The sequence below is a fragment of the Cuculus canorus genome, chromosome W (genome assembly GCF_017976375.1).
Source record: "Cuculus canorus isolate bCucCan1 chromosome W, bCucCan1.pri, whole genome shotgun sequence".
Lineage (NCBI taxonomy): Eukaryota > Metazoa > Chordata > Aves > Cuculiformes > Cuculidae > Cuculus > Cuculus canorus.
In genome coordinates this window covers 6592799-6664887 of record NC_071440.1, presented here as the reverse complement: position 1 = coordinate 6664887, position 72089 = coordinate 6592799, and the positions used below count along the sequence as shown (strand labels likewise).

The 72089-nt window shown below is 42.3% G+C and overlaps 1 protein-coding gene across 1 annotated transcript; it reads left to right on the top strand.

Moving 5' to 3' along the window:
- The first annotated feature begins 35672 nt into the window (after window positions 1–35672).
- LOC128850265 (sorting nexin-18-like) lies at window positions 35673–71209 on the top strand. The gene is made up of 2 exons (XM_054053275.1): window positions 35673–37230; window positions 70956–71209. Exons 1-2 carry the CDS (start codon window positions 35673–35675, stop codon window positions 71207–71209), a joined length of 1812 nt encoding a protein of 603 aa, XP_053909250.1.
- The last annotated feature ends 880 nt before the right edge of the window (window positions 71210–72089 follow it).

Sequence of the window (72089 nt, the reverse complement as noted above, 5' to 3'; positions counted from 1 at the left end):
AAAAAGGATTTCATAAGGGCTTACTGTCATCCCACTCCTTGGCTTAATTCTTATCCTTAGGAGTGCTATTGGTAACGCCTGTGGCCATTGAATTTCAGCCTCCTGACATATTTTACTGATTTGCCGCTTAATTGTCTGATTCATCTTTTCTACTTGTCCGCTTGACTGTGGTCTCCACGGTGTGTGGAGGTTCCAAGAGATTCCTAACATCTTGCTTACCTCTTGAACTATAGCTGCTACAAAGTGTGGTCCCCTATCTGAAGATAGGCCTAGGGGTACCCTAAATCTTGGAATAATCTCTCGCAGCAGCCATTTCACTGTCTCCTTAGCTTGGTTGGTGCGACAAGGAAAGGCTTCCGGCCATCCAGAAAAAGTGTCAACCCCAACTAACAAATACCTGTATCCTTGACTTTTACGTAATTTTGCAAAATCAATTTGCCAATAATCACACGGTTCCATACCTACTTTGATATGTCCCATTTCTATTCTTTTTCTAACCACTGGATTGTTCTTCAAACAGATTTCACATTTCGAATTTATTGACTTTACCATTGTTAACATCTGTGTCAAGATTATACTGTGCTTTAAATACGCCACTAAAGCTTCTGCTCCCCAGTGACATTTCTGATGTTCTGTCTGTAAAATTGTCCGCATGATGGTAGATCCAGTTGCAGTTAGGTGCCATCTATCTGAACCCAACTGGGCCTTCATTAGTCTAGCTAATTTCTCATCTTCCTCCGAGTACTTCGGCTTCTGCATTAAATAATTTTGTAAAGGGCTTACCTTCGTGGGTATTAAGGCCATCATATTTGATACCTGTCGTGCAATCCGTCGAGCTGTCTGGTCCGCCAGCGTGTTCCCTTCAGCTATTTTGGAATCTCCTCCTTGATGTGCTTTACAGTGCATGATCGCCACCTGTTTGGGTAACTGTACAGCAGTTTTCAAATTCAGAATTTCTTTTTGGTATTTTATATTCGTACCTTGCGAAGATAAGAGTCCTCGTTCTTTCCATAGTGCTCCATGTATATGAACCACTCCAAATGCATATTTTGAGTCCGTCCATATATTTACTCGTTGATCCCTGCTCAATTCCAAGGCTCTCGTGAGAGCTATTATTTCTGCTCGCTGTGCTGAAGTTCCTACAGGAAGAGCCTCTGCTTTTATTACCCTATTTTGTATGGTTACCGCATACCCGGCATATCGTGTCCCGTTTTCTACATAACTACTTCCATCTGTAAAAAGTTCTTGATCAGGCTGTTCAAGTGGGGTGTCCTTCAAGTCAGCCCTTGTTGCATGAGTGTGTTCAATAACTTCCACACAATCATGTTCCAAAGGGCCGTCTTCCACAGGTGCTCCTAAGAAGGCTGCTGGATTTAACAGATTAGTTGTTTTTAAACTTACATCATCTTGTTCGGTCAGTACCGCCTGGAATTTCATCATCCTGCTAGGGGAAAGCCAATGCCCCCCTTTTTGTTCTAAGACAGTTAGCACCGTATGAGGTACATATACCTCAATACACTTTCCCAAAGTCAATTTTCTGGCTTCTTGTATCAAAATCATCATTGCTGCTACCGCTCTCAAACATGATGGCCAGCCAGCACTCACAGGGTCTAACTGTTTAGAAAAGTACCCTACTGGTCGTTTCCAGCTTCCCAACTTCTGCGTTAAGACCTCTAGTGCCGGCCATTGCCTTTCATGGACAAACAACTAGAAGTCCTTAGTCATATCCGGCAGGCCTAATGCTGGTGCCTTAGTCAGGGCTTCTTTTAATTTCTTAAAGCCCTCCCTCTGAGGTCCTTCCCAGATGAAAGTTGGTGACTTCTGTGCCTCATATAGAGGTTTTGCTATGAGTCCATAATCCAATACCCACAACCTACACCAGCCTGCCATACCCCAAAATGTCCTTAATTCATGTAAGTTTTGAGGCTCTGGAATCGCACAGATTGCTCTAATATGATCCATTCCTAGTCGTCGTTGTCCCTGTGTTATTTCACAACCCAAATATAATACAGTTGTGCAGGCAATTTGAGCTTTCTCTTTCGAGACTTTGTACCCATTAAGGCCTAATTGGTTTAAAATTTCAATTGTCACTTGGATGCATGCTGATTTGTGTTCTGTTGCAATTAAAATATCATCCACATATTGTAGCAGAAGATATTGTGATCGCAGTACCTGAACTTTCTCCTGCATTGTCCATGATTCCAATTCTTTTGCCAGCTGGTTCCCAAAAAGCGTTGGACTGTTCGTGAATCCCTGTGGAAGCCTTGTCCATGTCAACTGTATTTTTCGTCCATTGTGTGGGTTCTCCCATTCAAAAGCGAAGAATTTCCTACTATCTTTGTTGAGAGGAATACAGAAGAAGGCATCTTTTAAATCAATTACTGTAAACCATTTGTATTTCTCCTTCACAGATGTTAACAATGTGTATGGGTTAGCTACTACCAGATGTATATCTTTCGTGATTTCATTAATAGCCCTTAAATCCTGTACCAATCTGTATTCTCCATTTGGTTTCTTTACTGGAAAAATTTGGGTATTATATTCTGATTCACATTCTTCTAATATTCCAAACTTTAAGAACTTTTCAATAATTTTCACTATTCCATATCGGGCCTCTAATTTGATGGGATATTGTTTTATTCGTACTGGTTTCGGTCCTTCCTTCAATTCTACTACTACCGGTTGAGCCATTTTCAATTTCCCTGGTATATCAGTTTCCCATACTGTAGAGATCACTGCCTCTTCTACCTCTCTGGGTACTTGAACTTTTGGATTTTCCTTCAACACTAGTATCTGTCCTGACTTTGATTCTGGAACTTGCATAATTAATTCTCCATCCTCAAAGACAATTCTTGCATTTAATTTAGATAATAAATCCCGTCCCAGCAGGGAGATTGGACAATCAGACATATACAAGAATTCATGCCATATTTCCTTTCCTCCAAATCGTAGTTCCAGGGGTTGCATGAATGGCCGGGTTTCCTCTTTCCCTGTGGCTCCCACTATTGTAGTTGTCTTTTTCCCTATCTGTCCACATAAATCATTTAAAACTGAGTATGTTGCACCAGTATCTATTAAAAATGACACTTCTTTTCCCCCTAACCTTACTTTCACTAGGGGTTCATCCTTTCCCGATTCTAGTCAGCTCTGATTCTCATAGTCTCCCAAAACCATTGCCTTAGCCACTTCGGTGTTTCCAAATGGGATTCCTGGCTGCAAATTCTGCCTCATTCTGTACGGGCACACATTCTTCCAATGTCCTTCCTGCTTGCAATATGCACATTGGTTAATACCTAATTTATTCAACCTTGATCCTAAGTGATTAGACAAGCAATTAAATCCAACCCCCCCTTCCTCGTCCAAGTATCAAGCCTCTTCCTCTACCTCGACTTGCAGGATTGTTCTGGCCTCTGCCCTGCATCACCGCCAGCAGATGTCGCTGTTGCCCTTGAGAACTCTCCCTCTCACTGTTGTATACTTTCCAAGCAGTCTCTAATAGCCTACCCAGATTACGCAGCTCTGCGCCCTCCAGTTTCTGCAGTTTCTTTCTAATATCATCCTGCGACTGCCCTAAGAAAATCAGGGCCAGCTGCACCTTAGCTTGCTCTGTTTCTACGTCTAAATCTGTGTATTTCCTAGCCACCTCTTTAAGCCGCTCCAAAAATGCAGACAGGGATTCTGTTTTCTCTTGCCTGACATTATACAGTTTTGACCAATTGATTGTTTTTGGCATAGCATTTTGTACTCCAAAGACTATCCACTCCTGATATCTCCTCAGATTTCCCATTCCTCTTGCAGTATTATAATCCCACATGGGATCTTCAGTCGGAAAATTCTGATCAACTGTCCCTGTGACAATCCCCTGCTTAATGTCTTCTCGAACTCGTTCACGGGCAGTTCTCAACACCATTTCCTTCTCTGTAGAGTCCATTAGGGTGTCCAGTAATACCTGTATATCATCCCAATCAGGATTTTGAGTTTTCAGAATCATCTTTACAACTCGTGCCACTTTACTCGGGTTCTCCCGATAAGTTCCAGCAGATTGTTTCCAGAGCATCACTCCTGGAGTGAAAGGTACTTTAACATATATGGGTCCTTCTGCCCCAACCCCCTGCAGAAGCGGTGCTAATATAGCACTGGGTGCCTGCTGTCTAACTTGAATATCCCGTTGCCGTGTTCGGTGGGATATTGGGGTAGTGGGATATTCCTGTTCCTCTTTGCATTCATATTTTCTATCTATTTCTACCTCATCCTCCCCATCACCTCTTACTCCAGTATCTCTGGGGGCTGGTGGGGCCAACGGAGCCACTAATAAATCAAAATCATCATCTTCCTTATGCTGCAAAGCATTTTCCACTGCCAGACATTTCATACATTTCTTCTCAGTCACACATCACTCACATTGCTCATCCGATTTTGTACTAACGACCATTATCCCACACACCTTCTTCCATTCCTCTTTCCCTCTTAAAATAAAAAACAGTTCTACATATGGTATCTCATCCCATTTGCCCTCGCGCTTACAAAATAGCATCAATTGTAGGATGGTATTATAATCTAAAGTTCCATTTTCTGGCCAACGAACCTGATCCTCTACATTATACTGTGTCCACCATACATTACAATACTCAACCAATTTCCTTTTTTGCATTTCTTGCCCAAACTGCCCCTCTTTCCAATGCATCAGAATACACCCTAACGATGATGACCTGGGTATCAGCAGCATTTTATAACAGTCCAGACCAGCACCAAACAACAAACTAAACAAAATTCCACGTAACGAATAATACAGGTAACCAAAAAATACAAGATCAGAATACAGTTGCTGAACCTGTAAAACGAATAATACAGATTACGAATAATACAGATTACCGAAAATACAGAACAGATCACTGATGCCGAACCTGCAGAGCTTTCGCTACTGTCTTACTGACGGCACCTAGGCTTTCCTCTGGAACTCTATAGCCCAACCAAGCGTAGCTTTTGTCGCGTCTAACAGGCAGGCTTTTACCAGACCAGAAAATATGGTACCTTTCCGATTGGGCACAAGACCCGAAAAATTTAGTACTATTCCCAATTAGGCACAAGACCTGACAATGTTGGTACCATTCCCGATAAAGCACCGGTCTTACCAATATCCCTGGTCCGTCAGGGGCAGCGGAGGTTGGCTGTGGTCGATGGCTCCCCGAGAATCACTCGGTGCCGGCTGGAGCGAGATCAATGCGAGCCACTTCAGTAATGCCCACGAGGTCCCATCTGTGTCGCCAAAACTGTTGGCGTAGAGACAAACACATAACCATTCCAGGTAGGTTATATGTGGTGCTTTATTTCGAGGCCCCAGGAACCAGGGATATTCAAACCCAAATCAGGTTCCAAGATGATCCCGGAGCATCTGCAATTTAACCCTTAAGTGTTTCACAATCTAATGTATATTCAACAGATTACATCACTTCTTCATGCATATGCATTTGAGGATTGTCTCATCATTTGTGTGGACACCAGCATTTCCTTATCTTCACTTGACTGCCCTTGGTATGCTTCTGGCCTTCACAAATGTAGACTGTGTTCAGATAAGGTTGTTAGTAAAAGCGTAGGCTCTGCTCGGATAAGGTTGTTAGTACATTCTTTCTAAGCACTCCCTAATATCATACTTGTGAAGGTTATATGTGGTTTGTGAGAAAACCGTCACTGTCTACAGAGACAGACACAAAGTCTGCACAAACTCAACTATAAAGATCAACAAAATTAAATGCTAAACACAATACATATCAAATGCTAAATACAATATACATAACCTATAATTCTAATCTTATTTTAATTAAGCCCTAATTCTTCAGCTAAATTAATGTTTTTCCAACAAGAGGACTCTTGAACCGCAGTGAGAAGGACCATTCCAGATGCTCCTTAGCTCCTTCACAGCAATTGAAATCAAGGAGAAGAGTGCATGGATCCATTGCACCCGAGTAAAAAGGCACATAAATCTCCATGGAGGGTCACAGAAGTCTAACCAGGAAAATTATTTTTCTCATGACCAGAATTATAATCCAGAGAGGGAAAGGTACCTCTTGCCAAAAGAATACTTAGTGGCCATGGTCTCAAGCTTTTATTGGGTATATTCGAGCCCTGGGAAATATTCTGATCAAAAGGGTTTAAATCTATCACCTGCGGTTTTGCATGAAAATCAAGTATATGTGAGGTAAGAATGGAATGCGGATAGAAAACAAGAGATTTGGGAACTTCAGGGGACTGTAGGCAGAGAAATCAAAGTAGGATGCCAAATGGTTAATAGGACTGCCCATAAAAAGGCAACCCAAAATACTATCTCAACTACGCCTACAGATAATAATACAAAGACCTGTATTTCCAATGAATTAGACTGTTGGCATAATTTTACATTAATACAGACCATTAAGGTGGCACTGGTGAGACCGCACCTTGAGTACTGTGTTCAGTTCTGGGCCCCTCACCACAAGAAGGATGTTGAGGCTCTGGAGCGTGTCCAGAGAAGAGCAACGAAGCTGGTGAGGGGGCTGGAGAACAAGTCTTACGAGGAGCGGCTGAGAGAGCTGGGGTTGTTTAGCCTGGAGAAGAGCAGGCTGAGGGGAGACCTTATTACTCTCTACAACTACCTGAAAGGAGGTTGTGGAGAGGAGGGAGCTGGCCTCTTCTCCCAAGTGACTGAGGACTGGACAAGGAGGAATGGCCTGAAGCTCCACCAGGGGAGGTTCAGGCTGGATATCAGAAAAAAATTCTTCACGGAAAGAGTCATTGGGCACTGGAACAGGCTGCTCAGGGAGGTGGTCGAGTCACCTTCCCTGGAGGTGTTTAAGGGACTGGTTGATGAAGTGCTTAGGGACATGTTTTAAGGGAATGTTAGGAATGATTTGACTCAATGATCCTGTGGGTCCTTTCCAACCTGGTGATTCTATGATTCTATGATATGCACTCTGCTCCTTGATTTTGATTGCTGTGAAGAAGGCAAGGCACATCTGGAATGGTCCTTCTCACTGTGGTTCAAGAGTCCTCTCTGCAAGGGACTTTACAAATACATAATCTCCAGGTCGTATGTTATGCATAGGTTCATCCAAACCCCTACTTTGAGTCTCAACCTCATGTTTTTCAATCTTTTGGAGCTGTTTGTCCAGTGCCACCATGTAGGAGGTCATGATTTCATATGCAAATAGTGACTGATCTGTTGTACTACTTCTGAGATAAAATGTGGTCTCCTATCAGGAGACATAGTTGCTGGAACCCCAAAGCGTGGTATTATCTCCTGTATTAATGTTCTGGTCACCTTGTTCTAGTAGGGAATGCCTCCATCCAACCTGGAAAGGTACCAGTTAATACCAATAAGTATCAACATCCCCCCCTTTTCTTGGGAGTTCCAAAAAATCAATCTGCCATTGCTGCCCAAGCCCATTGCATCTTCCAGTTTGGCCCATTTCTGGTTTGGGGTAATTTTGGGATTAGTCTGGAGGCAAAGATTACACTGCTGAGCCAATCATTTCACAATGGTGTATAAATTTCTAGCTGCGATCCCTTTAATTAGGTGTTTATATAAAGCTTCTGCCCCTCCATGTCTCTTCCTGTGTTCCTCTCTCATCAAAGGCCATGTTAAATAAGGGGGAATGATAAGTTTCCCTTGTGGAGTGAGGAAACACCCCTCTTTACTATATGACCCTTCCAGGTCTGTAATAAATTTCTGATTATCTGATCTTCCTTGGTATATTCTGGCTTACCTTCTATGGAGATTTGCCTGTCAGGGATCAAAGCCACTTTTGGTTTTACCTTGCCTTTGGCTGCCAGTTTTTCCTCTCTGTCCGCCAGCTCATGTCCTCTCCCCAATTCAAAATTCACTTTCTGGTGCACCTTGATGTGCATGATTGTCGCTTTCTCAGGTAGCTGGACTGCTTCCAGCAGTGTCAGGATCTCTCTGCATGCTTGATGTTTTTACCCTAGCATGTCTTTTACTCCTTAAGACATAGCTGCTTCCATCTGTGAACCAGCTTTCCACGTCTTCCATGGGACTGTCTTTCAGGTCCGAACGGCTTATGTGGCCTCGATGGTCTCTAAGCGGTCCAGTAATGGATAAATCCATTATTTGCATATACTGCTGGACATTTACCTCCAGAGTAATCTCTCCCTTCTCAAATTTGATTATTGCACCCAAATGTTCTAATAAATCTCTCCCCAAAAGTGCCTTTGGGGAGTTTGGCATATACAAGAATCTGTGGATGCCCCATTGTATTCCCAGTTTTTATCTTAGAAGTTCATAAAAATATGCCTTTTCACTTTGGCCAGTTGCCCCTTTTACCGCACTGTAGTCATTTCCTAGGGACATCAAAGCTTGATTCAAAACCGAATACGTTTCCTCTGTGTCAGCTAAAATTCTACTTTCTTCTCCTCTTTCCCTAGCTTCATTATAACTAGTGGATCCACTAGGGTGGATTCCCCAGGTCCCCGTCAGTCTTCCTTCACATGAGCCACTATTCCTCTTTTAGACTGGCCCAAAACAGAAACCTAGTTGTTGTATTCCTACCCTTGAACCAGGATCCAGCAGTTTTGTGGCATATTATATCCCTCAGTCGATTTAGGAATTCAGATGGTGATTTAGAGGGACCTTGTTTACTTGTTTGGGAATGGCCCTTTGCATTCCCTTCGAGATTCACTCCTGATATACCTGGAATTTTTCTACATGTTTAGATCTGTCTGGATCCCACAGTGGGTAGTGGATGGGAAATACTCTTTCCAAATCCCTTACAGTTTTACAATTAGTTTTGTTTGTTTATGTTGGTTGTTTTTTGGGTTTTTTTTTTCTTTTTTTGTCTCGTTCTTCTCAGAGAGGTACCTGTAAAACTGTCAAAGCAGACCTTTTTCTTATGCAGGAAGATACAGGGCTATTCGGGGGGAGTCCCATCTGAGTCCTTATCCCATTCCTGTGATCAAGAGGGAAGGTTAAGCAAATCAGGTAAATCTTGTTCTGTTCTGGTGAATTCTATTTATTCTAATGCACCCTTGCTCAATACTGCATGTCATGCAACACCGCCTCAGTTTACCTTTAAATTGTCATTTTCCCACTCAAGGGCGAATACCATAGGGTCGTGTGGTGACACAATCCCACAGTCCCTTTGCCACTTTGGATGGTTTCGGAGGGTGAAAAACACTTCCTTCCACTTTCCCTCTCTCCTTAAAAACAACATTAGTTGCAAAATGGTACTGCAATCCCCTTCTTACTCATTGAGCCCCTGGCTTCCCTGGCCAATTCCTTCTAGTGCTGCAATATGCATCCTAATGGGCTTGCCTGAGGAAATTCTTGCTCCATTTTGCCCCCATTATACTATCTTCCTACTCTGCCTTTCTCCAGCTTCCACAAACCATTTAAACACTTACAAATGTCCTGTCTCTAAGTTCTCAGGGACTTCCCACAGGACTAGCAACAACAATTCCCATCTACAGATTACAGACACTCAGGACAATAGAGTGATCCCAACCTAGCTGAATAGCACAATAAAACTTTATGATAGTCCAAACACCAAATCTGATCCATTCCCGCAGCCTGCAGAATTCTGGCCCCGCTGTCCGTGTAAACCTATTGCTTTTACACTTCCAAATTATTCTTTTCTCACACAGAACACTTAACTCACATTCCGGGAGGGGAAGGGTTAACTCACACACATACCACCTAACTCACATAACTCGCATACCAGGAAGGGGAGAAAAGGGAGGGGCACTCTCAGCCCCTTCTCCCGTTTTACTCCTTTTTTTTTTTCCTTCTTCTATGCTAGGTATTTTAAAATTTCATCCTTTGCAGCCTTCTATTCCAAAGGTCCGAGGTAAATATACCCATTTGCTGGCTCAGTGGAAGTTTGGAATTAAAAGGCTTTGTAGGTGCATTCCTAGGATCAAGACAAACAGGGCATCTAAACAATTTGCAAGTCTTTCAACATTTTGAGCTCAGTCCGCCTCTGGCTCGCCTCTGGCTCCTGTCTATGGAGGAAGAACGTTCCCCCCGGTAAGCTATCCCTCTCAATTCCACTGGTACTCTGTTATAGGTCAAACAATTCACAGAGTATACTTATGACATAAAGCACACAAAGGTATAGCAGTGATCACTTGCTTCATTCGTCTCCGGCTGCTTCCTTCACGGGAGAGGAGAACCGCGGATTGGAACTCTGCACTCGCTTCGCGCTCAATTACGCATCTCTCACTACCACGCACTCACATACAAACACTCCACAACAAATGTGAAGTTTAAAATGAGCTCTTAACAATGTTAAAATATACATGGTACTGATACTGAAGATTTGCAACAGGCGTAGAAGGTGACAGCTATCTCATATGCAGCACTCCTGCTTCCTCAGCAAGGAGTACCCAATTCATAATAATATTATATACTATAATATTATTTAATCTATGATACCATACTCTGATACTCATACATACTATGATACCTCACTCTGCATTCTCCATCTAACGAGAATCTTGGGATTATATTTTACCTGGTGCTTTGCTATCACAGCAGGGAGCACCCATACCATACCACAGCAGCGAATTTGCAATTTTACCCAGGGGTGGGCAGTGCCATCTCCTGACACGGCGTAAGTGGGGGATTCATATCCCCCCTCATGGGCTTACGGGGTCTCGGCAAAGCGACCCTAACCCTTCGTCATCACATGAGGCATCCCATCCATGATTTACAGACTCTTCCCCTAATTCTCCTGCAGGTACATCCAAATTATCATATTATATCATACATAAGTCACAGACCTGGTCCGCCTGCTGATGGGCCATCTCTCCCCCCACAGCGATCAGGTAGAGATGGGAGATTCTCCAGAGAAATAGCTTACCGGGGCGCGCCTTAGAATGTCCCACTCCCCACTGATCCTGCAGTCAGGCAGAGAGGGTGTCCCATCTGGGGTGCCAAATTGTTTTGTGGAATCAAACCCTATAACCCAAAATGAGTTATAAAGCAGGTATGTCTGTTTCCAGTGCTGGGGTGCAAGGGGGTTCTCCTCCCAGCTTGCACACCGTATAACTTAACAAGCAGCTACTTATAGTGTAAAGACATGCATAGTTATAAGTGCCTACTACATATTCATGCCCTTTCCCCGCTTCGTATTATAATTAGTTCTGGAAAGTTCGCTCCAGTCTTGTGCCTGCATAGTGCCTCCTGGTGGTCGTGGGCTGGGGCCTTAGGGATGAAGTAGGAAGTCTTCCTCGGGATGAATATTTTTCTTCTTGAACTTTGCGCAGACTCAGTCTCCTCTGGCTGTTTTCAAACTCCTGAACCAAATGCAGCCAGCTTTCTGCATTCTAAGGACCACTTATCAGTAAACTTCTGCTAGCTGGCTCCTTCATTATCAACTTCCAAGGTCTTCAAGGCGAACAATGCCAAGCTCTTACGAACACTCCCAACCCCCTTGTCTGCTTTCGCTCATCATTACCAAACTGGGAAAAGTTGGAGGAACAAGACCATAAATTAATAGGAAATGCACTTGGTGTGATCCAAGACAATGTTTCTTTGGCCCTCAGTTCTATATAGGCACAGTTATGGATGCAATCATTGGCCATCTTAATTATAAGAGAAGGTGGTGAGGATACTTTCCCACCGAAATCGGGAAAGTGGTTTGGGACAGTGCCACTGGCTTAGAGAGAAAGCTTCAGTCCTGGTAGACTCTGGTAAATTTTACCTATGACCCCACCACTAATACAGTCACAGCCTTTATGTTGACCGTATGTAATGCTTCAATATATGTAATCCACCCCGTCATTGCATTAGGATTTAGCTATGGTAAAACTGTGCTCTATCTTTTCTAACATAGAACATGGGTACGAATGGTGATAAGAGAGATGGCAAACTGTAAGTTTAGAATCTTGCATTAGACAAGAACAGCAAGGATTCATTTGTGAAAGTAATACAATTGATGCTCAAGACATCTAAGACATCTGCCTCAACACTGAGCAAAGCATCTGTCACTTTGAGATCCATCCAATTTCTGTATTTGTAATTTTGTTGGGTGTGACTTTTCTTATTTAGCATCAGTCATATCCCATCAGCTGATAAAATCCAATTATACAATATTTCACCAATTATACAATATTTACCTATTGGAATGAATCTTACATTGGTAAAATAATTAATGAAAAAGTTAATGAAACATCAGGACTTGATTATAATTCTGGACGAGGTCCAGGAAAGCAGGACAAGACCCTGATAACACTCCACCATGACACAAAGGAAAGAAAGGGAGTCCTATAAAGGGTAAAAGAAAATGTGAGCCATCATTGGTGGGATGTGTTGTTTGGATGGTCCCCTACCGTGACTGGCATTCTAAATAAGTTGTGTCACCCCATTATTGTCCTTTTGATGCTAATTTTAGTTAGCTTTGTTTTCTCTGCTGTGTTATTAATTTGGAATTGGAGAATGCTACAACAACTAACAATTTTGGCTTCCTTGGCTAGTGCCCATAAGAATGCATTAAAAGGGTAATTTTCAAGCAAAATATCATCCAATTCTCCTTTGAGAGATAAATTACACATTTGACAGATGAATTTTCTCATGTTAAAATGACAGGGGGAATTGATGAGCGAAAGCAGACAGGGGGATTGGGAATGTTCACTAGAACTTGGTGCTGTTCGCCTTGAAGACCTTGGAAGTTGATAATGAAGGAGCCAGCTAGCAGAAGTTTACTGATAAGTCGGCGCTGGAGTGCAGAAAGCTGGAAAACAACCAGAAGGGATTGTGCCTGTGCACAGTTCAAGGGGAAAAACTTTTTCCATCCTGAGGAAGACTTCTTACTTCATCCCTAAGACCCCGGCCCACGACCACCAGGAGGCACTACACAGGCACAAGTCTGGAGCGAACCTTCCAGAACTAATAATAATACTAAGCAAGGAAAGGTTATGAATATGTAATAGTCACTTATAACTGTGGAAACATTTTATATTAACGAAGGCCATGATGCCCTTGAAGGACCACGAATAGTGCGGTAAAAGGAAACAGCGGATAGCAACAGTAAACTATGGCTGTATGCTCAGAAGCTGAGAGGGAGGTGTAAGCTAGAAAAGTAGAAATCATGATAACTTAGGGGAAAAGCATGTAAAATATGCAAAGCTAATTAACCAAGTAAGCATCTGATCTAGGTGCATGGATAGTAGCAACTAACCAATAGTAGTATAAAATTATATGCGTTATCAGCTGTTTGTAACCAATCAAATGATGCCAAGTTTTATATGCAACATAACGTTGTGTATATAAGGAGCTCGCTAAGAGCAATAAAGATCTTTGATCCAAGATATTGGAGTCCGCGTCATCAATCTCCCCAAATGGTGACCCCGACATTCACGTGACACAGCAAGAGAAGTGCTGATCTGGGGATCTGAGAGATGCTGGAAAGGATAGTTCACAGGGGAGATGTCTCAGCTGAACGACTGTCTTGCCAGCTGCACCGAGCGGACAAAAGGAGAAAAGCCCCAGGGCACACAATCACCTGTTCCATGAGATTCAGGTGAGCAGCTGAGAAACTAAGTAGAGTAAGATGGGGACGAATATGTCAACAGAATAAAAGGCAATAATAAAAATGTTTAAGCATATTTTGAAAAGGAAAGGAGTTCATTATGAAGAACATTAACTGGAATTATTAGCATGGTTACGAGTAAGAATGTGCCTGTGGAATCACTGTGTGTTTTTGACATTGGGACTTGGAAGGAGGCTGGTGTGTTACTGTTTGAACATGCCACAAAGGGAGATTTAAATGCTTCCCATGTGTTAATAACATGGTGATTGCTATATGAAACACTGAAAGATTTTAAAGCACAACAAGCACTAGCAGACGCTAGTGCTTTAAATAATCCTGATCCTCCTGGTCTGGTACTGAAGGACCTAAAGGCGACTTCTAAAAGGACTTCAAGGAAAATAAAAAAGCAATCACCACTGTGCAGTGATTCTGAGGATGAGGAAGCTGTTAAGAAACAATCATATCCAACTACAGACAGGACTTTTAAGATGCTCACTGAACTTGCAAGTGAATCCGAGCCACAAGGTAAAGGCAATCAATTAACTGTAGTACAATCCTCTGCCCCACCTCTTTCTGATGGAAGATCTCCACTGAATACCACTAATCCACTCCTCTGTCCTCCACTACCAAGTGAAACTTCTGAGGATGAAAGTAATTCAGATGGGCACAACTCCTCGTCAAGGAAGGAGGTGCAGCTGCGGGAACAGGTTTAACTGTTGCAAATTTTTCCCATGATTTATTCTCGAACTTCGCTAGGAATCAGTTAGTTATGAAGCGATAAAAGAAATTCAAAAAGCTGTGAAAAGAGAAAGTATTGACTGTTTCACTGCCAAGCTGCCCCCACCCCCAGCATCTGAAACAGTGGTCGGCTCCATCGCATGCCTGAATAATTCACAGCCACCACAGGATAGTCCTTTGCCAAGAAAATGCTGTAACAACCAAAGACTATTACCTGTTAAACAATCGATACAAACCTTATTTCATAATACATGTGCATATTTTAAGTGTTGTATGTGTTTGGTACCGGTGTATAGTTTAAATATTCATACCATCGTGCGACGGGCGAGGGAAGCAAGCAGACGACTCAATGTGAGTGATAAAGCAAGCTTCAACTTTATTGATTGCAGTTGCAGTTTATACACCTTTTACTACATTTTGCTTAGTCATTCCCTAAACTTGATTGGTTTGGTTATACATTTGTCAAACAATCATTGGCTACTACTACATTTATTTAATCTTATTCTCTCCTACTTGCGGATACAGCGGGGGGCCCACGATACTCTCCTGCTTCCTTGAAGTTGTTTGTTTGGCATATCTTCTAGGTCCGCCTGACCTTTACTCACTTCCTTATCAGCATGTTTTAACATACCTCTGGTACATCTTCATTGCAGCTGATAAGTTTCCACTGAGATACTCATGCTAAACAAAAGCCTCATGATAACCGTGTCTCGCACAGCCTTTCCATAGATCCATGGTCTTGTTCACTTAGCCATTCATGCATCCATTCTCCAACACCATCGTCCTATTCTTATTGACTAACTGTGGCCTGGCGAAGGAACGATTCTGGTAGATACCTTGCCGATATCAACCCTAAATAGAGGAAAGCTAGAAGCAAATTTTGAGCTCCCTACGAAATTGCTGCAGCCAAATTTGTACCCATAATTCTTGTGCATGACGATCCAGATGGGAACGTCGGATTGTAAGTACCGTTCGGTTGGGTGGATAGCCAAAGTGTGCATGCTTGAGACACAACAGGGTTGTGAAGTGAGTGTGGACCTCTTCTAGGTGCATTTCCAGTCTCCTGCGAGGGACCTGGTCACTGAAGGAGGGAAGTGAGTGAAAAAGGGTGAAAGGAGTCACACTTGGCAGAGATGGGGCAAAGGAAAGGTAAATTCCCTAGCCCCGGGAAGGGCCCACAGAGAGGTCCTCGGAAACAGATAGGGAGCAAGTTACCAGAAATACCCTCAGACAGTCCGCTGGGGTTAATGTTCAAACATTGGGATGAATGGCCATCCCGGAAGGAGAAGAGTAAGGAGAAAATGGTCCATAACTGTATGGAAGTTTGGACTAGGGAGGAAATAAGGCCTGACCATTTGTTTTGGCAAACTTTCAGATCTTTTGATGATTGGATTTGTCAGGCTTTGAATCTATATATGGGAAGGAACCATTCAGCCAGGAGGAAAGTGACTGTGCTTTATGGCAAGGGTCCTCAATGAGGATATCATTGTACCCCTTAAGAGAGAAAAAGAAGGACAAACAAGATTGGGAGGTTTTAGTTAATTTACCACCCCCAAATGAAACCAAGGGGAAGAGAGGGTGGAACCCCCCCACTCCGGAAAATGGAGGGCCTACAGCGCCTCCCACAGTCCCCACCCACTTTGCGAACTAGAAGTAAGATCAGAGGAGAGGAGGAACAACCAAAGGAGCATCTCCCTTTACGTGAAGTTCCTCTGGGAGGAAATGTCGGGGGAATTAAATTTGTAGCAGTTCCCCTCAATACAGGGGATGTAAGAACATTTAGAAAAGAAATGGGGCAACTGCTACATGACCCCTTGGGGGTCTCCGAAAAATTAGACCAACTTTTGGGACCAAATACCTATACATGGGATGAAATTCAGTCAATTTTAAGTGTATTCTTTACTATGGAGGAGAGGGAAATGATAAGGCAAGCAGGTATGCGAAATTGGGAAGATGACATCAGCGGGGTCTGCCGGGGGAGCAGAAGTGGCTGAATCAAAATCCCAATTGGAATCATCAAAATGTACATGATAGGCAAAACATGTTGAATTTAAGGGATATGATTATTCAAGGCATTAGGGAGGCAGTTCCCAGGGGACAAAATATAGTTAAGGCCTTTGGGGAACATCAGAGGAGAGATTGTTCCCCCAAATGTTATTATTGTGTAAAGAAAGGTCACCTTAAATGAAACTGCAAAAAGAAAATGCAGGACAAGAAAATGTTTCAGGAGGATTAGGGGTGTCAGGGGCTCTACGTCCTGGGGACAACATCATCACCAGAGCCCTTGATAAAATTACGGATAGGTCCCCAGGGGGAAGAAGTCATCTTCCTAGTAGACACCAGAGCTAAGAAATATACCATTAGAAAATTACCAAAAGGATGTCAATTGAGTAAGGAAAATACCTTGGTAGTGGGAGCAAAGGGGGAACCTTTTAAAGTTCCCATCATTAAGAATGTATTGATAGAATCAGAAACCAAAATCTGTGTTGCAAACTTATTATTATTTGAGGAGGCAGACTTTAATTTATTAGGAAGAGGTTTAATTACTTCTTTGGGAATCAATTTGACAGTTGATAAAAGATCAATAATGGCGAAGTAGTTAAACAAATTACAGCCGAAATACGGAAGTTAGCACACATCCCCGTCCAAACTTGGAAAGGCTGGGACATTGACCTGTTTTCCTGGCTTCCCGGAAGTCCATGGGAAAACAAATCTTATTTTATTTGTTATGTGAATTAGCCACATTGTTGTTTTTGCCATGTGCTATTCCATGTTTTATACGATTGATTCAAAACATTATAACTCTGAACGCCAAACCACGCAGTCGACAATAAGGATTATATAGTTAATGCAATCCCAAGACAAGTTTAGTGAACTATTAAACAATTTAATAGAAAATAAGAACCTGAGAACAATTAACTGTATAACAATCCGACAAAATCCCAAGCGACACAATCAAAACAGAAATACACCACCTGTGAGTTCAGAACAGTCTTTTGGTGGTTGTCAGGATGATGGACAACATGACTGGGACTGGAGGAGGTGGACAAATATGGCTCCGTCTCTCTCTCCCGTAGCGTGCTGCATGATCGTAAGGCACCCGATGCTCACCTGACGATGACCTTCAATCCTTCTGTTCATCGTGGTCTTTTCTCACAGGGTCGATAATGATAGGAAAAGTCCAACAAGAAACTATGCACCACATGGCGACTAACCTTGTCCTTTTTTGGTTTTCCTTTTTTTTTATAAAGCTGTCTCCAGTACCTGAACTGAAACTTCAGGCCATGCTGGTGGCCTTAGCGGTCTTGGTCTCGGTCTTGGCCTCGGACAAGTGGAAGGGGAAGACGGTCTTCTTCTTCTAAGCCAGCCCCTAGTCACACATTCATATATCGTGATGGCAGCCACTATCACGAGCACCTGCATGATATACCCCACCAGCATGGCAACACAAAGGGGTTCATCCCAGATTCCGGTCATTTTTTTTCCTGGTGGGATGGGTGCTGGCTGCTTGGCCGAAGCTAAGTGGGCAGTAAGACCCTTTCACACCTCCTCACCTCCTAGAACGCATGCGCAAGCCCTGGACACATGCGATTTAAGTTAAAGAGGCAGGGGTATTTTTTTTTTTTTCCTGCTTATGTTGACTCTGACCCTCAAAACCCCTACCGCCCAGACCAACTGATAATATGACAAATTGACCATTGACAGGTTAAAATGGACTGAAAGAGGGTGAAAAGAGATACCAAGAATTATACTATCAGTTGATAAGCGCCTCATTTTGGTATGATTCAGGTCATCAATTCAGATCAAGGATTGCATTTTGCATCAAAGGTTCTTGAAATTATCATAGCAGCCTTAGGTATAAAATAGGAATATCACACCCCATGGCATCCCCAAAGTTCTGGTAGAGTTGAACGAGTGAATAGAGAAACAAAAATGGCATGGATAAAATGTCTTCCATTAGCCCTATCAAATATTGCGACAATGCCACATTCGGAGAGTGGTTTAGCACCTTTTGAAATGTTATATGGGATGCCATATTCCCATGGTATGCCCATTGATCACCCACGGGTAAATGATATGTCTATTCAATCTTATATAATACTTTGCCTATTAACACAAAATGTCCCTTTTGGGATTTGCAATACATGAAATACAAATGGGAGATTATGTAATGGTAAAAGGCTAGAAAGAAACCTCCCTCACTCCTCGATGGGAGGGACTATTTCTTGTGCTTTGGCTACAGATACTGCAATACGAACTGCTGAGAAGTGTTGGACCCATACGTCACGAGTGAAAGGACCTACCTATTCAACCGGACTTGAATAAAAGTGAATGGACAGTGGTGTCCCCGCCTGGAAACCTGAAACTCTGGATTCAACGCCGAACTGATGCAAGAGGAAGCCCAATCACAGGAACAGTGGTATCGCGGTCAAAAGATTAATTGTGGGGAACTAGAGTGTGTTTGTTATCCACTTATTTGCTTTATATGCAATTATTGCAAGGAAAAGTGAGTCTGTCATTGTTGATGTGGTTATACTCCCTGTGGGGTATGTCTGGAGTGCCAAAAATACTGAATAGAACCTCCGTATTACAGGACTTTTAGAAACTATAGAAAAAGATTCCCAAGAGTGGTGGGAATTATTTTTAAATGGAGTCCAAGGAAAATTAAGAGTGCACCCTAATATAGTTGCCCTTGAGTGTAGAAAGCAAATTAAAGTCCCTTGTTCTGCACCAGCAGTAAAGAAAAGGAATTGGGATGCCTTTAAGAAAAGACATGAGCTCCAGCAGTCCTCCCCTGGACTCCCTGAAGAATATCCCTGCTGCCAAGAAGATGGCTCCCCTCGTTGCCGGAGGCAACCCGGTAGGCGTAGGAAGAGGCAGAGGGATACAAAAGTGGGAATGGATAATAATCATGCTAAATCTAATGACCGATGGGACTGCTGACTCATGCTCGAAGTGTTACCAAAATGTTAAATATGGGCGCCAAATCATACAAGCATTGGCAATTCTTTCGCACATTAATGCTGGTTGTTACGAGGAGAGATGACTAGAAAGTTGTTATATCCAAGGGCAAAAATATTAGGTAGCGGAAAACTTTGGGAGTAAAATAGGACGAGTTGTTAAAAGATTCTGTACTTGCCCAAAAGGAGAAATATGTATATCTGTTTTACTCAGGGAGGAATGTGGGGCTATACCAATGGAGAGGGAGTTCAGGATAGATATCAGGAAGAATTAGTTCAGAACGTTAGCCAGCATTTACAGAACTCGAATGATTGGGTAAAGGTCGGCCCCTCCCTTTATGAAAAATTAAAAAAAAACCAAAAAAAACCACAAAAGCCCAGACTTAGCGAGTGGGATCTCCCCACTCTGGGTAAAAACTTATATGTACACTTGATGCAGAGAATAGTTACGGAGCTGAATATATTGTTTTGTTGGATATGTGGAGGATCCCAAATGACAGAACAATGGCCTTGGAGAGGGGAAGGGATAGGCCCCTAACAAATTTTAATCTAGAATTACACCCATTATTCACAAAACGTCTAGACCTGAGGGATGGATATTAAGCCATGAAATAATAGGACAAGCTTGTATAACTCAAGAATGATTAAATTTTACTCAATATGTAGGACATACCCCTTGTAAATTAACGTTAATTACCAATGCTACCCATAAAAGGTGGTGGCCAATACCCCCCTCAGGATCCTGGTCCAACAGCTGTAGCAAGAATGAGACAATATGCTGGAAAAATATGACTGGGGCCAACCCATTTAATGAGACTGAAGACCTTAAGAGTTTCTGGGATAACCTGGAAAGAAACAATCAGAAATGGACATCACCAGATGGGTTATTTTGGATTTGTGGGAAAAGAGCCTACAATGAATTACCTAATAGATGGAGAGGGACTTGTGCTATAGGAATAATACAACCTGCGTTCTTTTTAATACCTAAGCAAAAAGACAATATCTTAGGAAGACCATTTATGAAACTTTAGATAGAAATAAGTGTGATATTAACATTGGAGTAGTGCAAACCTGGGGAGAAAATGAATGGCCTCCTGAGAGAATCATAAAATATTACAACCCGGCTACATGGGCTCAAGACGGAAGTTGGGGATATCGTACCCCAATTTATATGCTTAACCGCATAATAAGACTACAGGCAGTAGTGGAGTTAATTACTAATCAAACTGCTCAAGCATTAGAGCTGATAGCAAAACAATTATCACAAACTCGAGCAGGGGTATACCAAAATCGATTAGCCTTAGATCATTTGTTGGCTGAAGAGGGAGGAATTTGTGGGAAATTCAATAATTCCGAATGTTGTTTAGAAATTGATGATAATGGACGAGCTATTACAGAAATAGCTGAAGACATCAAAAGAATAGCTCATGTACCAGTTCAAAAATGGGATTCAATTTTAAAAGATGATTGATGGGATAAATTATTTGGAGGAACTTGGTGGAAAAGAGTGGGATTTGTAATTTTATGCTCCATGGTTGGGTTGTTATTTCTACCATGTATGATTCCATGTTTTATCAGGCTGATCCACTCTGTGATCCAAGGAATGCAGGTTTCTGCAATGCCCCTGGATCCAGAGAAGGCTGCTAGAGGAAAAACCCACTCCTTAATGATAATAAAAACAAAACGAAATTCTGAACTTTCAGTAGCAGCCAAAATATTAAAACAATTTGAATTCAAGACACGAATTAATCATATTACCATTAAAAAAAAGGGGGGGGGGGACACTGTGAAGAGTGTAGATGTAATTCGTGACAGAAAACGCAATGTAATGCCTGTTGGTGCACGACCTGCAAATTAGCATTACAGACGATAGGGAAAAAGGCCTGCTGGGATGATTCGGAGCCTGAGTGAAGGACCTCCTAGGGAGGCATGGAACAATAGCAGGAGACTGTGGATTAACTTGATAACGACCTGAAAGATACCTCGTGCAAGAAACCGAGTTCAAAGTACGGAAGTGAAGATAAGAAAGATGAAAAGGATATCGCCACATGGACAATATCGACCTGCAGAATAATATAAAAGGAACTAAGAGCTCAGACTTAAGTGTGCGTTGTTGGTGGAGCGGAGACTCCCCAGCACACCCAGCGCTGTTTGCTTCTAATGCTTTCCCATATAAATATAATAAAGCAATCTTTTGCAGAAATTACGATTGATTGAGTATTTATAACAACTGGTCGTTAGCAACATCGTATAGGTATATTAAGCTAGCTTTCAAAAGAGTGGTTCTGTGTGTGTGTGTGTTTAGAGCGCTTTAAACATTTGTAAGATTTGAAAATTGGGTTTTGGTTATAAGAGTTTGAGCCTCTGTTTGTTTTGATTAATCTTAAAAATGCAACTCTGAGACCTTTCAATCTCAAATGTCCACTGAGCCGGCAAACAAATAGATTTACCTGGGACCTTTGAAGTCAAAGGCTGCAGAGGACAAAATTTTAAAATACCTAGAAAAAAAAAGAAAGGAGAGAGAGAGAAAAGAAAATGGAAAAAAATAGAAAAAAGAAAGAAAATAGAAAATACAGAAAGAAAAACAGAAAAGAAAATGGAAAAAGAAAAAATAGAAAATAGAGAAATAGAAAAAAAGAACATAGAAAATAGAAAAAGAAAATGGAAAAAAATGCAGCCCTGTGGCTGTGTGTGAGTTCTCTCCCCCCACCTTCCTCCCTCCTTTCTCCTGATTTTTTTTGCATGTGAAGTTGGGTTTTTTGCCTTGATTGGGAGTCCTTATCTCTCTCGGGGAGTAACAATTTATGAAGAACACTCTGCATTCCAGTGTCCCTTATCAGAGCAGCAACTGCTGGGTCCTAGTGCAGGCAACCGTAAAGGGGATTTTAGACAGACACTAATGAGAGCATGAGTCCAAAAGGAGAATCCTCTGAGATTAAAAAACTGCAAAGGAATATAAAAGTTAATGCATTTGCAGCCTTGAGAATTCCCTTGAGAATTTGAGCCCTTGTCTTTCTGTGACATTTCAACTTCCCAGACATCAACCGGGAATATCATACTGCTGTGACAAGAAGGTCTTGGAAATTCTTGAAGTTTGTAGGAGATAACATCTTTTCTCAGGTACTCAGTGAGCCAACTAGGAAAGATGCCCTCCTAGACTTGTTTGTGAATAGAGAAGGACTTGTAGGAGATGTGATGGTAAGTGGCTGTCTTGGCCACAGTGATCACAAAATGGCTGAGTGTAAAATTTTCACGATAATGAGAAAAAGGGTCAGCAGAGTTGCTACCCTGGACTTCAGGAGAACAAACTTTAAGCTACTCAGGGAGCTACTTAGCAGTGTCCCCTGGGAATCTGCTTTTGAGGGTTTAGGAGTCCACAGCTGCTGGTAAGTTTCTAAGAATGACCTTTTAGAAGCACAGGAGAAGGCAATCCCATGGTGTTGCAAGTCAAGCAAGTGGAGCAGAAGACCAGCTTGGCTGAACAAGGAACTCCTCGTGGAGCCTAGGAGGAAAAAGAAATTGTGTGATCTCTGGAAGATCAGGCTTCACAGGAAGATTACAGAGCTGTGGTTTACATATACAGGGAGAAGACATGAAAGGCCAAAGCTCAAGTACAGTTGAAATGGGCCAGTGTTGTGTCAGACATCAAGAAAGGCTTTTTAAAGTACATTGATAGCAAGAGGAGGTCTAAAGAAAACATTGGACCGATACTTGCTGAAGATGGTCACCTGGAAAATAGGGATGAAGGAAAAGCAGAGCCATTCAATGCTTTTTTTGACTCAGTCTTTAGTAATACTGACAGACCTTGGGCTGCCCAGTCTCCCAAGTCAGAGGACCATGACTGTAGGAACAGCGACTTTCTATTTGTGGGCACTGAAATTGTGAGGGACCAGCTGGATGTTCACAAGTCCATGGGGCCTGATTGGATTAATCTCAGAGTACTGAAGGAGCTAGCGGATGTTATGGCAAGACCCCTCTCAATCATCTGCCAAAGGTCTTGGGAGTCTGGGGAGATACCTGCTGTACTTACAGTCTTCCCAAACAGGGGTTTCAATTTTTCCAAATTCCGGGAGACACCTGAAAGGTAATTCATGGCATCCAAATCCCTAATTGTTATATCTGGGGACAAAAGGTGTCCTTAAGACTGGAGGCATTTTTTCCCTCTGTTGTACCCCACTAGAAACATCAATCCGTATTGGAAAACTTAACCTGGCAGGTTCGTGTATTATCCAGCTGGACTAAATATGCATTCGGGAACTAAACCCAGGATTAATACAGGATCAGCAGGCTTCCAAGACTTTAAGGAACAAGGAGTAAACTTGATGGAAGGAAGATGTTGCATTACCACCTTCATAGAAGAAAAAGGAAGGAGATGATTGCCAATCAAACAGGAAAACTGTTTCAGTCCATGCAACCATGTAATCTTTAGGACTCTTGGAATGGGGATCATTGTTAATGTGAATCAGAGTAATGATGAGGAAACTAACCTGTTTGTTATGCCTATTTAACATGCACCCTTTTGATGTCCCGCTCACTGTATCTCCAAATCTATTTAGATACCATGACACTTGAGTCATTGGAGCCACAATCTGGGTTTTAGAGGTGCAAAGTGGAAAATAATTGATGCAAATTGGATCGATATTATTAATTGGATTTGTATTTTATGAACCATTGTTTGTACACACTTAATATCTTCTCCATCTCCTTTCTTTACTCTTTTTCCGCTTTTTGCTATGCAAGGGTCACCACCCTGGGTAAAGAAGAATCAAAGAAGAATTTGAGAAATCACCAAGGCCAAAACCAACTAAGTCACAGGGGGGAACGTTAAGAGACTGATTCTTTTTGGCTGCCTTAAACCACTTGTTTTCAACTGCGGCGGAGGCAGTGTCCTTCAGCCTTACCTCAGTCTCGCAAGCAGCCCAGCTGTGCTTGCTGCCCAGAGAGGTCATGCTGCTGGTAGGGAGAGCAGGGGCAAAATGATACCTTGGACTCCAGAGCCCCCCCAACTCAGTTCCAGAACTTTCCTAGAAGCAGCACTGTGCAGGCCCACCAAAAACTATAACCAATACTCTGCAAGAGGGGGCATTGGCGTGCCCACCATCTTGGGAGAGAAGAGGACCAGAGCCCAGGTGGTGTCCTTGCACTTAGCTCTCTCTCTCTCTCCCTTTCTCTCTTTCTTTCTTTTCCCCGACCACATATTTAGCAGCCAATGCTGATCTTATCCCTAAGAATGCCTGTACAAATAAATTCCTTTTAGATCAATTGTTTGGAATTGTTTTCCCTTCATTTAGCCCAGTGGGCACTGAACCCACAAATTTTACAGGGTTGTTAGCGTAGAGACAAACACATAACCATTCCAGGTAGCTTATATGTGGTGCTTTATTTTAAGGCCCCGGGAACCAGGGGTATTCAAACCCAAATCAGGTTCCAAGATGATCCCGGAGCATCTGCAATTTAACCCTTAAGTGTTTTGCAATCTAATGTATATTCAACAGATTACATCATTTATTCATGCATATGTATTTGAGGATTGTCTCATCATTTGTGTGGACACCAGCATTTCCTTATCTTCACTTGACTGCCCTTGGTATGCTTCTGGCCTTCACAAATGTAGACTGTGTTCAGATAAGGTTGTTAGTAAAAGCGTAGGATAAGGTTGTTAGTACATACTTTCTAAGCACTCCCTAATACCATACTTGTGAAGGTTATATGTGGTTTGTGAGAAAACCATCATTGTCTGCAGAGACAGACACAAAGTCTGCACAAACTTAACTATAAAGATCAACAAAATTAAATGCTAAATACAATATATATCAAATGCTAAATACAATATACATAACCTATAATTCTAATCTTATTTTAATTGAGCCCTAACTCTTCAGATAAGTTAACATTTTTCCAACAGGGTGACCCAAGGTCTTACTCTAGAGACCCCTGGGCTGTCCAGGCTGGGTCACAACAAACATGAATAAAATATTCATCTGATTGAATACCAAGGCTACCTAAAATGTATAAGAATAAAGGCATCTGTGCTAAGTAATGCCTTTTTATTTACCAGGGCTTCACAAGGAAGAATTTGATCCTTTTGAGTATTTGTAAGCAATATATTTTTTCTTTAGTTGCTAATAGATAGCAGAATGCATTAAACAAAACCAGTTTTCTAAATGTCTTTGAATGTTTTCTTTCAAATTAATTTGTCTTTGACAGAAAGCACCATTTCTTCTTACTCTGTTTTCAAACACACATAGTCAGTGATTATTCTGTTTTCTTATAGCTTCAAACATGCAACACTTCAAAAAGTAAACTCTCAAGGGTTTTTTGGATGCAAAATTGAATTGTAGAAATAGGTTGTTTTTCTTTATAGTATCCTTCAGTTTGTGTGCTTTTACAGAGCCTGAGGAAGAAGAATTTAATCTCAGAAATTAGAAACCATAATTTTTGGTATGTAAATTAAATTTCCATATAACTCACAACCTGACTATCACTTCTTTAAGGATTATGAATATTTATTCCTTAGAAATACAACTCCTGCTACTGTACTCATAAATGTGCATTATTTTCAATATTTTTACAAATAGAATTATTTTTCTCTTGCTGTGACTACCCTAAATTTTCTGCTGTTAAAAAAGCCTGGCTTTCCAGCACATATGTAGCTGGAGGCAAGCAGTCTATCATTTCACATCAAAAAATAAATTCATCATACTGAAAAGTATATACAAAGATTTTCCTTTACTGCAATATAAATACAGCCACATGCTTACTATACAGCATTGCCTGAACTATAAATTTATCGCAACAATAAACTATGGACAAGACTCTAATTCTTTCGCAGTGAGTTCTTCATTTCAACAACCAAAATGCCATCATGACAGAAAAATGCAGGCAAATCTTTTTTTCTCCACTCCATTAGCTAATTTGTATTGTCTGGTAAAGCTTCTGGATATGAAATTGTTTGTCCATCCCAGGTCTAGGGAAAGTTATTGTGTGTTGCTTGACTGGCATACAGAAATAGGGAGAGAAAAAGAGATAGCTGTGAGATAGGGAGAGAAAAAGAGATAGCTGATAATAGCTGTGCCAGAAGGGAACACTCATGGAAAAGAGGATATAGGGAGGATGCAGGGGAAGGGGCTAAGGCTGGAGCCCCTTACCACAGAAAGTCTGGGTACAGACAGGAGAAAATCAGTGTGCTTAATGTAAATAGGAGAGCACTAGAAACAGGAATGCCCTCTTTTGAATTGTTACCCTTCCAAATCCCTTGTTCTCTGTAGAACAGGACTGAAGGTCTCAGTGCTGGGTCCAGTCCTGTTCAATATCTTTGTCAGTGACCTGGATGAAGGCATTGAATGCACCCTTAGCAAGTTTGCAGAGGACACTAAGCTGGGAGGAAGTGTCGGGAGGCTCTCCAGAGGAATCTAAATGGGCTAGACCAATGGGCTGAGACCAATGGGCTGAGACCAATGGCATGAGGTTTAACAAGGCCAAATGCCGAGTCCTGCACTTGGGGCACAACAACCCTGTTTAGTGCTACAGACTAGGGGAAGAGTGGCTGGAAAGCTACCTGGAGGAGAAGGAACTGGGGGTGTTGATTGACAGCTGACTGAACATGAGCGAGCAATGTGCCCAGGTGGCTAAGAAGGCCAGTGGCATCTTGGCTTGTATCAGAAACGGTGTGGCCATCAGGTCCAGGGAGGTTATTCTCCCCCTGCACTCGGCACTGGTGAGACCGCACCTCGAATACTGTGTTCAGTTCTGGACCCCTTGCTACAAGAAGGATGTTGAGGCTCTGGAGCATGTTCAGATAAAAGCAACAAAACTGGTGAAGGGGCTGGAGAACAAGTCTTATGAAGAGCAGCTGAGGGAACTGTGGTTGTTTAGCCTGGAGAAGAAGAGGCTGAGAGGAGACCTTATTGCTCTCTACAACTACCTGAAAGGAGGTTGTAGAGAGCAGGGTGCTGGCCTCTTCTCCCAAGTGACAGATGATAGGACAAGGGGGAATGGCCTCAAACTGCACCAGGGGAGGTTCAGGCTGGACATCAGAAAACATTTTTTTCACTGAAAGGGTCATTGGGCACTGAAACAGGCTGCCCAGGGAGGTAGTTGAGTCACCATCCCTGGAGGTATTTAAAAGACGGGTCGATGAGGTGCTCAGGGAAGTGGTTTAGTGGCAGATAGGAATGGTTGAACTCGATGATCCAAGAAGTCTTTTCTATGATTCTATGATTCTGTGATTTTATGAAGGAGATGGGAGGAATTTCCTGCAGAACTTTTGGGAAAAATCAAGCTGGGGGAAGAGGAAATTGAATTTCTGGTGGATACCAGGGCTGTGTATTCTGTATTGAATACTTTGAAATGATGATTATAGTAATATATAAAATATATAACAATATATAAATAAAATATAAGCAATATTGGTGCAATGGGAGCCAGTTTTATTCTTACAGGATGTCAATGTTCAAGGAAAATAATCTCTCGAGAGGCTGGAGATGCTGTGGCCCCGACCTGGGAGATCCAAGTGAGCAGAACATGTAAGAGGTGATTTGAAACCAGGAACGGTCCCAATAAGAATTAAATAATACCCTGTAAAATTAGAAGCTAAGCTTGGGTTAGTATCAGTAATTCAGAAATTCTTGAAATATAAGTTGTTAGTGGAATATGAGTCAAAATATAATATCCTAATTTTAGCTGTTAAAAGGCAAATGGTAAGGGTTACCATTTAGTACAGGATCTTAGAGCAATGAATCTGATTGTTCAGGACATACATCCAGTGGTTGTGAATCCCTATACTCTTTATCAGCTTTAACTGAAACACAGGGTTGGTTTACAGTGTTAGATGTATAGAATGCCTTTTTCTGCAGCTTTCTGCTTTTGAATGGGAAAATCCTGAAACTGGCAGAAAAACTCAGTATACATGGACTGTTCTACCCCAAGGACTGAAAAACAGTCCAACAAGTTTTGGGAATCAATTAGCCAAAGAATTAGAAATATGGAAAAAGAAAATGATGGGGGAACAATATTACAGTATGTGTAATATACCGTATTACAGTATTACACTCAATAGTTAATTTAACTATTAAGTAGCTATTCTTTATTCAGTGCTGGAGAACCATCGGGATTTGTCCTCAGAGTGCTTCTACAGTGATTTCAGAGAGCTTTATATACACAGAGCTGTCTTCATAGTTTTTCCACGAAATGACAAGCACACCTTATTCCTGGATCTTCATTGCATATCCAGGGGGGGGAAATTAATCTCATCCAGAGTCGTTAAAGCTTGGCCATATCTGAGCAGTTACTCTCAAGGACTTTGCCTGACAAGAAGATAAGGGTCGTTATCGTTATCTTAGTCGTTAATCCTGTTTTAACACATTGCACTTGACATTCCATCTCACAATTTACAAATCACCATTTCAATTCTCCCCTTTTCAAGGCCTTTGCAAATTCTTTTGCAAAAAAAAAGTTAAGATTTTTCTAAAATATTTTCCTGATTCTACTGCATGTTTGGTCTGATTTCTGTTCCATTTTCATAATCTCCTGCTGTTCACGTTGATGCCATGAAAAAGCTAAACTCAATAATCAATGCCAATTTCATTATTAAGCAGGTATTTCTTTAATGCAACGTCAAACACACAGGGAATCATTTCACCTAATGTGTGTCCATTGAGGCTGGTTACAGGACTTTTATATTGGTTAAACATATGTATTCATATAGATTCCGGGAAACACTGGTTACATATTCATACAGATTCCAGGAAATACTGGTTAAACATACATATTCATATAGATTCCGGGAAATATTGGTTAAACATGCATAGAACTCATTATCATATCTTGTCACCCACTATCTATGTACATCACAGTTCCTTTGTGTCTTCAGAATCCTCTGATGCTCTTTATCTTATCTCCTTCATCATTGTGTCCTCTTGGTGAGCTCAGGTCTGTCCTTTGTTTTGGCCTTTGGCCTGGAGCATCAGTCAGAGATAAGTTTTTTTAAGATACACAATACTTGATTTGTTGCTTGTTTCAACCAGTAAACAAGCTAAACTCCTCTTTCAGTCCCATTCTTTCTAATTGCAAGCTGGCTAAGATTCGCTTAAACTTATTCTCATTATTTTTATTATTGCTTAACTTAATTCATTCCCTCAACATGATTTATTCGTTCCTTCAACTGACAACACCAAAATGCACATTGAAGCACTATACAGGTTAACAAAACTAATAATTCCGGTGCTAAAACACAAGGGAAAAGTTGTTTTAACCAGGATAAGTTCAGAAGCCAAGAAGTTAAGCAAGAAAGATCTATACCTTCCTGTTCTTGTATGGAGTTAAGAAGGCCATACAAATCTTTTATAGAGGTTACTACAGTCTGAGATTGATCGGTCAAATTGAAACAACCCATGCCCTCAAAAAAAACACCCTTTATGGTGTCTTAATAACAGATAATCAATTGTGGCTCTATTTTCTAAAACTGCTTCACGAAGTTGTCTAGTTTCAAGATTTAAGACCTCCAAAGCTCGAGAGGTATAATTGAGGCTCTTGGCATAGTTACAAGTAAATCTCTTTGAAGTATTATAATTCATGGCTGCGGCTACTCCTGGTGTTAAAAGGAAGCCAGCGTAATTTCAGCTTTATATGGCAAAGTTTGACAACCAAGTATAGTCTTGCAAGGTCTGAATACTTGTGGGGATTTCCCTAGCACATAATGTAAACATATCTTGTACTGAAGAACCGGCCTTCCGCATTTAAACAAAAGGCTGTGCTATTGTGCATTGTACAAGCCAGTTCTTCCCAAATGTTTATAGAGGCATCCCACTTATGGGACAATAAAGTTTCTCCTAATGTATACATTAACAATAACTTTAACAATTTTCCATATTTACAGTTAATTTTACTTTAGTCAGCCTTAATTTTAAAGGTGTCAGGCGTTCTGTTGTCCACTGGCTGGTAGGTGATTTCTTCAGTTGAGAATAGTGGATCCAAGTCAGCTATTCTTTAATCTTGATTGCTGTGAAGGTTGTTAACAATACTTGGTATGGTCCATTCCACTTCTCTCCCAACGGTTTTACTGTAAAATCTTTAACATAAACCCAGTCCCCAGGTTTAAAAGGATGTACAGGTTGATCTAAACCTCTGGTCCATGCAGCTAATACAGGTTGGCTTTGGTTTTTTTTTTTTTTTCTGAGCAAGTTCAACTGTTTTCTCAAGCCTATTAAACATCCTTGTAAATAATTCTCACCTAATTGTGTCAGATCTTCTCCTGTATACTGCAATTACATTAAAAAACATTAAATGCAACAAGGTGTTATAATTGAACGTGCCATTAAATGGCCATTTTCCCCCATAATGAAGCTTATACACCAGCCACCACTGATTACAATATTTTATCAAGGTTTTTCTATTTGTCGCACCACCTGGTGGAACTCCAATCTCCTTCCAGTGATCTAAAATACATCCCAACAGACCTTTAAAATGTGGCCACTCTGCCAGCCTCCCGTCTTAGTGGTTCTGTATTCCATCTCTCCAAACACAAATCACTCACACTGTATAGGTGGATCTTTCCTTGTTGTTCAAACTTAGGACAACTAAAATCCCAACTATATGTTCCCCATGATTTCTGACTACACCACATACATTCTAACACAAATACAGGTGTACACTGATTATCAAAATGTAACAGACACCAATCAGTCATCTATATAAAACCTGGACAAATCTCACAATTATTTCTACAAGAAAATGAATAGAATTTTATGCAAATACCTAATCCCACAAAAATAACACGCAACATAGCAACATGAATAACTGGCACACAAACTCCAAATATTCATGCAAACTTTTGCACAGCTCCAGTTTCTTTGGCTAATATCACCTTTACAACCGAGACCTCCTGACCAAACTGACAGAAACCAGATAGTCACATGAATTTTCACAGTTAATTTTACAACCGAAATCTCCACACAGAAACCAAATATTCAGTTTGTAGTTAATATTGCCTTTAAAACCAAGACCTCCAAACAGAAACCGAACATTCACCTTTACAGCTTAGACTCAGGAAAATCCAGTGTATACCATTGGCCTTCTTGGTCACCTGGGCCACTGCTGGCTGGTGGTCAGCCATGACTAGCACCCCCAGGTCCTTCTCTGCCAGGCAGCTTTCCAACCATTCTTCCCCAAGCCTGGAGTGCTGCATGGAGTTGTTGTGGCCCAAGTGCAGGACTCGGCACTTGGCCTTGTTGAACTTCATCCTGTTGGTCTCAGCCCAAGGATCCAGCCTGTCCAGGTCCCTCTGCAGAGCCTCCCTACCCTCAAGCAAATTGACATTTCCGCACAGCTTAGTGTCATCTGCAAACATACTGAGGGAGCACTCGATCCCCTCCTCCAGATCATTAATAAAGATATTGAACAGAACTAGTCCCAGCACTGAGCCCTGGGAGGACTACTTGTGACCAGCCCCCAACTGGATTTAACTCCATTTCCCACCACTCCCTGAGCCCGGCCATCCAGCCAGTTTTTTACCCAGCAGAAAGTATGCCTGTCCAGGCCAATGGCATCCGTCCTCATAGACTTGTGAATGTCTAATGGCAAAGCAGGTCTCTAACCATGACCTCTTGGATCATGGGAGCTTTGTTCTGTTCCCCAACCCTGTCTTCTGGCTCAGGGAGCTGGGTACCTGCAGAACAGCTGACCTTACTATTAAAGACTGAGACAAAGAAGGCATGAAGTACCTTGGCCTTTGTCACTATTGTTCTCCCTGCATACAGTAGAAGATGGAGATTCTCCTTGGCCCTCCTTTTATTGTTAATGTATTTGTAGAAATATTTTTATTATCTTTCACAGAATTGGCCAATTTCCATTCTAGTTGGGCTAAAGCCCTTCTGATTTTCTCTCTGCATGACCTCACTTCATCCTTGTAGTTCTCCTGAGATGCCTGATCCTTCTTCCAAAGGTCATAGACTTTCTTCTTTTTGCAGAGATCCACCCAGATCTCTCTGCTCAGCCAGGCTGGTTTTCTTCCCCCCCCCCCCCCCCCCCCAAGCTCATTTTCCAGCGCACAGGGACAGCCACCAGGATTTCCTTCTTGAGGAGCACCCAGCCCTCTTGGACTCCTTTGCCCTTAAGGACTGTCTCCCATGGAATTTTGTCGACCAGCCTTCTGAACAGTCTGCCCTCTGGAAGTCCAAGGTGGCCATTCTACTGCCCCTGCTCCTCACTTCTAGAACTGAGAATTCTATCATCTTGTGGTTGCTGTGCCCCAGGCGTCCTCCAACTGTCACATCTCCTACAAGGCCTTCTCTGCTCACAAACAACAGGTCCAGCAGGGCACCTTCCCTAGTTGGCTCGCTCACCAGTTGTATCAGGAAATTGTCTTCCAATGCACTCCAGGAACCTCTTAGACTCTTTATTCTCTGCTGTATTATACTTCCAACAGACATCTGGTAGGTTGAAGTCTCCCACAAGGACAAGGGCTAGTGATCATGAGACTTCTTCCAGTTGCTTGTAGAATATCTCATCAGCCTCTTCTCCCTGGCCAGGTGGTCTATAGACTCCCATCATGATATCTGCCTTATTGGGTGCTCCACTGATTTTCACCCCTAGATACTCAACCCTATCATCACCATCACTGTGATCGAGGCAATCAAACCACTCTAACATAGAGGGCTACCCCACCACCTCTCCTTCTTCACTTATCCTGCCTGAAGAGTTTATAGCCATCCATGGCAGCACTCCAGCTATGCAAGTTGTCCCATCACCTTTCTGTGATGGCAATTATATGATAGTTTTCTCACTGCACAATGGTTTCTAGTTCCTCCTGTTTGTTGCCCTTGCCACTAGAGCTTTGTCTTCTCTCATGGAAAATCAGTTTGATTTTCTTACTAAATATTAACAAAATAAAGAAAGAAACAATTGGGAGCTTCAAGGAAAAGTTACCCGGGGGGGTGATATGCATTTTTATTACTTTTGGCTTCAGAGCCTTTGCTTGTTCACTTTTTTTTAAGTCAAGATAGCCTAAACTGAGAATAACTACTTCATCATTTTACACTTATTCATTTAAGAAATATTATTTTTGTTAGCTTTACCTATTTTATGCCTTCAAATTCTCCTGGTAGCAGTTTTTGTGCCTGTTGAACTTGATGTCTTCTCTTGTGTCTGAGATACAAATAATGAGACAGCACTTATTAAGAAAATGTCAGATCCAATGCATTAAGAGGGATGGAGAAGCAGGACAGCTGCCACCTCTACTACTGCATTCAAGGAAGCAAGTCTGTCCCCCTGCTCGATTTTGTCCCTTCTTTCTGCCCTGGCCATGACAACCACAGCCTGTCAAGTGCCAACATGACTCCTCACCACTTGGAGCAGCAAAATCCCATTCCTGAACCAACTTTGCAGATGTGCAAGGCATCTTGTTCATTGTTCCAGATTATTCAATGAAACAAATCTTAAACGTGTCTGTCTACACAAATCAACTAGATCAGCATCATTTCCAGTACTGATCACCTCCATGTGAAAAAGACTATTTGAGAGAAAAGAAATAATGATTAAGGGCATTGAAAAGTAAGATGAATAGGGACTGAAAAGTTTGGGAAAGGAGTTGAATCCGATGCAGTAAAATGTGCATAAAACTATAAATAGTACAGAAAAGGCAGATCAGGAACTAATTTTCCTGTAGTTTAACCAAAAGGGATATCAGACACTGGCAGAGGCTGCCCAGGGAGGTGGTTGAGCCCCCATGCCTGGAGATATTTTAAAGATGGACAGATGAAGTGCTTAGGGATATGATTTAGTAGTGGACAGGTACAGTTGGACTTGATGATCTCAAAGGTCTTTTCCAACCTGGGGATTCTATGATTCTGTGTGAATGCACAAGACTGCCCAGATCAAATCATGATCAATGTTAGGAGACACTTTGGAAGGAATGCAAAACCCCAGTCATTTATCTTGATTTGCAATAGTCAGAATTTGGGATGAAATCTAAGACAGAGGTTAAATTGATCCACATCTATCTCCTTTTGGGGTTTCAGTCCTTACTCTAAGTTGGCCACATGGGTAGAGGGCAACACACTGGACCTTGGATCAGGTACCATAGGAACCCCTGCATTTGGCAGAAGAAAACCACATTTGCATCAAAAGCAGACACTGACAGTGCACCAGCTGCAGCATCAGAAAGCTGATGATCACTAACCTTGACAGAAAAAGAACTTTGGCAGTTCTAAGAGGGCTTGAGAGCACCTCAGAGTCTGCTGGGGGGTCAATTATGACCAAGGTGCTTCCACTAGTACCAAGTGAGATGGTGGGAAAACCCAGAAGCCTTGAGGCACAGTCTCCTCCAGAGAACTTCTTTCCTAGCAGAGGCAAGAAAGCACACCACAACACAGCAAAGGCAGCATTTACACCCAGGAGGAAGATAGCAAGCAGAAAAAAAATTGTAGCCAGTGTGTGCCACACAAACTTTATTTCAAATTGTTCTTTAACAGGTAGAAATATTGAGAGAAACTTGTGTCCAGGGATCCAAAGACAGCTCATCAATAATAGGATGGGATCCATGTGATTAGACAACACAGAACCAAGTGCCATGGGAGTTATGAGGAGAAATGATAAGGGCAGAGAAAAAAGCACAGGGATGGGATTGAGGCTTCTCCACAGAAAACCAACATAAGCAGCATGGCCATATTTTTCAAGAGGGATAAAATACACATTATCTACAACTAAAATGTACACTTTCATAATTCTAATCTTATTTTTCTTGCTTCTTTGTAAGCAAGAACCAGATGGAAGAGGACCACCAGAAACAGTATAACCTTTCCATAGCGTCTGTGTAATATACCTACTGCAGAAAAGTTCAAGAAGCGATGGCATAAATTCTTCCTTCTCGCAACATGGAAACCCTGAAAAGGAAACAAAGCATCTGAGAAGATGCATAAACTTCTTTGCCAAACCTGGAGAAGTGCTGAGACAAGTATTGCAACCTGTAAAACTTGGTATAAAACATTCAAAAAAACGTCAGTTTGGAAACGTTACCAAATTATAACCGTGCTGTTGTTCTGGTCTCGAGGCCGGGGTGCTTTTCTCAGGTGAGAGCAGAGGTCGCAGAGGGAAGGGTGAGCAGGCACACGGCCGGTTTAGCGCCCATCCCGCGGCCAGTCGGACGCCAGGGCTCTGGAGGGGAAGGAGTGGGCCGGGTCCATCGATGGGGGCGGCCGCTCTGCGCTCGGCTCTTCCGTCCTGCCTCTCGGCTCTGGATTAGCGAAACTGGCGACGTGGGACAGTCGGCAGCCCGGGCCCCGCGTCCTAGCTCTCCGGCCAGGGTGAAGCCGCGACTCGGAGCCAGCCGCCCCATAGCACAGGGAAGCAGGAGAACCAGGCGCCGCAGCGTCCCCGCCGGCGGGACGCGGAGACAGGGGCAGCCCCGCCGGAGGCACCGCGGTGGCGGGAAGCCCCTGGGGAGCGGTTGGGCGGTGGGGCCATGGCGTTGCGGGCCCGCGCGCTGTACGACTTCAGGTCGGAGAACCCGGGGGAGATCTCGCTACGGGAGCACGAGGTGTTGAGCCTCTGCAGCGAGCAGGACATCGAGGGCTGGCTGGAGGGCGTCAACAGCCGCGGCGACCGCGGCCTCTTCCCGGCCTCCTACGTGCAGGTGATCCGAGCCCCGGCCGCCGAGCCGCCGCCGCCCGCCCGCTACGCCAACCTGCCCGCCGGCGGCTTCGAGCCGCTGTCGCCCCCCGCCGCCTTCAAGCCGGCGACACAACAGGCCCCGCCGGCGGCGGCGCCCGAGCCCTTATCGTTGCCCCCCGCCGCCGGGTACCCCTTCCCGCTGCTGCCCTATGGCGGCTCCTACCAGCCCAGCCAGGGCAGCGATGACGACTGGGATGATGACTGGGACGAAAGCTCCACAGTGGCCGATGAGCTGGGCACCCTAGGCAGTTCCTACCCTGACTACGAGGCGGCGGGTGGTGGGGCCTCTGACCTCTATTGCCTGTCCACACGGTCTGGGCTGTCTCTGAGCTCCCACGGTGGCCACCTGACAGGCCACCTGCACCCACCTGGCAGCAGCACCAAAAGCTCTGCCACAGTGAGCCGTAACCTCAACCGCTTCTCCACCTTTGTGAAGTCCGGCGGGGAGGCCTTCGTGCTGGGTGAGGCATCAGGCTTAGTGAAGAACAGGGACAAGCTGTGTGTGGTGCTGGGCCCATGGGGCCCGAAGTGGCAGGAGAACCCCTACCCCTTCCAGTGTTCCATCGAGGACCCCACCAAGCAGACCAAGTTCAAGGGCATGAAGAGCTACATTGCCTACAAGCTGGTGCCCAGCCACACTGGGCAGCAGGTGCACCGCCGCTACAAGCACTTTGACTGGCTCTATGGGCGCCTGGCTGAGAAGTTCCCTGTCATCTCTGTGCCCCACTTGCCGGAGAAGCAGGCTACTGGCCGCTTTGAGGAGGACTTCATCTCCAAGCGTCGCAAAGGCCTGGCCTGGTGGATGGAACACATGTGCAGCCACCCTGTGCTGGCTCAGTGCGATGCCTTCCAGCACTTCCTCACCTGTCCCAGCACTGATGAGAAGGCCTGGAAACAAGGCAAACGCAAGGCTGAGAAGGATGAGATGGTAGGTGCCAACTTTTTTCTGACCATCAGTGTACCCACTGGCCCTGGGGCTGGCCTGGACTTGCAGGAGGTAGAAAGCCAGGTGGATGGCTTCAAAGTCTTTACAAAGAAGATGGATGAGAGCACCCTGCAGCTTAATCACACGGCAAATGAGTTTGCCCGCAAACAAGTCACTGGTTTCAAGAAGGAATACCAGAAGGTGGGACACTCTTTTAAGTGCCTCAGTCAAGCATTTGAGCTGGACCAGCAGGCCTTTTCAGCTGGCCTCAACCAAGCCATAGCCTTCACTGCAGAAGCCTATGATGCCATCGGGGACCTCTTTGCAGATCAGCCCCGGCAGGACCTAGATGCTGTGATGGATTTGTTAGTGCTGTATCAGGGGCATTTGGCCAACTTTCCAGACGTCATCCATGTCCAGAAAGGTAACACCCTTACATGTTTTCTGAAATGATGAAGTTTTATGTATCAGTGGTTTGCACACAGATATAGAGACAAAGGACTAAATTTGCTCTGCATCTGTCTTGCTAGCCTTGGGTTAAATCTTTCAGTGTTTACTCAGGTAAACTCTTGCTAAAAATACAAAAAACACATCAGTGCCAATTTTCACTCTGTGTGAAAGGCCTTGACACTGTTGGGAATTTTATTGGTCAGAGGTTGCTGAGTCTGCCTATACTGCCGATAAAATATTAATGGACTATTTTACAAACCCTGGAGATCAACTGATATAAAAACATCTATTACTCTTTGGTGTATGTTAAGTATATTAAATCTCTGATCTAGAAGATAATAAATATGAAGTAATCTGAAGTTGGAGATACTCCGATTGTCTACCTTGTTTGAGGTCTGCATGGTGGTGTGTGCATGTTTTGCGGTGTCAGACATTCAGATGAAATGTTTAAAGCTGCTGGGATTTGTCAGTTTGGGCATGCATTAAACTCTCTTGGTACCTTTGTAAGGATGATAGTCTGCCACAATGTTCTTAGTTGGAGTTGTTCATCCTTTGCCCATATTATCATAAAATGATGTTTCTCACCTATGATCTTTTCAGCATCTCTCTAGCTGAAATATGCTTCCGAGGTTCAGGTTGCTGTTTGTATGGCGCTTTGTGATCCATCGGAGAGAAAGGAACTCCAAAAATGAAAGAATCATCTTCTATATAACTAGTGACATTTGTTCAGATAAATAGAAGTTTGTAGCACTACATACGTGTAGATGATTTCCCAACTGTGAAGTTAATACTATTCATATATTTTTCACCATTGTGAGAAGATTAGCCCATCATTTATACTTTTTGCTGTTATATATGATTAGGGATGTGTGGGATTAGAGCTGTAAAAGAGACCAAGAAAATATCAGATATGCCATATAGAAATGTGTGTGTAACAGTTATTGGAGAAAATGGGTGAGCTTCTTTATTGAAAATTATTTTGGAGATTAATAAATGGCGTTCTGCACCTCAAGAGAACTGAATTGTCACCCGTGGTGAATCAGTCTTCTGTGCCCTTACATGACATTTCCAAGTTTTTTGCATTTGGAACAGTACCTTGAGTTTTACCATAAAAGAGTTGAAAGAGTTTTTTCAACAGATCAAAAAGGCAGGCTTTTGGGAGGTGTGCATTATTGCTGGGAAAAACTGAGGAGACAGAGTTGGTATAAAGTGCACAATTTGTTGTTATTTTAAAGTGAGCTTTGAATTAAAATTGCATGCATTAAAGTCAGATTTACATTCTCCTGTTGAATCTAGAATATTGTGAGTGGAAACTTAAACAATCATTATTATTTTGAAGAGAAAAGGGAAGTGTGCAATCTAACCTTGGAGGAGTTTTCTGTTAGCTGCTGTGGCATTGTGTTCTGATAACAGCTTTAAAGTATTTTCAATTTGGAGAGAAGGATGACCTTGGTAATGCCTCGTATTTGGGAGCAGAGGATTTTAAAGTGAGTTGTCAACTAATAATAGAATTATTTGTAAGCTTCTGAAAAAAAAAGGGGAAAGATTTTTTATTAGGTGAAATAAAGCTTGAGGATATAGTATTTAAATAGTATATATCATCTGCTGTTTTAAGGTTAGCGTTCTTCATTGTAATATTTCCGGAGACTTTACACCGAGGAGAGAATTGGGAATAATAAGATATGTGCTTGACTCAACCCATATTTCCTTCAACTTGTGTGTCTCTGTTTTCTTTATAGTTCTGCTTAAATTTGCACGTATTGGTTAGGTTTACCATGCTGAACCAGGAAAAGTTCATCTAAATGAGTTTCCACTAGAGCAGTGAGTGAGCATGATGTATGTAGAGCTGATTTTGTGCCAGAAAACTGTCCTAGAACTGGTTGGAGAAACATGCAGTCAGTCTGCGTGCAGGTGTTAATGCTCCAACAACTCTGGGCTAACACTGCCTTCAACACAATATTATCCCTGGTACATACTTGCCATCAGAAAATGGCATGGGCTTGAGATATTGGTCTCTTGAGTGTGCATGTTCATCATAGGAATAGGGTTAGAGCTGGGTTACATGTATGTTGTTGTTCCCTTTACAAAATAGGCAAAATGGAAGAAAACAGAGAGGAAGATGTTTTTTACCCCCAGTATACTGCTGTTTTATTACTTATAAGAGTTACTTGTGACAAGGTATAACTTTTCAGTTCCAAATTTTAAACTTCAGATGACAATATGAACTGTTTGGTGTTCTTACAACATAAGAGCTTTCTTTTAAATTTGCTGAGATAGTTGTCAGTATTTGAGAATTATTGTCTGTATAGACCAAACAAAAATCAGTTGTTGATAATAGACCATCTGAAAAATAGAGTTGACGTGTCTTTCTTTGTGTTTTGTGTTCTACTATACAACTTCTTTGTGCAGTAAAATTACACCAAAGTGCCCTTAGAAGTGGTAGAAACAGCGTTGTTTACATGGCCATGACTTTAAAAAGATGAACTCTGAAGTTAGGAGTTCTCCATTTTTCTTCTACATAGTGCAAATGCATTGTCCACTTGGGATAAAAACTGAAACCTTTTCTAGACTCCATTTTCTATATTGCCCTAGACCTGAGAAGGATCAAAAAATAAAGGCTGCTATGCCCAAAACATACACATATCAGTGGGTAGAATATTAGACTGCTTCGTCCTGTTATGGGTTTTCTCTACTGCAGACAGTTGAACAGATGCTTAATGTGATTTTGTGGTATGGACCAAGAAGTCTGCATGTCTGGGGATTTTGAATAATTTCTTCTGCAAAAAGGCCAGAGAATCTCTGAGTCAGAGACAAAAATTTCCCTCCATTTCGGCTTTATCTTTTCTCCTAGAATTATGAATAAAGCCATGTAAGCCCCACTACTGCTTTGTCTGTGTATCAGCAGAAAAATATGCTAAACATAGTGCTTTTAATTGCTCTGGGGTCCAGGTCTTTCTGCCTCCTATGTTGAGGACATCGTACATGATCTGAAGTATGCAGAAATTGTCATTTTGGTCAGTTGTGTAAAACATGAGGACAAATGGACTATGGGAATATTTTCAAACTGATTATTATCTTATTAATATTGTATTTTACGAAATGGCAATAGCTTCAGTAGGAGATTTTAAAAGATTCCTCTTCATCTTGTGCACTCAGTGTTTAAGGAATTCCCTGTGAGAAAAGAAAGAGTTGAAGTTCCTGATCGAAAAGAGACAGAGGAAGGTTTTGAGCTCCTATGTGCCAGTTTGTAAGATATTCTAAAAACATTCCCATCACGTTCTTTAAACATTCCTTAGACATTTCTAGAATTAAGAACCAACATCTTGTTTAGTAGGCTTGAAAACTAAGCTGCACTTTTATAATTTCTTTTGCAGAAGTGGTGTATCTTTCAAGAAATACTGGTTTCAGTTACTTTAATTTTGAGAAGAAAAGCAGCCTCCCATCTTCATTTGTAATGGATAATGCTGCCTTTAATGTGTTTTTAAGGTCTACTTGTGGAAATTCCCTAGACATTCTTGGCAAAATAATTCCTAAATATTAATTGCTAGAGCTTCCCTCTACTGATAAGACCTTCTGACTTACATAATCTTCAACAGAAATGCTCACTGCAGGCTCATGCAAGTTCAGGTTCAGAAAATTTATGCACATGTGAGAATTTGAGATAATGCATGCTAGGACTGTAGCTCATACTGGTCTGGCTATCTTGTCTTGACATTTGCTTAGTGGGAGTAGAGAAGTTATGGGGTTTGGGGTTCCTTTCATTCCAGTTTTGTTTGAGGAATTGGCCTCTTGTGATTCCTGAAATTGGAAGAAATACTGCCTAACTTGCTATTTCATCTCTGATTTCCAGATTTCTCCTTTCTCTTAACATTATGATGTTAACACTTGATAAACTTGGTTATAATTTTTGCAAAACAGATTTGAGAAAGTTGCCTAAATGTTTTCTAAGACATAGGGAACAATTCCATTTCCTTAGCATGCCAAGATTTAAAAGAATTATTTTAAAAAAAATCTACATGACCCTTTTGCTTCTTGATCACTATTTGTGAAAAGTAAAATAAGGCAAATGGTCTTATTTACCTGAAGCAAACTTAATTCTAGAAAAGTCTAAAGAATGTTTAAAGAATGTGCTGGGAGTGTTTTTGGAATATCTTACAAAATTATAGGCAACCTCCCCCCATTCCAGCTGGGAATGTATAAAAAATTCAAGCATCAACAACCCCCCCCTCCCCAAGCACTGAAACCTGGAGCTCACTATAACATTTTCAGCAAATTATTTTGGGGAGAGAAGGGGTATGTGTGTTCATAAATAAATCAGACTGGATAAAACTCACCATCAACAATGAGCAGGACTAAAATTGAGCAATGGCCTAACTTGAAGCAAATTAAACAGGGAAAAAAAAATTGACTTCTATGTCCCATCTACCTAAAAGATGCATGGGTCTTCCTAAATATATTTGTTATTTTCTCTTTTCCTCTCCCTCCCCTATCTCTTCTTACCTTACCTTTCTTAAGGAGCAAGATTCGCGCAGTCATGATGTTTGTCTTTCCTGTTACCTTTTGGAATGCGTTAGCCTGATACCATACAAATTTGATGATGGAGAGATGTTTCGTAGCTGACAAAATCCCAGTGATTTTTTTTTGAAAATAGTTGGTAGCAGAGGATGAGTATAACTGTTCCTCCCATGGGAAAGATCGCATACTTTATTGCACATCAGAAAGTCTATCCAGTGACAGAGACTTAACTCGCTAAGTCTGTGAAAGACGACAAAAAGTCTTTCTACAAGTACATTAACAGGAAAAGGAGGACGAGGGAGAATATCCAGTCTCTAGTGGATGCAGAAGGAATAACAGTGACAGGGGATAAGGACAAGGCTGAGGTACTTAATGCCTTCTTCGCCTCAGTCTTTAATAGCAAAGAAAGTTGTTCCTTCTGTTTACAAATCCAAGAGTTAGAGGGGCAGATTGAGGCTCCCGTGATCCAAGAGGAGGCGGTTAGAGACTTGCTTGCCAAGCTAGACGTCCACAAGTCTATGGGGCCGGATGGGATCCACCCAAGAGTATTGAAGGAACTGGCGGATGTCCTTTCCAAACCCCTATCCATCATCTTCCAGAGGTCCTGGCTGACTGGGGAAGTTCCACTAGACTGGAGGCTGGCTGATGTTGTGCCCATATTCAAGAAGGGTTGCAGAGAGGATCCGGGGAACTACAGGCCTGTCAGTCTCACCTCAGTGCCAGGGAAAGTCATGGAACAGGTAATCTTGAGTGCTATCATGAAGCACATGCAAGAGAACCGGGTGATCAGGCCCAGTCAACATGGGTTTACAAAAGGCAGATCTTGCCAAACTAACCTGATCACCTTCTATGACAAAATCACTCAACTACTGGATGGGGGAAAGGCTGTGGATGTAGTCTTCTTGGACTTCAGTAAAGCCTTTGACACAGTTTCTCACAGCATTCTGCTTCAGAAACTGTCAGCCTCTGGCCTGGACAGGCGCACACTCTCCTGGGTTGAAAACTGGTTGGATGGCCGGGCCCAGAGAGTGGTGGTCAATGGAGTTAACTCCAGCTGGAGGCCAGTCACAAGTGGAGTTCCTCAGGGCTCAGTACTGGGTCCAGCTCTGTTCAATGTCTTTATCAATGACCTGGATGAAGGCATTGAGTGCACCCTCAGCAAGTTTGCAGATGACACTAAGATGGGAGGAAGTGTCGACCTGCTGGAGGGTAGGGAGGCTCTGCAAAGGGATCTGAACAGGCTTGACTGCTGGGCCGAGACCAATGGGATGAGGTTTAACAAGACCAAATGCCGGGTCCTGCACTTGGGGCACAACAACCCTATGCAGCGCTACAGACTGGGGGAAGAATGGCTGGAGAGCTGCACAGAAGAGAAGGACCTGGGGGTGCTGGTTGACAGCCGACTGAACATGAGCCAGCAGTGTGCCCAGGTGGCCAAGAAGGCCAATGGCATCTTGGCTTGTATCAGAAATGGGGTCACCAGCAGGTCCAGGGAGGTTATTCTCCCTCTGTACTCGGCACTGGTGAGACCGCACCTTGAGTACTGTGTTCAGTTCTGGGCCCCTCACCACAAGAAGGATGTTGAGGCTCTGGAGCGTGTCCAGAGAAGAGCAACAAAGCTGGTGAGGGGGCTGGAGAACAAGTCTTATGAGGAGCGGCTGAGAGAGCTGGGGTTGTTTAGCCTTGAGAAGAGGAGGCTGAGGGGAGACCTTATTACTCTCTACAACTACCTGAAAGGAGGTTGTGGAGAGGAGGGAGCTGGCCTCTTCTCCCAAGTGACAGGGGACAGGACTAGAGGGAATGGCCTGAAGCTCCGTCAGGGGAGGTTCAGGTTGGATATCAGAAAAAAATTCTTCACAGTAAGAGTCATTGGGTACTGGAACAGGCTGCCCAGGGAGGTGGTCGAGTCGCCTTCCCTGGAGGTGTTTAAGGAACGGGTGGATGAAGTACTTAGGGACATGGTTTAGGGAGTGTTAGGAACGGTTGGACTCGATGATCCAATGGGTCCTTTCCAACCTTGTGATTCTGTGATTCTGTGATTCTGTGACTGCCCATTTAGTCCAGCAGGCTGGAGAAGTTTTGATCAGAGCTCACACCCATAGATTTGTCTAGTTTTATATAAGTCCAGCTCAAAGGGGTCAATCCCTTCCTACTAAAAAGGTAAACAATTATCTTCTGTCTTTATAATACTATAATGTTATCTATTATAAATATGTACTATATTAAAATAATAAGAGTTTTGGATTTACAATTATAAAATAATTAACATATACTATAACTATATATAATAATATTTCCTATATAGAATATTAATATAACATTATATTATTATAATCTTTACATGCTATGCTTTTGAATTATATAATATATTTTAATTGGTTACATTAATGATGGCTTACTTTGCATATATTTTACTGTAGCAAGGAATCTAATTCTTTTTGTCCTTACAGAGATACTGCAGCATTCAGATTTCTAAGAGAGAGCAATTAAAGGACACTAGGGAAAAAGTGGAGCAGTATCTGCATTGCATTTGGATTTTGACTCTTCATATGAATTTATGTCTATGTCTATGTATGTTGTATTTATTTGCTCATCTTAGGACAGTAGTGGAGCTAAGCAGATGATGATAGACAAGCAAACACCATAAATTGTGCCTGCTCTTTGCTTCCTTTCAGCATTACAGAGAATAACATCCAAAAGCAGATCTTTCATAGGGCCCCAATAAAGTAAGGATGTATGAGTAGGTGGAACCTGCATTTATACTTGCTTCTTTTGATAATGGTATATAGATATCAATATGCAGTCTTACCTGCCTTTTCCTGTCCACCCACATCACATGAATCTCAAGAAAATTTTGAAGAAGTTATCATAATGATGCTTACAGTCATTTTGACTGTGAATTATCTTCTGCGGATCTGGAGGAGACATTTCTGCTCATATGCCAGTTTTACTGAAGATTAATTTATATCACACATGCATGGCATCATTTCTAATTTAGATTGTTGTCTTGAATTCAACATTAAGAACAGGGCATTTATGAAAGATGTTAAGAGTCTATAGCATCATTCTGACAGAAAAGTGCCTGTTCTTGACATCATAAATGGGAGAAAGTAGTGTTCAGAACCTATGATGGTTACACTGTAATAGACCAACTTAAACTCTGGAAAAACAGATTTATCTTAAAAGCCTGTTTGTTGCCACTTTTAGATCTAAGCTAATAAGAAGTACTTAAATCACTGAATGGTTTCATCTTGGCACTTCTGCAAATTGCAATTGCTTAAATTTTCAAGTGTCCACCCTGAAAAGCGTGACCAACTTTTCAAGGGGCAAAGTTACTGCATTTCTAGCAACCAGCCTAGTTTAAGTTTCACTACTTTCTGTACCCCCAATCTGCAGTGTCAGCTGAAGCTGTACCAAAGAAAAACTCCTTAAAGTGGTACATATGAGTACTAAAAAGCACAGACTTTCTTAGAACTGGGCAAAACCAGCATTACCTAGTGTTTGCCTCTTAGGATGTGGTGCAAAATGCTTTGTTTGTGATAATAGACAGCAATATACACAATATAGCTGGATTTTAAAATGAAATTATTCCTGTCAGGCTTCCTTTCAGACATCACCGTAGGTACCTGTAAAGTCAGAACTACTCATGAACACAGTTTAAACATGTTGTAGTGACTGAAATAGGATCATTCACTTGCTGAAAACACCGTCTGTGTACAATGCACCTAAAGATATGTTAATTTTAAAGTCAGTGTGTAGTCCCAAATCTGGGGTTTTCAACCAGTGTTTGTTTCATGTCTGCACAGAGATGGGTGCTAGGTGTCAATTCCACAAAGCTAGTATACCTTCTCCCAAGTTCTCTTTTCTTACAGCTGAAGTAAAAAGAAACACTAACAATTAGGTCATTTTGTCTCAGCAGGGTTGTTGTTGCTTGCAAGTTCCTGATTAGTTCATCCTGTTTCTCTTTCATGTCTTCATACTTGAACACCTCCAGGGATGGGGCATCCACAACTTCCCTGGGCAACCTGTTCCAGTGTCTCATCACTCTCATTGTGAAAAAATTCTTCCTTATATCAAGCCTAAATCTGCCCCTCTCCAGTTTATACCCATTGTCCCTAGTCCTATCACTACAAACCTTTTTAAAAAGTCCCTCCCGAGCTTTCTTGTAGGCCCCCTTCACGTACTGGAAGGTTGCTATAAGATCTCCTCTGAGACTTCTCCAGGCTGAACAAGCCCAACTCTCTCAGCCTGTCCTTGTATGGGAGGTTTTCCAGCCCTCTGATCATCTTTGCAGTCCTCCTCTGGACCTGTTCTGACAGCTCCATATCCTTCTTATGTTGAGGATTACAGAACTGGACAAAGGCCTCCAGGTGAGGTCTCACGAGAGAGTAATAGAGGGGCAGAATCACCTCCCTTGCCCTGCTGGCCATGCTTCTTTTGATGCAGCCCAGGATACGGTTGGCCTTCTAGGCTGCAGGCACACATTGCTGTCTCATGCCGAGCTTCTCATCAACCAGCACCCCCAGGTCCTTCTCTGTAGGCCTGCTCTTGGTCACTTCATCCCCCATCCTGTATTGAAATTGGAGATTGCCCCGACCCAGGTATAGGACCTTTCACTTGGCCTTGTTGAACCTCATGAGGTTCTCATAGGCCCACTTCTCCAGCCTGTCCAGGTCCCTCTGGATGACATCCCGTCCTTCCGGTGTGGCAACTACACCACTCAGCTTGTTGTCATCTGCAAACATACTTAGAGTGCACTTAATCTCGCTGTCAATATAATTGATAAAGATATTAAACAGCACCGGTTCCAGTAGGGACCCCTGAGGGACACTACTTGTCACGGATCTCCATCTAGACTTTGAGCCATTGACCACTACTATCTGAATATGACCATCCAACCAGTTTCTTATCCACCGTGCTGTCCGCCCATCAAATCCATATCTCTCCAATTTTGAGAGAAGGATGTTGTGGGGGACTGTGTCAAAGGCTTTACAGAAGTCCAGATAGATCACATCTGTTGGTTTACCCATGTCCACTGCTGCAGTTACCCCATCATAGAAAGCCACTAAGTTGGTCATACAGGATTTGCCTCTGGTGAAGCCATGCTGGCTGCCATTAATCACTTCCATTGCCTCCATGTGCTTTAGCATAGCTTATAGGAGGATCTGTTCCATGATCTTACCAGACACAGGTGAGGCTGACAGGTCGGTAGTTCTCAGGGTCATCTTTTCTACCCTTTTTAAAGATGGGCGCAATGTTACCCCTCTTCCAGTCACCAGGGACTTCTCCTGATTGCCATGACTTTTCAAATATCATGGAGAGTGGCTTGGCAACCACCTTGGCCAATTCCCTCAGGACTCTGGGATGCATCTCATCAGGTCCCATAGACTTATATATGTTCAGGTTTCTCAGGTGTTCACAAACCTGATCCTCCTCTACAGTGGGAGGGGGTTTACCCCCCTGGTCACCATCTTGTCCTGTGACCCAGGAGGGTTGAGGAGAGTGGTTATCAGTGAAGACTGAGGCAAAAACATGTTTAAATACCTCAACCTTCTCCTCATCTGTTGATACGAGGTCACCATTCCCAGCCGTCAGGGGGGGAATGTTCTCTTTAACCTTCCTCTTCTGATTGACGTACCTGTAAAAGCCCTTCTAGTCAGTTTTTACTTCCCTTGCCAAGTTCAGCTCCAGCTGCGCCTTGGCCTTCCTGACCTCATCCCTACACAACCAGGCAGTGTCCCTATACACTTCCCAGGTTACCTGTCCCTGCTTGCACTGCCTGTGCAGTTGCCTCTTGTTCTTGAGTTTGACCAGCAGGTCTTGACTTGGCCACGCTGGTCTCTTCCCTTTCCTGCCTAATTTCCTACATCTGGGGACTGAGCGCTCTTGTGCTACATGGAAAGTATTCTTAAATATTTGCCAGCTCTGTTCTGCTCCTTTGTCCCCGAGGACCATGTCCCAGGGGGTCCTACCGAGTAACTCCTTGAAGAGCTGGAAGTCTGCTTTCCTGAAATTTAGGGTCCTGACTATACTCCTCGCCTGTCCCATATCCCTCAGGACCCTGAACTCCACGTGTGTGTGATCACTGCAGTCCAGGCTGCCTCTGATCCTAATGTCACTGATGAGTTCACTTGTATTAGTAACCATCAGGTCCAGTATTGCATCCCCTCAGTTGGGGGTCTCTATTAGCTGTGTTAAGAAATCATCTTCATTGCACTCCAGGAGTCTCCTGGATTGCCTACAGCCTGCCGTGCTACTTTTCCAGCATATGTCAGGGTGGCTGAAGTCCCCAGGTAGGATGAGAGCTTGGGAGCATGAAGCCTCCTGTAGCTGGAGGAAGAAGGCTTCATTGGTTGGGTCTCCTTGATCGGGTGGCCTGTAGTATACACCAACCACAAAGTTCCCATTGGTTCCTCTGTCTTTAATTCTGACCCACAAGCTTTCAACCTGTTCGTGGCTACTCTTCAATGACAGCTCTTCACATTCTATCCCTTTCCTGATATAGAGGGCAACACCTCCACCCCTCCTTCCCGGTCTGTCCCTTCTGAACAGCCTGTAGCCATCGATAGCCACACTCCAGTCATGGGATTCATCCCACCACGTCTCCATGATGGCAACTAGATCATAGCTTTCTAGTAGCATGGTAGCTTCCAGCTCCTCCTGCTTGTTACCCAAACTTCGTGCATTTGCATAGAGGCACTTCAGCTGAGCTGCCAGTAGCATCACCTTCCTACTGGACCCTTTATTACCTATAAGGTGTTTTGGAGAAGTATCCTCCCTGACACCTGACACCTGTCCTCCTACCGCTTGTCACAGGCTAGCCTGATGTTATCCCCCTCCCACTTCAGATCTAGTTTAAAGCTCTGTCTACTAGCCCTGCAAGCTCCTGGGCAAAGGCCCTCCTCCCTGTTTGAGAAAGGTGGCTCCCATCTGATACTTGAAGTCCTGGTGTCGTGTAGGCCATCCAGTTGTTGAAAAACTCAAAGCTGTTGCTCTGACACCAGCCACGGAGCCATGTATTAATTGACTGGACCTGTCTGAGCCTTACAATGTTGCCAACCGTAACTTGATTACTGTGATAACTGTGTGTAACTGTGATAAAGGGCAGTACAATTATATAGGATCTTAAAAAAAGTGTGTGTTAGCTCTTATAAGCTGGGCAACTTTTTAAGTTCAATATTTTGGACTGAGACACCGAAGACACATATGTATTGGGGACTTAATGGATGATGCATGTTCCTGAGAGGGACTGACTGTGAATTGCAGACCTCCCTGACTTCAACAGATACTTAGTGCTGCCTTCTAGCAATGTTGAGCCAATACTTTTCTGTGTTTCATCCCATATGCAATGTTTCTGTATGTGGTTAAATCATGGCTGCTACAGCAGTTTCGTAGATGTTTTCCAGAAATGAATGATATGGTTATGAAGCACATCACTGATTACTGCTTGTGTTTTTTAAGAATTGAGGACGCTCAGCTGTGGAACAGATGTCCACTGTACTAAGTACTGTGCAAATAAAGAGCCAAAAAGGGCTTCTGCTCTAAAGAATTCCCTTTCACTAGTTTTATCTTTATTCAGATTAGTATCCGTAAGATATAACTGAAGTTTTCCTCCTCACTGCTATATGCAAAACTCCAAAACTGATGTTCAGGTACTTTGGGGAGAGGTGGAAATGGGGCAGTGGGAAGATGGTACACCCTTAGCAGGTACTACTCTTCTTCAGCTTCTGTTTGTCCATGCTGGTAGATGGGGGGAGACCTAGCTTCAAGTGAGGTAAAGGACTGCTCTTCACACAACTCTTGATTGCAGTCTTCATGAGCAGAGCCCTGGAATTTTTTCCTTCTGGTCAAACTGCAGGTAGTAACTTGGGATTATGTAATGTATGCTTGTCCCAGTTCAGCACCCCACCCCTTGGCCTGATCAGCAGTTAAACACAGGGCAGTTGTAGCCTCTCTCCCCTATACAGGAAGAAAGAAAAGGGAAATGAGAGGAAAAACACTTGTGGGTTGGAAATGGAAAGTAAACCAGCATTTATGACATAATAATAATAATAATAATAATAAATCATAGAATCACTAGGTTGGAAAAGACCCACAGAGTCATCGAGTCCAACCATTCCTAACACTCCCTAAACCATGACCGTCAGCACCTCGTCCACCCGTCCCTTAAACACCTCCAGGGAAGGTGACTCAACCACCTCCCTGGGCAGCCTATTCCAGTGCCCAATGACCCCTTCCATGAAAAATTTTTTCCTGATGTCCAGCCTGAACCTCCCCTGGCAGAGCTTCAGGCCATTCCCCCTTGTCCTGTCCCCTGTCACTTGGGAGAAGAGGCCAGCTCCCTCCTCTCCACAACCTCCTTTCAGGTAATTGTAGAGAGCAATAAGGTCTCCCCTCAGCCTCCTCTTCTCCAGGCTAAACAACCCCAGCTCTCTCAGCCGCTCCTCGTAAGACTTGTTCTCCAGCCCCCTCACCAGCTTCATTGCTCTTCTCTGGACACGCTCCAGAGCCTCAACATCCTTCTTGTGGTGAGGGGCCCAGAACTGAACACAGTACTCAAGGTGCGGTCTCACCAGTGCTGAGTACAGAGGGAGAATAACCTCCCTGGACCTGCTGGCCACGCCATTTCTGATACAAGCCAAGATGCCATCGGCCTTCTTGGCCACCTGGGCACATTGCTGGCTCATGTTCAGTCGTCTGTCAACCAACACTCCCAGGTCCTTCTCCTCTAGGCAGCTTTCTAGCCAGACTTCTCCTAGTCTGTAGCACTGCATAGGGTTGTTATGCCCCAAGTGCAGGACCCGGCATTTGGCCTTGTTAAACCTCATGCCATTGGTCTCAGCCCAGCAGTCCAGCCTGTTCAGATCCCTTTGCAGAGCCTCCCTACCCTTGATCAGATTCACGCTTCCACTACTACTACTACTAATAATAATAGTAATACAATAACAATAAAATTATATTTAAAATAAAAAAATTAAATATAGGCAAATATACAAAACCAAAATCACATTTACCCCCCAATGACTATACGCCACCACAGATGCTGCAGAGCAGGCACAGGGAAAGGTCCCAGACTGGACTCAGCAGCAGGAGGGTGCTGGGCTCAGGAACTGAATTCTGGACCACACAGATCTGGGATCAGGGGAAAGAACGATGAGCGAGATCCTTTCTGGATGCCGAGCACTGAAGAAGAGAGCTTGACCCTTGTGATCCCTCAGTTTTATCCTGAGTATGATGTGTATGGGATGGAGTCCTATTGGTCAGATTGGGGTCACCTGTCCTGTCTGCCCTTCCCTGCAGTTGCAACCCTTTTCCATCCCTTTCTCTTATGGCTCCACCAGCTCGAGGATGGCCTTGGGGGATAAGTGTAAGCAGTGACCTTTCTGCATAAGAGTGCCCTGTTACTTTGGTGATAACTATAAACATCAGGTGTGGATTGTTCCTTCTTTTTAAAACCGGTCCTTTTTCCAGGATCCACCATGGAGCCAAGTGGATCAAGGACCTGTCCTGACACACCCTGCTATGACCTCCACCACTGAAGATGGGCTGAGATTTTCTGCCACAACTCTTGACTTTGTCTTTGATTTTAATATGATTAATGTGGCTACTTTCACTTTACCTGTATTACAGATTTTGGGTTTCCCTAAGTTGAATATCTCCTTTCATAAGGAAGTTGCATATTTCTCTGTTAATACTCTCTGTTAATTTTATTAATGCTCCTCAGGAAGAGAGGTCTAGACCCACTGATCTCGACTGGGAGCAACAAAGCGGTGGTGAAGGATATTCTTTGCAGATGTCATCACCACAGTTTTGTGAGTTCTGTCCTTGGGATCCAAAATTCCATCCTTTGGAGAGACCAGATTACTATGAGGCTTTATATGTGCCTCAAGTTTCCTAATACTCTGGTTTTAAGCCCCCTAAATTTATCTGAGCCAGTGGGATTCTGGTTACAAAATCGAACCTTAAACTTTTGGAAGAATAAGTGGCAGCTCTTCAAGTGCTCCAAAATTATTATGCTTGTTGGTTATGCATTCAGATTGGAATCGTGTATTTACCATGGCTATTAATCTAAGGGATAGAAAACCAAGGATAAGAACTGTATATATATACAAATACCCCATTCCACTGAAAGAAGGAATAAATCATTATGTTAAGGGAATTAGCTTAAGCAATAATAAGAATCAAATCCTGGCCAGCTTGCAGTAAAAAAGAATGTAACAGGAGTTTAGCTTGTTTACTAATTGAAACAAGGACAGTCCCACAGCAGGAACAAAGGACAAATATGAACTCCTCAAGAAGACACAAGGAAGAGGGAGATAAGATAAGATAAAGACCATCAGAGGCAAACAGAAGACACAAAGAAACTGTGATATGCACACAGGAGTGGGTATGCTAATAAGTTCCTGGAAAACAATGGACATGCAAGGTATAGCTGTTAAACCAGTATTTCCTGGAATCCACATGAACATGTATGTTTAACCAGTATAAAAGTCATGCAACCAATGGAGGACTCATTAGTGGGACACATTTGGCGGACTACCCCATGTGTGCCCTGTCATCGTTTATTAAAGCATACCCACTTAATAATCGAATTGGCATTGATAATTGAGTTTGGCTTTTTTCACAGCATCACCACAAAAATAACACACACAACACAATAACATTAACTTGAACAATTCGAACTGGCACATAGAAACCAAATATTCACTCAAGCTTCCACATGACTCCAGTTTCTTTGGTTAATATCACCTTTACAACCAAGACCTCCCCACAGAAATCAAATATTCTCCTGTACAAACAAGATCTACACACAGAAACCAAATATTTGCCTTTACAACCAAGACCCAAGCAACTTCAATGTATGCCTATGAGATGCTAGCAGTCCGGCATATGCTCACCCTGCATCATGCAGTAATGACTTATGAGGAGCCAAACCAAACGGACGGGTCCCCAAACCCAAAAGTAAAATTTCTGAAGTGTACCTTTAATCGGATGGTCCTTGTCTGTCCCTGCAGAGATCCAGTTGAGGAGTCTTTCCGGAGAAATCCCCGGGAGTACCCAAGAGAGTCCTGATCTCAAAGAGAGATCAGGAGATCTCAAGAGAGATCTGATCTGATCTCAAGAGAGTCCTGCAGCCGGGCGGAGAGGGGTCCCATCTGGGGTGCCAAATCTGAAACAAAGAAACTTACGCTTAATGTTTTTATTTAACCATTAAGGCAGATACACTTTATATGGTGCTGGAGAAGACTCGGAATTTGTCCTCGGAGTGCTTCTGCTGATCAGTGATTTCAGAGAACTTTATATACACAGAATTGTCTTCATATTCATATTTTTCCCCGAAATGACAAGCACACTTCATTCCTGGAACCTCATTGCATATCCAGAGGGGATGAGATCATTCCCACACAGAGACGTTAAGGTGTGGCCATATCTGAGTGGTCAATCTCAACGACTCCTTTGTTATCATTATCTTATTTGTTAATCTTGTTTTTTAACACATTGCAATTGACATTCCATCCCACCATTTACAAATCACCATTTCAGATTTATTCTGATTCACTCGGCTATTCTTATATTAATCCTGATCCTTGTATAATCACTCATGCCATCCTGGTTGTCTTTTCCTTCCCATCTTTCTGTCTCTATGAGTTATAGCCCTTCCTTCTCTCTTTCTTCGCCTTATTCTCCGTATCCTATCCCCTTCTTATAAGGGTCATCACTATAGACAGCACGGTCTTGAGTTTTGGATTTGAGTTCTGTGACAAATGTTTAAGCCATAGGGTGGAATATTTATATAAGCCCGACTTTGCTTTTTCTTTGCCTTAAACATTTTGTCTGAAGGCTGGCCATTTGTGCCCTTGTTTTGTGGCACGAATAGCGGAGGGGGTGCAGCAGCAGGCGCTCCGCAAAGACTGATCTTAGGATATCGCCTGAGAGGCACCCCCCTCTCCCCCCGCCTGGCCGAGCTCGAGGTCCTGAGCCGGCTGCTATGGGGGAGGAGAAGGAGCGGTAGGCGCCTCGCTTTCTTCACCCGCCGGACTACCCGGGCCGTACTGTCCTGAAGGACATGCAGCAAGTCTGAGCCCCCGCACGTGCTGAAGGGGCACGGACTGCCCTTATAAAAGAACTCACAAGGAGCCACGCGTTGCTCTTTTGCTCATCACTTTGATTGGATCAGCCCTGGACCACGCGGCCTGGAAGAAACTGCTGCAGTGACCACGTGTTCCAGAGGAACTGCTGCTGTCCATCGATATGGAGATTTTTTTTCTTTTTCCCTTTTCTCTCTTTCTTCCTCTCTGTCTTGACTTGCAGAATAACAACACCAAACACAGAGGTAGGTGCAGGTATGCGTCTGTGCGCAGGGTGCAATGGGGATATTTCCTTCAAGCTTGCACACCATGTGCCAGAGCTGGTACATCTTTATTGTGCTGTTATGCATATGCATTGGGTTAACATACATAGTCATGACTTTTCAAGAAGTGAGTAGGGTTAGTAAGATTAGTCCCAGGAACTCATTATCATAGTAAGATTAATTCCAGGAGCTCATTATCATAGGTCTCCTCCTCTCAGCGCTTGCGCGTTTTCTTGTGGTAGTGGTTGATAGGGTATTTGGGGATGAAGACAGACAGTCCTTCCGGTGGTCCTTCCTCTGACTGTTGTCCCAGTCCTTGTTATCTGGCTTCAACCAGGTACAGTCACCGCCTCGTTAAAAAAGAAACCCTTTATGACAGAATTCTATATATTAATTACTATAATAGGTTAGTTACAAGTGATTTCTACTTTCAATTCCTCCCTTTTCTTTATCCTAAGCAAATTCTTTTGCCTACATAACACCATTTCCTCAAGTAGTCAAACAAAATGCTTAAAATATTGCAACATAAAACAGATTAGAATTCCTAAGATGATTATAATTATCATAGCAACAAATAATCGTTTCAGCCAGGCAAAATTAGATAACCAAGAAGTTAGTTTCTCCCACAGCTCTGAAAACCCATACGAGGTATCATCTAAGGTTACGACATACAAGACTTTGGCCTGTTTCCAAATTTCATCTATACCTTTCATCACTTTTTTTGATTGATCAATATAAGTACAACAACTTGTATTTATAAAGGTACATATCCCTCCTAGTTGTGCAGTTAGCGTATCCAGAACCATTCGGTTTTGTTGCACAACTTTACTCAAGGAGGTTACCTTAGTCTGGAGAGCTGCAAGGGCACCTGTGGTGTGGTTGGTTATAACTTCCATTTCTGCTGAGATGTTCACTATTGCTTTTTCAAGTTCGCTAACTCCTAGCTAGGGGAGGAACCATCTTGCAAAGCTATGAAAAGCGGTTGGCCTTTGTGCTAGAGGGTTAGTTCCTCATCTTATTCTTTTCCATGATGACCTTATTATACCACTAGGAATCTCTGATCAATTGAATATTTTACTCTGGGTCATCAGGAATCCTCTCGCACATGTTCCTATCCAATTAACGGGTAGACTCTTTCTGGCCCATCCATCCCCACAAAGCCACCAAAATCCAGGGCCCAGCTTACATTGCTCAGTTCTCTTACTTAGGATGACTTGCCTTTGCCTTTCTTCTTAATCTCTTTCAGGGTTACATTTAGATTTCTAAGTGATTCAAATGTTCCCTACATTTTGGCCTCCTGTTTGGTTGTTTAGGTATATTATATTTTTCTGGTTCCACACTTGTAAATCAAATTTGGGCCCCTTCTTTTTCTGCACATCCTTTCCAAAGGTGCAGTGGGTCTTATTCCAGGCATTCAAAGTAAAATTTGTAGATAATATTCCAAACAAAGGCAACCCTGGACTTCCTCTGGGAAGAGCTGTACACACCCTGCAATCTGAACAATTAAGATGGCTTGCTATGAATTTAGTCATCCTTACATATGAGTTCTGTTCCCAAGCAACCACTATTCCTACCAATAATTCCAGTATGACAAACACAGTTATTTACCATCCTTTTGCTGGATTTGGAGCTTTACTTGTCCAATTGGTGTTGATTCCCATCGTGGCGTAGGAGCTTTCTTGATTCTGGTATGATGTATCCATGATGCTTGTTCTTTAATTGTGTTATGAGATGTTAGTAGAACTTGAAAGGGTCCTTCCCACTTTGGTTCTAAAGATGAGTCTGAAATAGGTCTGACACATAAATAATCACCTGGCACAATATTATGAATTGGTCCATCAAGGCCTCTCACTCGAGTTCCCAAAACCTGTCTTTCAACCTTTTGGAGTTGTTTTTGTAAACCTATCACATATTCAGACAATATCTCATTTCCGATTTGTGTTGTTGTACCCATTTGTATGTTATAAAGTCTGCTGTATAATATTTAAAAGGGACTCAATTCTTCCTTGGCCCTTGGCTTCATTCTGATTCTCTCTGTAATTTTCTGGCCTAGTGTGAATTTTCGGGCCTCCTGTACGTTTAGTATGACCGCTGCTACTGCTCTCAGGCAGCTCGGCCATCCTTTGCTCACTTCATCAAGTTGCTTTGAAAAATATGCCACTGCTCTTCTATATGGCCCTAAATTTTGGCCCAAAACTCCTAAGGCTATTCCTTGTCTTTTGTAAGAGAATAACCAAAAGGTTTCTGTTGTGTCCAGTAAGCCTAGGGCTGGTGCTGTCATCAGTTCTTGTTTTAATTGGTGGAAGGCCTTGTCAGCCTCTCTGCCTCAGACAAGATCCTTCGAGTTTGTTTTCAAAAGTTCGTATAAAGGTCTTACCAAAAGTCCATAGTTATGGATCCATAAACGGCACCATCCTGTCATACCTAGGATGATGCGGAGTTCCTTGACTGTTTGTGATCTGGGAGTTTGACAGATGGCTTCCTTTCTTGCTGCTCCAAGTGTCCGTTGTCCCGCGGTAATCTCATATCCTAGGTATATTACTTGATGTTGAACCATTTGGGCTTTCTGTGGAGAGACTCGATACCCAGTTAGTCCAAGGAAGTTTAGCAAACTAATTGTCCGTGTCATACATAGTTCCTTCGTTTTGGCGGCTATTAATAGGTCATCTACATATTGCAATACTACTCCTGCCCCAGATGGCCGTTCCTATTGTTCCAGATACTTGGCTAATTGATTTCCAAAAAGAGTAGGACTGTTTTTAAATCCTTGAGGTAACACTGTCCATGTAAGTTGAGTTTGTCTCCCAGAGTCTGGATTTTCCCAATCGAAAGCAAACAACGGCTGGCTTTCCAAGCTCAAAGGCAGACAAAAGAAGGCATCCTTCAGGTCCAGTACGGTAAACCAAGTTAATTCAGATACTGATTTGGTTAGTTAATGTATAGGGATTAGCCACCATGGGGCTCAGTTATTTTATTAATAGCCCCAAGATATTGTACTATCCTGTATTTACCGTCCAGTTTCTTTACTGGTAAAATAGGGGCATTATATTCTGACTCACATTCTATCAATAGCCCATATTTAATAAACTGATCTATTATTGGTTGGATACCTTCCCGGTCTTCCATTCTTAGTGGATATTGTTTGATTCTTGCAGGATTTTCCCCTTGCTTTGCCTTAACTGCTATTGGGGAGGCAGTTTTTGCTTTTCCCAGTGCCTCCAATGCCCATACCCCTAGGTATACCTGATTCTGGACTTCTTCGGGTATCTCAGTTTTGATGGGAGTATTGATGAGAGCTAAGCTTAAAACTACAGTTAATTGTTGGTCTTTTACCTTAAATTCTACTTTTCCTTTTTCAAATTTTATTTCCACTTTCAATTGTTCCAACAAATCGCTCCCCAACAGAGGTTTTGGTGAATTTGGCATATTCAAGAACTTATGTACCCCCCCACTGTTTTCTCAGTTTAAAACCAAGGGGTTTCAAAAAGTATGACTTTTCCTTCTGGCCAGTAGCTCCCCTTACCGTTACAAAATCATCATCAATAGGCATTAAAGCTTGGTTTAAAACTGAAAATGTTGCTCCTGTATCAATCAAAACCTCTAATTTTTGTTGTTGTTTCCCTAGCTTTAATACAACCAGTGGATCCACTAGGGTAGATCCCCAGGGCCCTGTCAATCCTCCTTGATGTGAGTCTGTATCCTGTTTCCTTTTCTTCTTTCAGGATACTCATTTTTCCAATGACCCTCCCTTTTACACCATGCACATTGATTTCTTCCCAAAACCCTCCTAGGCCCTAGTTTCTTCACTTCTCGTGCTTCCTGCAATGCTGTGACCAGCATCCTCCTATCCTTCCTCTTTTCTTCTTCTTCTCGGTTACTGTATATTCTCCAGCCTTCATCTAACAACTTCTCTAGATCCCTGCTTTCTGTTGGCCTTAACTTTTGTAACTTCCTTCAAATGTCTGGCTCTGATTATCCTAAAAACAGGGATATTAATTGCTGTATTCCTACTTCAGATCCGGGATCTAGGGGAGTGTGCTTTCTCATGGTGTCCTGTAATTTGTCCAAAAATTCTGAGGATGTTTCTTTTGGACCTTGTCTCACTGTGTATAACGCTGACCAGTTTATTGATTTCGGGATGACCCTTTCCATTCCTTTAACTATCTAATCCCAATATGCTGTTAACAAGTCTTTATGTGCATTTCTCTTAGGATCCCACCCTGGATCTTTTAAAGGGAAATGTTCCTTGACCTCTTCTGGGTCTTTTATTTGATCACTTGCCAAATTTTGAGCTGTTCTTATTATCAGCCGATTTTCTTTTTTTTTTCTGCTGTACTAGGAATTTTAAAATTTCACCCTCTGCAGCCTTCCACTCCAAAGGTCCTCAGGTAAATCTATTTGTTTGCCGGCTTAATCGACATTTGAGATTGAAAGGTCAGAGAGATGTATTTCTAGGATTAACCAAGACAAGCAGGGGCTTCAAACCCCTGTAGCAATTTGCAAGTCTTACAAACATTTTAAGTGCTTCATCTGTCTCTGGCCATGCCCATTGTGGGGTCACAGAACTGCAGATCGGGACCCCCACTCACTTCACAGCGATGCTATATCTCAAACACACACACAACATCACTCATTTCAAAGCTAGCTCAATACAATGTTGATTATGACCAGTCTGAGTTGTCCACTATTGGATCCACAATTTTCCAATCTTATGGATATTTAAACTATACACAGTACCAGGCATACCATACAACACATAGAGTATCCACATGCAATAATTATTACTCCAAGGAGTCCAATTACCAAAACTACAGCCCACCAAATGCTATTGGAAATTGAGCTTTTAACCAAACTGGACTGGACCAAACCAAACCTCCCAGGAGCCCCTGGGGTAAGTCACGCAGACTTTTCTTTAACCATATGTGAGACGTCTGTCCATGATTTACAGGTCCCCCCTTTACCTCACATAACTTATCCAAAAATAAATGGGCCTTGTCTACCGCTGCTGTGATCGGGTGAGCATGGGAGGTCTTACTGAGAAATCCCAGGCCACGCCAAAGACATCCCTCTCTCAGTCAGTCTGGCAGCCAGGCAGAGAGTGTCCCATCTAGGGTGCCAAAATTGACTCGCAGATTTTTTTTCTTTTTCCCTTTTCTCTCTTTCTTCTTCTCTGTCTTGACTCGCAGAATAACAACACCAAACACAGAGTTAGGTGCAGGTATACAGCTGTGCACAGGGTGCAAGGGGGATCTTTCCTCCAAGCTTGCACACCATGTGTCAAAGCCGGTACATCTTTATTGTGCTATGTTATACATATGCATTGCATTAACATACATAGTCATGACTTTTCCAAGAAGTGGGTAGGGTTAGTAAAATCAGTCCCAGGAATTTGTTATCATAGTAAGATTAATTACAGGAACTCATTATCATAGGTTTCCTCCTCTTAGCACTTGCACATTTTCTCGTGGTAGTGATCGATAGGGTCTTTGGGGATGAAGACAGGCAGTCTTCCTCACCTTGAACTTTTCACCTTTCCTCCTTGCGCATGCTCTTAGAGAGCCTAGGCCGTCTTCAGGCCTTATCTGGCCCAGCTGGTGGTCCTTCCTCTGACTGTTGTCCCAGTCCTGGTTATCTGGCTTCAACCAGATACAGTCACCACCCTGTTAAAAAAGAAACCCTTTATGTCAGAATTCTATATTTTAGTTAATATAACAGGTTATTTACAAGTGATTTCTACTTTCAGTCTCTCTCCCATTGATACCAAAAATGCCAGCAAATAAAACTTTCTAAGACTCGTTTTGGAGTTTTAGAAAGCAAGCATCCTTTATCAGGCCTGGGCAACATGCGGGAGGGATCTCCATCAATCATGTGCAACGAGACAAAGGTTGTTACAGACTATATTTCCCACTTACATGCATATGTAGAAATTTTCCCAGAAATCTTATGCATATTCTATGTGAGAAACACTCATTCACTGGTAAAATATTGAAAAGGACAAAGTCTTTGAAGCAAAGGCAACAATATTTTTATTTTACAATTCAGCGCTGAATTGGATGCCCTTCTAAAAGAAGCACGACATTTTACAAAAGCAATGGGTATTGATTCAAAGGACAGAGTTTCCAAGCCCCCTTGCTTTTTAACACTCCGCACTGAAGTGGGAGGCTAGGTGCGGCTCTGCAAGGATTCCAAGATAATAATAACAATTAAATAGTCATTATTAAGCAGGTACCCTTTATTGGCAGCGCTGGATATGGGGAGGAATCAATCCTCCAAAACCCACGCATGCCAAGCAAGAAAACTATGTGTCTTTTATAGTTATTGCTTTTGTTGCTTGAACCTTATACACACAACCAATGACCACTGCTACTCAAACCTTTTCTCTCTCTCCTTCTCTTCAAATACGTTTTAAATCTTTCTTCTCTCTCCTTCTCTTCACATACCTTTTCCATTACTGATTGCACTTCTATTAAATTACATTGCGTGTTGTCTCTGCCAATTAGGCAGGTGTTCAACATGTCTTACATTATTGATACACATAATATACACACATACTAAACCTGTGCGTATTGTTCCCCTGTTATACACACACAACAATAAAACTGCCTGCAGAAATAATCACAACACATTTTGGATAAATCAATAGCTGGCATTCTATTAAAAATTTTAAGGGTCATTTCCCCCATATTTTAATAAAGCCTGTTTAAGAATCCCAAATAATCACTGGGGTGCTCATTATTTTTATCCAAATAAAATTGCTCATAACTTAGTATTCCCCTATAGAGATAACACGGTTAACTCCTGCAGACTCAGCGAAGAAGCTGAAAAGAAAAAAAAGCCTTCACATTCAGGGAAGAGAAAGGGGGAGCACTCACACACATAGCCACGCTTTTTCTCTTTTTTTTTTTTTACATTGCTCAAGATTAAAACTATTTGTGGCCACAGTCTTTAGCCAAACTTACCTACATAATTACTTACTTAATTTACAAAATTACTTACATAATTTACCAGGTTTTGTTCTTCACACGCTGTCAGTACAACAGCTATTAGGTTAACAACAAAGTCATAAAAATTCTAAGACAAAGCTTACACTCATTTCATTCATCTCCTCCCATCAACTTTAGTTCAAAACCACAATTGCTTCATAGCAGTGCTATGTCTCAGGCACACACATACACAGTTATGAAGTATACCAAAGTTAAAATCAGTTATCAGTATTCGATTTCTTATACTTTCTGAGTTCAAAATCAAAATGTCACACAATTCTTATACCAATTATTAGTGGGGACTCAGATCCCCCGTGTCGCTGTTGAGACACGACACGGTGGCATGGAAGGAAGTTTCTTTATTGAAGTTACATGGCTGGCCGGTGCGCACTTGATCTTACATGCGCCTCTTATACCCTTTATTAACACACGTGTCTCTGCATGATTGGATTAGTTTATACGTAAACAATCTGTGAATGGATGGTACTACTTTCGTGCACGGTCCTATATTGTCTGCCCACTTCCTGTCCCATGATCTCCTTCTGGGTACGGTCAGCAGGGGTCCACAGCCCGCTGTGGACCCCCACAATTCCCCCTTTTTGTATTTGTGCTAAAGAAAATTGCCCGTTAAAGATTGCCTGTGTCGTCCGCTGCGGGGCCCTTCACAGCAGACACACAATGCAGGGCAACATCGACAACACAACTACAAACATACCCACTCTTGAAACAGGCAAGTAAAATAGCATCAACATTTGACCGCGCTGAGTAATATCGTAGGTGCATCTGAAAAGTATACAAGCATTGACTTATACTCCATTCCTACTGATCCTAACAGCTCTAACTCGTGGTTCCGGTACATGACTTATACTCTCTTTCTACTGATCCTAAAAACCCTAACTTGTGGTTCCGGTATACGATTTATACTCCAGTTGTTATGGCAGTTCTTTGATGTTAGCAAGGGCTATCCATCACACTCATCTCTGGCTGTTTGATTCTCCACACGTGGCCTCCATGGCTTATCCACAACAGGGTGAACACAACGAGCAGGGTACCACCGATGTCCTTCATCTGTGGAAACACAAGCATACCCTGCACTCGGTGTCTTCTTAAAAGTCCTGGATCAGGAATTAAGCAGCTTCTTTTGCCGCTCCTCTTGGCTATTCTTGCCGAAAACTCTTTTAGCAGCTTCTCTCGACGCTCCTCTTGGCTATTCTTGCCGAAAACTCTTTTTTAGTGGCTGTGCCACCTCGGGGAACCCCAGAATTAAAACTCTCAGAAAATCGCTAGCTATATCACGTCGAGGGTCACCAGATGTCGCTGTTGAGACACGACACGGTGATGTGGAAGCAAGTTTCTTTATTGAAGTTACAGGGCTGGCCGGCCCGTGCTTGATCTTACGCGCGCTTCTTATACCCTTGATTAACACACGTGTTTCCGCATGATTGGATTATCTTATACGTAAACAATCTGTGAATGGATGGTACTACTTTCATGCACGGTCCTATATTGTCTGCCCACTTCGTGTCCCATGATCTCCTTCCAGGTGCAGTCAGCAGGGGTCCCCAGCCTGGTGTGGACCCTCACACCCCCATACCAAAGCCAAGACAGTGGGAACTTTAACCCCTGCCTCCAAAACCCAAGAAACCACGTAGTTTCAATCAGTAAGGCTCTTTGAATTATCCTCAAAGAGTCCCTACGGCACTGCAAATTCAAAGTTTCCAAAGGCATACTCTGGGTTCTGGTACCCGGTATACCAGCACTGCGCAGGACGTCTCCTGACTAGCCCCAAACAAAATTCAGTTAAAGAAAACCTTCACAGTCCACCATGGTCCTTGTCTTTTCCCTGGGTGCTACCTTGCCCCCATTCCCTGAGCATCACCCCTAAAGGACCATCAGGTGGAATGCTCTAAGAGGGATCCTCAGATTCCTCTCTCCTTTTTGAACCTGTCTTACTAAGCCTGTTTCCCATTATACTTTTCTTCCCCACGGGACACTATTCGCCTGGAACCCTTTCGCTGTTGTCCTTTCACTGGTCTCCTCATGGAGATATGGAACTGCGGTTAGAAGGACTCCAAAATCGCTTCGCAGGGACCCCTGCTTCTCACTCACACACGCTTTCAGTCCCACTCTCCCAGCTGCCTAGATAATACTTAACAGACACTTTTCTTACTTGGGTCCCACGTACAGGATTTCTCAGCTGCCGCGCACAATTCAGATCTGTTAATTCATTACATTTCCCTCTCCCCTTCTTTGCTTTGAGAGTCCTCTGCCCGGATTAGGTTCGCTGCTCCTCATGGGGCAGGACAGTAGATTATAGACTGCTAATATCAGCAGGGTGTGCCTCTCTGCTCCCACTGTCCCGTCCTGCAGAGACAGGATTACTCATCCTGGATGAGCCCCCAAACTGTGAGAAACACTCGTTCACTGGTAAAATATTGAAAAGGACAAAAATCTTTGAAGCAAAGGCAATAATATTTTTATTTTACAATTCAGCCCTGAATTGGATGCCCTTCTAAAAATTGCATGACATCTTACAAAAGCAGTAGGTATATATAATATTTTTAGACAAAGAACCATTTAAAAATTCAAAGAATGCTCTTTTTTTTTTTTTGTTTTTTATTATCCAACCATGTCCAGAGCTCGGTGAATAATTCTTCATGATATGGGGTCTATTCATTTTACCAAAAACTTTTAGGAATTCTAATATGGTTTTGTTCCAATTCACCCTTTTTACCCACAGTTAACATTGTAATAACAGTCATTTGAAACATAGTCCCAAAATTCATCGTGATCTAATTCTTTGAATCCTCATCTTTAGTTGGTTCCCTGAGTCCCATTATTTTCCACTCAGGCTTCAATACCCAGTCAGCTGCCATGTGGTGAACAGCTAGGGATCGTTGTTCTGTCATCCATAAAGCAGTGTTTTTACCCAGGTCATAGAGGTTTCCTGACATATTTTACTCAACTGTAATTTCAAAGTGTTATTCATTCTCCCCATTTTCACACTAGACTGAGGCCTATAAGGTGTATGCAAATCCCAGGATATTCCCAGAACACTGCTTAGTTGTTTGATTACTTCTGCCACAAAATGAGGACCTCTGTCCAAAGACATTCTTAAAGTCAGCCCAAACCTTGGAATAAATTCTTTAAGTAAAATTTTGCTACTTCTCTTGCCCTATTGGTGCGAGCAGGTAAAGCCTCTGGCCAGTTTGAAAAGGTATCTACTAAAACTAGAATATATCAGTATCCTTTTTTTGGATAACTCAGTAAAATCTATTTGCCAGTAATTTCTAGGGGACTTTCCTTCCCTAACATTTCCAGATATCACTTGATATTGGTATTGGGATGGTTTCTTTGGCATACCACACATTTTCCGTAACTGAAAGAACAATTTCTGTCATGGGCCTTCCTATAACTACCCCTCTTCCACATGGTCAGCAGAGAGAAACACTGACAGGTTTACAACGGAGGTGGTCTTACAGAGGACACCATCTCACTCTAATAATACCCCCTGGTACTTTAACATTCGACTAGGAGAGAGACAATGTCCTCTTTTTGTTCCAAGACAGTGATGACCATATGTGATACATATACTGGCATCTTCTGACCCACTGTAAATCTGCAAGCTTCCTGGATCAATATTACTGCGGCAGCAACTGCTTTCAGGCAGACCGGCCGTCCTTGGCTGACATTACCCAGTTGTTTTGAGAGACTGGCCACTGCATGTCTCTGCTCTCCCAGAAACTGCAATAGCACTCCCAGGGCTGTTTTATGCCTCTCATCAAAATATTTTTATAAGTCTGGAAGCCCAAGTGCTGGCATTTTCATTAAAGACAATTTCAAATATTTGTAGGCTGCCCTGCTGTTATCAGTCCAATCCAGGTGCTCAGGGGTAGATGTCTTTGATACCTCATAAAAAGGTTTTACTAATAGTCCATAATTTGAAATCCAGAGCCAACACCATCCCACCATCCCAAGAAAAGCTGTTAACTCACGAACTGTCTGGGGTAGTTGGCAAATAGCTTCTTTTCTTTCCGTTCTTATTTGTCGCTGTCCTTGTTGTGTCTCAAATCCAAGTCACAGTTCTTCGAGCCTTCTCTCTGGAAACTCTGTATCCACTCAGTCCAAAAAGTTTAAAAGATTCCTAGTCAGTCACAGACAATCTTCTCTAGCAGTTGCAGCAATGAGGATATCCACATACTGTAATATTGTTCCCCCATCATTTTCTTTTTCCATATTTCTAATTCTTTGGCTAATTGATTCCCAAAATTTGTTGGACTGTTTTTCAATCCTTGGGGTTGAACAGTCCATGTATACTGAGTTTTTCTACCAATTTCAGGATTTTCCCATTCAAAAGCAAAAAGCTCTTGATTTCCCTTTTCAAGGGGAAATGCAGAAAAAGGCACCCTATACATCTAGCACTGTAAACCAACCCTGTATTTCAGTTGAAGCTGATAAAGAGTATAGGGATTCACTACCACTGGATGTATGTCCTGAACAATCAGATTCATTGCTCTAAGATCCTGTACTAAATGGTAGCCCTTACCATTTGCCTTTTAACGGCTAAAATTAGGATATTATATTTTGACTCATATTCCACTAACAACTTATATTTCAAGAATTTCTGAATTACTGATACTAACCCAAGCTTAGCTTCTAATTTTACAGGGTATTATTTAATTCTTACCAGGACTGTTCCTGGTTTCAAATCACCTCTTACATGTTCTGCTCACTTGGACTTCCCAGGTCAGGACCACAGCATCTCCAGCCTCTCGAGGGATTATTTTCCTTGAACATTGACATCCTGTAAGAATAAAGCTGTTGCTTCAATATATTTAGATTCTGGTATATAAACTTCAACTTCCCCTTCTCCAAATCTTATTTGAGCTTCTAATTTTTTAAGCAAATCCTTTCCTAACAATGACTTTGGGGAGCCTGGCAAATGCAAACACTGATGAGTTACCCACTCTTTTCCTAATTTAAATTTCAAAGATTTAAATATGGTCAGCTTTCCCTGTCTCCCATCACACCAATAACTCTTATATTTTATTACATTTTATTACATTTTATTACATTTTATTATATTTATATGTTATATATTTTATATATTATTATAATTTTAATTTCAGAGTATTCAATACAGAATACACAGCCCTGGTATCCACCAGAAATTCAATTTTGTCTTCCCCCAGCTTGATTTTAACGAGAGGTTCTGTGGAAAATTCCTCCGTTCTTCCTTAATCCTGTTCTACAGTGAACAGGGGATTCAGAAGGGTAACTTAATTCAAAAGAGGGCATTCCCGTTTCTAGTGCCCCTCCTATTTGCATTAAGCACACTGATTTTCTCCTGGCTGTACCCAGACTTTCTGTGGTAAGGGGCTCCAGCCTCGGCCCCTTCCCCTGTATCCTCCCTATATTCTCTTTTCCATGAGTGTTCTGGGACAGCTATTAATCTCTTTTTCTCTCCCTATTTCTGTATGCCGCTCAAACAACACACAATAACTTTCCCAAGTCTCGTGCCTCAGCTCCTTAAAAACAATAGTCACTGTTCCCTGTAAAACTCCCAATACCTCCTTTATGAATCATCAAACACCACTTGCATAATCACCTTAATGTTTTTTCCAGTCAGAGCCTTGTGTTTTAATCATTCTCTCATAACTGCTGGCTGTCCAATTCAAATTCTCTCTATGATTTCCAGCTGCTATTCAAATCAGTAACAGAAATGGGAAATAGAGACTTTATAATAAATCACCTGTTCTGCATTTTCCACAGATTAACATTAGGGAGTTTGTATAACTTCTGTTTATCTCTCATTCACCCCGTTTTGCTTTTCCCTTATCTTTTTCCAAGGTTAAACCAAGGAGATTACTAGGTGCTGCTCTGGGTAATTTTACAACATTTAAAACATATCCGAATGCACAGTTTCATCCCATTTTCATTCTCTTCTTAGAAAAAGAATTAATTGTAGCCAAGCATTATAATTCAGTGACCCATTAACAGGCTATCATTCTCCTTCATCTGATTTATACTACGGCCACCACTGATTACAATATTTAATTAAATTTTCTTTTGCTGCCATTCCCCCTGGAGGCTCACATAGTTGTTTCCAATGCATTAAAATGCACGACAGAGGGGATTTCTAAACAACACCAACACCTCCTTGCAATAATCCTGCATCCATATTAAAACAGGTGATTGCTGACAAATCACAAACAAACCAAAACAGATTGCAGCCTCAAGATCTTAAACAGAACAAATCAGCAAACCATGTCAAAGTCAGTTTACACAAAACATGTCAGCAAGCTGTGCCAAAGTCAGTTTTCCAAATTTAAGCCAGTTAGGACTTTAATGGTTCACACAGACAATCACAGTCACCCTTCACATAGACAGTTACAAATAGAGTCCTTCAGGCAGACAATCACGCAGACAGTTACACAGACAATTACATAGACAAAGAGAAACAGACCAAAACCAAAATCGTGGTTATGTACCAAACTGGGGACTTCAACCCCAAACCAAAGTACCAAATACCAAAATCCGGATTACCATATATACCAAAATACTAAGTTGGGGACTTGAACCCTAACCCAAATTAGGTATCTTTCAAGCCCAACCCTGCAGGGCTTTCGCCTCTGACTTATGAGCAGGCAACCAAAACAAAATACAAAAAGGATGCTTTAATTCTTACCAGTGGAATCCTTGCTTCAAAGACACGGTTCGAGGGGGTGGAGATTCTTTCCCTGAGAAGTTCTTGGTTGCCGACTGGAGCATTCTCGACCCCCACAGATCCGAAATCCTGAAAGCAAGTCCCATCTGGGATGCCAAAATGATACTGAAAATGCCAGCAAATAAAACTCTCTAAGATTCGTTTTGGAATTTTAGAAAGCAAGCATCCTTTATCAGGCCTGGGCAACATGCGGGAGTGATCTCCATCAGTCACGTGCAGTGAGAAAAGAGCTGGTTACAGAATATATTTCATGCATATGTAGAAATTTTTCCAGAAATCTTATGCATATTCTATTACTTTCCAAGGTCTAAATTTAATGTTATGAAACTTCGCAACAGTCAAAACTCTTTCTGATTTGGAGCTGGCTCCAGCTCTCTACTTGACCTCAGCTTTCAGATTAGTAAGGATTCCAAACAGAGATGATTACAGAAGAAGAGACAGATCATAATGAACACAAGATGTTATCAATTTCAAAGAATGGACAGTGTCTGAAAAACACCGTTTTAAGGAAAACATGCTATCAAAGAAAGAAAACCTGCTATTAGAGGCACATTTGGTCCAACTTTCAAAAACCACAACTGCCCAGACAAAACTTAACTGTACTTTAGCTTAAATCAAAATATTCCACTTTTAAATATTTCACATAATGTATCACCATTAGCTTACTGGTTTTCTGATCTGGTATCGGTGCTTGTGTTGGATCAGATCCGAGTGACATTGCTGTGTTCAGGGAATAGATCGTGATCTGAACAGGTTGGGATCTGTTTCCTGTAACTTTGGGAAGTTCCCCCCTGTATCTTGGATGCGCACCTGAGTATTTTGGTCAATTTATTTTGGGCAAAACCAGAATAAATATTGCTTTTGATTTTCTCCTTGAGAGTGACCTTGTTGGCCTCCAGATCACTGCACAGATAAACGAACCACCTATTGACTGCGCAGGTCAAAAGAGACCCAGCTATCATAGAATCATAGAATAGTTAGGGTTGGAAGGGACCTTAAAGATCATCTAGTTCCAATCCCCCTGCCATGGGCAGGGACATCCCACTAAAGCAGGCTGCCCAAGGCCCCATCCAACCTGGCCTTGAACACCTCCAGGGATGGGGCATCCACAACTTCCCTGGGCAACCTGTTCCAGTGTCTCATCACTCTCATAGTGAAGAAATTCTTCCTAATATCCAGTCTAAATCCGCCCCTCTCCAGTTTATACCTGTTCCCCCTCATCCTATCACCACAAGCCTTTATGAATAGCCCCTCTCCAGCTTTCCTGTAGGCCCCCTTCAGGTACTGGAAGGTTGCTAGAATATCTCCTCTGAGCCTTCTCTTCTCCAGGCTGAACAAGCCCAACTCTCTCAGCCTGTCCTCGTAGGGAAGGTGCTCCAGCCCTCTGATCGTCTTTGTAGCCCTCCTCTGGACCCATTCCTACAGCTCCATATCCTTTTTACGTTGAGGATTCCAGAACTGGACACAGTATTCCAGAACTGGACACAGTATTCCAGATGAGGTCTCACAAGAGAGGAATAGAGGGACAGAATCACCTCCCTTGACCTGCTGGCCACACTTCTTTTGATGCAGCCCAGGATACAGTTGGCCTTCTGGGCTGCAAGCACACATTGCTGGCTCATGTCGAGCTTCTCATCAACCAGCACCCCCAAGTCCTTCTCAGCAGGGCTGCTCTCAGTCACATCATCCCCCATCGTGTACTGAAAACAGATTGCTCCGACCCAGGTATAGGACATTACACTTGGCCTTGTTGAGCCTCATAAGGTTCTCACAGGCCCACTTCTCCAGCCTGTCCAGGTCCCTCTGGATGACATCTTGTCCTTCCGGTGTGGCAACTACACCACTCAGCTTGGTGTCATCCACAAACTTGATGAGAGTGCACTCAGTCTTGCTGTCAATATCATTGATAAAGATATTGAACAGCTCCGGTCCCAGTACAGACCCCTTAGAGACACCACTCACCACGGATCTACATCTGGACTTTGAGCCATTGACCACTACTTTTTGAATATGACCATCCAACCAGTTTCTTATCCACTGTACTGTCCACCCATCAAATCCATATCTCTCCAATTTAGAGAGAAGAATGTTGTGGGGGACTGTGTCAAAGGCTTTACATAAGTCCAGATAGATCACATCTGTTGGTTTACCCATGTCCACTGCTGCAGTTACCCCGTCATAGAAAGCCACTAAGTTGGTCATACAGGATTTGTCCCTGGTGAAGCCATGCTGGCTGCCATCAATATCTCCCATTGCCTCCATGTGCTTTAGCATAGCTTCTAAGAGGATATGTTCCATGATCTTCCCAGGCACAGAGGTGAGGCTGACAGGTCGGTAGTTCTCAGGGTTTTTTTTTCTACCCTTTTAAAAAATGAGCACAGCATTACCCTTCTTCCAGTCACCAGTGACTTCTGATTGCCATGACTTTTCAAATATCATGGAGAGTGGCTTGGCAACCACCTTGGCCAATTCCCTCAGGACTCTGGGATGCATCTCATCAGATCCCAGATATGAGTGTGTGGCTTGTGGATCTGGAATGTGACAATTTATCTCTACCTGGATGTCTACAAGTTTGGAATATACTTTTAGTTTCTCCAGTATTCAATAATTAATTTTTGGGTATCTGTAGTGTAAAAGTAGAATGGTGTATTGGCAAGATTTTCTGTATTCAGATCTGCTTTTGATGTTTCACAAAGACTGTGAAAAGTGATATTTAACAAAGTCTGATTTCTGAATGAAGCTATTTTTCTGGTGTTTACATTGCTGAAATTGATTGACTAGTTTTCTTGCGCTTTCATTTTTTTCTACTGCTGGCATATTTTTCAGATATTCTTTGAAATACACCATCTGATTTTTAAGGTTGTGAAATAATATGTTTTACTAACTTTTGCAAACTAGAGCCTTAACAACTTTTTTTAAACAAGTTCACTGTTCTGTGATTTTTTTATCTGAAAAACCTTTTATTTTATTCCTTTTCATTCCTCTATATATATATGCACACATAGCAATATATTTAGAATGAGCCTTCTATGATTACTTGTTGTCATTAAATCATTTGTTAAAGTACAGTAGTTGAGTCTACATTGTCTTCACAGTTCAACTATTTTTTGTTCTTTACACAGGAGCACTTACCAAAGTGAAGGAGAGTAAGCGGCATGTGGAAGAAGGGAAGATGGAGCTCCAAAAAGCTGAGGGCATTCAGGAACGCTGTAATATTATTTCTTTTGCAACCCTAGCAGAAATTAATCACTTTCACAAAATTCGTGTGAGGGACTTCAAATCACAGATGCAGTATTTCTTGCAACAGCAAATACTCTTTTTTCAAAAAGTGACACAAAAGCTAGAAGAAGCTCTTCACAAGTATGACAATGTTTAAACTCTGAACTTTGATTTGTGGACTTTCCTCAGTATGAATGTGACTCAAACAGCAGAACAAACATTGCTGCTGCTGAAGAACCATTGCCAGTGGTAGATGGTGGTACAAGGATGATTTTGTGTTCACCTGGAATCCTGGCTTTTACGTAGAAAGGAAACCATTATAGGGCTATGTAGTAGAAACAGTACTACACATTGTAACTAAATTGTACTTTGTATACACTAACATTGTAACTTTTTTTGTAATGAGTATGCTATTTGCCTTATTGCTTTTTTTAAAGATGATATTTTAGTGTATGCTTTGTAGACCTCAAAAGCTTTTGGATTTTTAAGGAATTTGGCTAAATAAAAGCCTACTTCAGATGCCTTTTTACTTTCCTAATTTTGGATTTCCTAAATTCAAACAGTTCCCTGTTTACAGACTCCTAGTAGAGCAGCCATGTTATTCTGTGCCTTTAGACTCTATTTTTCCTTTTCTAGTAAGTCACATTTTTATGACTGAATGAATAAAAGGTTGGTGCCTACAATAGGAACTGATTATGAAGCCTCATATTAACTGGAAAAAATCAGTTGCCATACAGTTTGCACAGCAAGTACTGTCTTAAAACAAATGTTGTCTCAAAATAGAATAAATTAAATCTATTCACACTTGCCCTGAAAACAGAGACTACTTGTTACATGTACTACGGTTTTAAGCACATATACAAAAATGCACCACTAAAACCCCTTTCCGAAATGAATATTACCATAAGGGTTATCTTTTTTTAGTATAAAGCATTACTGTGAGTGGAAATTTGAAGAGCTAACCTAATAAAGATGATGTTTATCAAGGGGATATGAATACAAGCTATGTGACTAGAACATTTTTTATATTTGAAATT

Excerpts from the sequence above, each read along its gene's own strand:
- LOC128850265 (XM_054053275.1), top strand. The coding sequence starts at position 35,673 with ATGGCGTTGCGGGCCCGCGCGCTGTACGACTTCAGGTCGGAGAACCCG. Across the intron at positions 37,231-70,955 it reads CGTCATCCATGTCCAGAAAG|GAGCACTTACCAAAGTGAAG; the intron begins GTAACACCCTTA and ends TTCTTTACACAG.